General features: G+C 43.0%; 1 protein-coding gene and 1 long non-coding RNA gene across 5 annotated transcripts; both read left to right on the forward strand.

Moving 5' to 3' along the window:
- Positions 1-8,789: 8,789 nt before the first annotated feature.
- Positions 8,790-50,540, forward strand: MINPP1 (multiple inositol-polyphosphate phosphatase 1). Of its 4 annotated transcripts, none has more exons than XM_043550992.1 (6): positions 8,857-9,686; positions 11,418-11,615; positions 12,965-13,062; positions 24,239-24,372; positions 31,680-31,817; positions 33,045-33,060. In XM_043550992.1, coding segments are annotated over exons 1-6 (1,161 nt in total). In that variant the 5' UTR covers positions 8,857-9,094; the 3' UTR covers positions 33,046-33,060. The 4 variants fall into 4 exon arrangements, with proteins under 4 accessions (XP_007071645.2, XP_043406927.1, XP_043406926.1 ...); XM_043550991.1 differs by lacking the exon at positions 33,045-33,060 and adding an exon at positions 44,518-50,540 and having other exon boundaries at positions 8,861-9,686; positions 31,683-31,817; XM_027833711.3 differs by lacking the exon at positions 33,045-33,060 and adding an exon at positions 44,518-50,540 and having other exon boundaries at positions 8,862-9,686.
- Positions 50,541-57,725: 7,185 nt separating this feature from the next.
- Positions 57,726-65,085, forward strand: LOC119566845. The gene is made up of 4 exons (XR_006292149.1): positions 57,726-58,909; positions 60,069-60,233; positions 63,826-63,912; positions 64,916-65,085. It is a non-coding gene; the product is annotated as an uncharacterized LOC119566845 (long non-coding RNA).
- The last annotated feature ends 6,818 nt before the right edge of the window (positions 65,086-71,903 follow it).

Here is a 71,903-nt window from a genome sequence, read left to right on the forward strand (position 1 = left end):
TAAGTGTTTCTCTAAAGGCACAGACAGCCAAATTCTGAGTTAATTATTTAACTGTTTAAAAACTGAGGCTAAACTTATGGCACCGGCCATCCTGTTCCAAACAGACTGCTCCAAGCAAACCAAGGTAGAGAGTGCCTGCAGTGCCAGACTTAGCCCAGCAGGGGTGCTATGGAGCAGCTCCACCTGTGTCACGGAGCATTACAAGACTGTATCTCATTCAACTCCAGAGAAAGGGGGAGAGATTGAGGCAGAAGACAGAAATAGAAAGAAACAACAATTTAAAGGATTGGGGGAGTGTCACTTGGAGACAAGAAAATATAAAAGGAGTGATTGTCCAAAACTCTTTCTCCAATATCGGGGGTGTGGAAATCAAACTTTAAAGTAAAATTCCTAGACAAAGAAACCTAAGATAATTAAGGTTGAAAATATTACGTTAAAAATTATTAGCTTCAGTTTATAAAATAAAACAAAAAGAGGAAGTAATGTTGTGCAAGCAACTGTAACTCTGAGATACATGAGGAGTTAGAGTGGAGATTTCAACCAATTCTATACATAGGAGAGTAGGGTGAGATCCCCTGGTTCCTTTGGCTTGTGGTGGAAAAGTGGAGGAGATCAAGTGTTTTTTCTGGTGGTGTTCATAGTGAGAATAAGAGATAAAATGCAAGATTATTATGCGCATGCAAATCTAGGTCTTCATGTGGAGGACTTGTGTAATTAAAATTAATAAAGTGCTTAAGTGGCTGGATGGATTAGGGCCTGAAATGTAGAAATGATTTTATTAAATTGACCATACCTCTGATTTGTTTTTGCTGCATTGACATAATGGGTAACAGATCAGCTGTGTGCTGGAGTTCTGTTCAGCAATGAAAGGATTGCCCCAATTCATTTTAGCTCATCCGTGGTCAGATTTTTGTTGTAGTTTTTGTCTTTTTTTGCAGACAGCTTTATTTCTGCCTTGTAATCAATGAGCAGCATTAGTTCCGTAAACAGGGCTTGCCATGGGCTATCTCCCTTTGTTCTTCCATTTCCAGAGTTGGCTATCCAGCAGCACTGCTTTCTGTAATATGGCTTTGTGCCAAGTTAGCTCTGATGTGTCATTGTGGACCTGTATGCTGCTCCTAACAGAGACTTTCATTACTCTGTGAGAAGATGTTTGTGACCATCTCACATGTAGCCTATAGAGCTATCTTTAGCAATTCTTTCTTTAGCAATAACACAAGGAACCTACAGGCCTGTATTCTGGAAGACATTGGCTTCAGCAGTTAGCATAAGACTTGAGGCCTATGAACTTTGGCACAGATAAATGGCCTAACATTCCCAAAATTTTGGGGAACTTGAATTCGAGTGTTTAAGGGGGAAATTTGTCTTTAACAACACCAGCCAACCACAGGAACATGAGCTAACACCAGTTTTTTGATATTTTAGGATGGGAACATCTGCAGATTTCTGACCACAAGAGTACAATGGCTACAAATTGACATATATGATAATAAGTTGAGATCATTAATATACTCACCTATAGGAGAAGTGCACCCCAACATTAGTAGAATGAGGAAATACAAATACGTAAGAGGGGAGAAACCCCTACTGAATATGCATTAGACAGAGTAGCATCAGCGTAACATATTATAAAAGTTGTATCCCAACCTGTGGACAGGAGGAGAGAGAGATTTAGTGCTCGGGAGGTGCCAGAATGATGATCAGGCCAATGGTGATGAGGAAGATAATGGCTAACATTTTAGGTTGTTCTGCAAGGGCTGGTGTGAGTATATGGATGTTCAAGTGTATATTTTGTATCATCTCTCTTTACCTTGCGGGGTTTGAGTGTTTGTAACTTTGCTAAATGTATTAATAAATTATTACGAATACAGAACTCTTCCTAAAGTGTGGGTGTTACTTTACATCAGGGTTCCCAACTAAACAGTAATTTTAAGAATACTGGGCCTTATCTTAAGACAAGAACCTGTCAAACCTCAGATGATAACTGGGAATTCTTAAGTAATCAAGATATGATTAATAAATCGGGCTATACACATTGCAAAGTAACTTGATTTACATTTTTCAGGATTTCTACTTTGTGTTGCTTTTCCATGCAAAATTCATTATTCCAATTGCTATTACTTAGATCCAGGCTGAATCTCATTTTTCTTATTTTCTTGCCCATGTTACTTATCCCTTCAGGTCTCCTTGTTTCTTTATCCTCACTGGTGTGTGTGTCACCCACCTAAAACATAAGAAGTTGCTTTTATTCACTACTTCCAAATCTGTTCAAAGACAAGATGTTGGGCGGCTGATAGGATAGGAGGGGTAAATTTTTATAAGGAGTCAGTGGAATTTGTGCATGCATATGAATGCAGAATTCTACCCCAATTTTATTTTATTTTTTTTGGAGGCCCATTTAAAGGAATTGCCAAACAAAATTCTCAAACAGAACATTAAATGCCCTTTAAAATGCATGATATAAATATGGTTTTGTGGTAATATCCCTGTATTACTGATCATTCCAAAATATTAATAATTCCAATAACTCTTCAATATTTTGGCTTTGCTGTTGCAAAGAAAGCCATGCAACTGCAATCAGAAGCTCAAGCTAAACAAACTCTGCTCCTGGTGCTGTACTAAGAATGCCAATTATACTTTTGACAATTGAGTCCGCATAACAACCAAATTTCTGTGCTTGTTCACACAAAAATACTGTACGTGAAATCATTGGTTGTGAACGAGAGGACATGGCAGAATATTCCCATATTCCATAATGCTTCAGACATTCTGGAACATTCCCACACTCTATGCATTCCATAATATCCCTTCTGGATTGTTCCCATACCCCAAATGTGCTGGGACATTCTTGGGCTCCATCCCTCATGCCTTCTTTTCTGGAATGTTCCCATGCCCAGGCATTTTGCAGTTTATTTGGCATAGGCAATCAGATCAACCCAAGCCACAGAGTTATCATCAACCATTTTTCAAGGCACAAAGACCTCCAGGAAGTTGAGTAATTTTGCAGTCCTCAACAATGTGGGTCAAGGTTTGTGGCTGCCCACACTGACATAATGGACTGTCTCTAAAATGCCACCAAAGTTCCTCTGAAGCACAAATTCCATGTCTGGTACAAAACTGGTTCGAAAAGCTCCCTTGCCTTCACAGTAAATCAAACCTGATATGACGCTGAGCGGGGTTTCAGACAAGCTAGCTATTTGTCACGGTCTCTTCAGACCATGAAGCTTGCCACGTGTCCTCACCGTAAATCCCTCACTTGGTAAACTTATCGATAACAGGTGTCATGAGGGTAGATGATCATTTGGTGGATTAAACAAGTGTTTAATTAATGGTAGATGTGGAATATCATGCAATTTTGTCACAAGTTTTGCTACACTTTCCTCTCTGCAGTGTCCCTATGTATTCCCACTTTCTGAAATGTCACTGTCTCCCCTGTAGAGTAGCGGTTTTCAAAAAAATTTTCTGGCGAACCAGTTTAAGAAAATTGTTAATACTCATGACCCAATGGAGCTGGGGATGAGGGTTTGGGACGGGCTCAGGGCTGGGGCAGAGGGTTGGGGTGCGGGGGTGAGGACTGCGGGGTGGGGCCAGGAATGAGTGGTTCAGGGTGTGGGAGGGGGCTCTGCGATGGGGCAGGGGGTTGGGGCTCTGGGATCGGGGTGCAGACTCTGGGGGGGGCCAGGATGAGGGGTTTGGGGTGCAGGAAAGGGCTCCAGGTTTGGGGCGGGGTCAGGGCTGTAGCAGGGGACTGGGGCACAGGCTTACCTCAGGCAGCTCCCAGCCAATGGCGCAGCAGGGATGCTAAGGCAGGCTTCCTGCCTGTCCTAGCACTGCGGACTGAGCTGCGCCCCAGAAGTGGCCAGCAGCAGGTACAGCTCCTAGGCGAAGGCATGCAAGCGGCTGCACGCACCTTTTGGACACAGGCGCCCCCGCCTCCCCCCCTCCCCCAGCTCCCATTGGCTGGTTCCTGGCTAATGGGAGTGCGGAGCCGATGCTCAGGGCAAGGGCAGAACAGGTAGGAACTAGCCTGTCTTAGCCGGGCAGCACCGCTGATGGGACTTTTAACGGCCCAGTCAGCATTGTGGACCAGAGCCGCCCCGACCCAGTGCCTTACATTCCGTGACCCGGTACTGGGTCGCGACCTGCAGTTTGAAAACCACTGCTCTAGAGCATTCTCACACTAAACACATTTTGCCCCCATCCCATATTCAGGAACATAGCCTGTACCAGGGCTTAAATTCTTATACAGTATTTCCCAAAGCCCTGGGGCTGGGAGCTTCTGCCCCACGGCGGGGCGCTGGGGCTCAGGGCTTCTGCCCCACAGGTTTGAAAATATTTACCAGAGCTCTGCTCTGGACAGCTTTGACTGAACTTAAGCCCTACCTAGCCCTCTCCCAGACAGTACAAATATTTCAAGTCTGTTATTCCCTAACAAGAATAATATGCCAGTTTATTATCTCAAATAGTTATTCAGAAACTTTTGATTTAAGCACACTGGATTAGATAAAACAGTAGAACAAGTTTATTAACTACAAATAGATGAATTTTAAGTAAGTTCAAGTAATGAGGCATAAAACTCAGCTATGGTTACAAGGAAAATAACAATAACATTTACTAATGCCTAATTTAACAAACTATATTAGATTCAAGCAAAGTTTCTCACCACATGCTTTCAGCAGTCTTATTGACCAAACTCTGTAGGTCAAGATCCCTCCCCCACAGTCCAACAACTCTTTCCCTTTTCTCTTCAGGTGTAGGGAATGCAAGGGGGGGGGGGGGAATAGAAAGGGGTGCCTTGGGCAGATGTTTGCCCCTCCTTTTTATAATTTCAGTCCCCCTCCTGGAAATCATTTCCACCTGGGCACTAGAAAACAAAGAGTCTATGGGGAATGATGTTCCCTGCTGGCTTTTTCTCACCCATTTGAGCTTTCTTTGTTGCCTCTGTTTACTGCTTAAATGCAAATTAAGCAGAGCACACATTCCTTTGTCTAGGACAGACCTGTTTGCCATCTTCCATTTGGGCAGGGCTGTGGGGTTTGGAATGTGTTAATAACACCATACAGGCTACTATTATAGCATCACATAAAATATGTCAACATTGAATCAGGATAATAATGACTGACAAATTATGAGTTTTCAAGTGATTCATAGATTCGTAGATATTTAGGTCAGAAGGGACCATTATGATCATCTAGTCTGACCTCCTGCACAACGCAGGCCACAGAATTTCACCCACCACTCCTACAAAAAAAAACCTCACACCTATATCTGTGCTATTGAAGTCCTCAAATCGTAGTTTAAAGACTTCAAAGAGCAGAGAATCCTCCAGCAAGTGACCCGTGCCCCATGCTACAGAGGAAGGCGAAAAACCTCCAGGGCCTCTTCCAATCTGCCCTGGAGGAAAATTCCTTCCCGACCCCAAATATGGCGATCAGCTAAACCCTGAGCATATGGGCAAGATTCATCAGTCAGATACTACAGAAAATTCTTTCCTGGGTAACTCAGATCTCACCCCATCTAATAGCCCATCACAAGCCATTGGGCCTATTTACCATGAATATTTAATTACCTTACAAGGCATATTTTGAACAAAGATTAGTACAATAGGGTGTAGGGTGCCAATACAAGGGTATTAGTATGTCACACATGCATTCTGGGAAATTTCTTTAACTCTGAAGCACTTTGGCCTGTGGCCCCCTAGAAAGAAGAATGTGAGGGTAGTGGGGATACTGAGGGGCAGGGGAATGTGAAGAATAGGAATTGACTAAAGAAGGGCAGGTGGGTGACTGAGTTGATGCACCAGAATAGGGGGTGGCCAAGAAACAGAATGGGTGGGGTAGAAGACTGTGAGGAGAAAAGGAAAGGGAAATGGGGACAGAAAGAAGGTACCTATTATGGTATCTGGGATATGGTGGGCCTTGACCCACCCAAGGCTAAATGCCCACCCCCTCAGGCCTCGGTGAGGAACCACTGATCCCAAATGACTTCTTGGGACAACAAATGAGAAAACAGGGACAGGAGTGTGGGTCAAAGATTAAAAATTAGGGATCTAGAAGGAGACATTGAGCAGAGAACTCTGGACTGCTCCTCAAAGGTGTCTCAAGAGCCAGTGGACACTGCCCAGAGAAACTCTGCCTGGAGGTGTGATTGGACGAGGGACCAGAACTAGGATCCACAGTTGCAGAGCCCTTCCCTGCACGCCATTCAGCTTCCTATTCCTGGTTTAGTGGATGGCCGTCTTGACAAGTGCCAGGAAGAGGCTGATGAGGTTGATGAAACCATGGATGTGAGAGGATAAAGAAGTGAGGGGAAAAGTGCAGCCAGAACCTCTCAATGAGGTTCTAGAGGAGCTGGAAGAGGGAATGCATCCTGATGCATTCTACATCAGGGTCTCCCTCTTGCCGCAGAAGGGATGGGTGTTGGGATTCCTTGAACAGCATCAGGTGCACATGACTCCATGAAGGAATGACAGTTAATATCTCCAGTGACCATGGAACCAGAGTGGAGTAAAGACTACTCCACTGGAGCTCCCTGCCCTCCACAGATGCAGCAAGTCCCATCACTTGACATCAGCATGGGACAAAAGGGCAAGGAAGTAGATAGTATGTGGCATGAGTGTGTACAGATGTTGTCTATGTGCAGTTTGTAGATGGACTGGCTGGATGGTGTTCGGCTGATTCAGGTGATGCATTGGGCCTCGCCAGGAAGGCTCGTGGGTCAGTCGGCCAACAATGAGCTCCAGAGGTCCAGGGTGAGAGGTGGGGGAGCACTTTCCCGCAGGGCCTGCTTGAGAAAAGGGAGAGAAGCAGGGGTACCTCATCTCCTGGAACATGCTAAAGGGAAAGAACCGAGGGGACAACCCCATGACCTGTCCAAGTGCCATGGAGTCCACCCAGTCTGTCAGACCATAGTCCAGAAAGTCTCTGAGTCTGGTAACACAAGTCAGGGCCAACCTCTGGTGCACCAAGGGGGGACTCCACCACCTGCACATGAAGGTGTAGGCTGAATAGCAGGAGTTCTACAAGGAGAGCCTCCCCGTCAGCAGCCACTATGGATATGGCCAATGAAACTAGCTTCCGGTCCAGACAGAAGCCAGGCAGCTCAGAGAAGTCCTGGGGACACCTTTAGGGTGTAGACAAAAGAGCTGCGATCATACAGAAGGAAGGTAAGGAACGTGGAAGGAGACTGGAGAGTAGCACAAGCTGGGTGGGGAGGGAGGGACATGGAGAGGGTAATTGGCACCCTTTTCCAAGCAGCCAGTGAGGATTCCAGCTTTTTGGTTGCTTGAATTTTGAAGCTGACAGGATTAAGCAGAAGTGGGGGGATGAGTGGCTTTCCTCCTAACTTCTCAAAAACCAGAAGGTGGAATAAGTCACCCTCCTCGCTGGTTGGTTTGTTTGTTTATTTATAATGTCTTGATTTTTCAGTTTTCAGTTTCATGACTGGGCCTGGGAGTGGGGTTTGACTGACGCGTTATCAAGAGCAGGGGCAGACAGTTATGGTCTTTCCTCCGTTCCCCACTACCCAGCAAACCCAGAATGTGGGTATGGCCCTGGGGGTAGCCTGGCTTCGGTGCTCTTGGCCAGTGTTTTTCAAAGTGCGGGTTGCGGCATGTAAGGCACTGGGTCGCTGTGGTCAGCACCCCCGACTGGGATGTTAAAAGTCCCGTCGGCGGTGCTGCCCAGCTACCCGTTCCGACACAGCACTGCGCCCTGTAAACGGCCAGCCAGGGCCAGTGCAACCACTAAGCGAACTAAGCGGTTGCCTAGGGCGCCAAGTGGTTGGGGGCAGCCAAAAGCGCGCTCCGGGAAGGAGGTGGAGCAGAGGTGAGCTTGGGCGAGGGGAGGGCCACCTGTAGCAAGTAACGGGGGGGAAGTATGGCGCACAGGGGAACCGCTCCCCGCCCCAGCTCACCTCTGCTCCGCCTCCTCCTCTAGGCGCGCCACCCCGCTCTGCTTCTCTCCCTCTCAGGCTTGTGTGCCAAACAGCTGATTGGCGCTGCAAGCCTGGGAAGTGGGAGAAGCGGTGGCGGCGGTGTGCTCGGGGAGCAGGCGGAGCAGAGGTGAGCTGTTGCAGGGCGTTGCCACACAGCTCCCTGGGCTGAGGGAAGGGGGGGAGTTGCCACACGGCCCCCCGAGGGGAGAGGGGGCGGCGGGGAGCTGCCGCGGTGGGGGGCGCCTCAGGGCGGAGGAGGGCAGCGGGGAGCTGCTGGAAGGGGGGGGCACGTCAGGGCGGAGGGGAGGTGCAAGGTGGAAGTTTCGCCTAGGGCGCAAAACATCCTTGCACCGGCCCTGCGGCCCACAGCAGGTCCGGCTACTAGGCATGGGGGCCAAGGGGCTCTGCACGCTGCCCCCAGCCTGAGCACTTGCTCCGCACTCCCACTGGCCCGCTTGCGTGCCTCCACCAAGGAGCTGGACCTACTGCGGGTCGCTCCAGGCACAGCGTGGTCCGCGGTGCCAGGACAGAAGGGAAGACTGACTCTGCACCCCGGCTGCACCGCTGACCAGGAGCCGCCGGAGCTAACCCCTTACCCCAATCCCCTGCCCCAGCGCTGAGCCCCCCCTAAAGCCGGAGCCCCTCCTGCACCCCAAAGCCCCTGCCCAGCCCAGAGCCCCCTCCCGCACCCTGAACCCCTCATTCCTGGCCCTACCCCACATCCCTCATCCCCACACCCCAACCCCTCGCACACCCCAGCCCCTCATCCCCAGCTCCGTTGGGTCGCAGGCATCAACAATTTTCTTCAACTGGGGCCCCCCAGAAATAAAAGTGTGAAAACCATTGCACTAGGCAGCAGCCGGGGGCGGGAGCCATTTTTACAACCGGACCCTCCCTTCCAGCGGCAAAGGTTATTGAGGGAGCCGGTGATCATCCTGCCGGAGGGTAGCTCCCACCTCGGCCTGGCTGAACCACGGAAGGCAGCGGCCAGGAGGCCGGGACAGGGCGGAGCATAATAGCGGGTTCCCGGCCCGCTCTCTGTCACGGTGCAAGCCCCTCCCCGCTCCGCTGCAGAGCCCGGTCCAGAGTCCCCCCCTCAGGGAAGGCTCAGTTTCCCCTGCCCGGGTGTCTGTGCAGAGCCGCTGCCGCTGGTCTCCCCATGGCGAGCTGCTTCCGCGGCCCCCTGCCGGGGCGCCGCTCGCTGCCGGTGCTCCTGCTGCTGCTCCGCGTCTCCCTCGCGCAGGAGAGGGCGGCGGCGGCTGCCATGTCCCTGCTGAGCGGCTATTTCGGGACCAAGTCCCGGTACGAGGAGGTGAATCAGCACCTGCTGCGGGACCCTCTCTCCCTGGGGCCCCCGGACCCGGGATACCTGCTGCCCTCCGCCGCCTGCGCCCCGCTGCAGCTCCGCGCCCTCATCCGCCACGGCACACGCTTCCCCACCGAGAAGCAGATCCGCAAGCTGGGCCAGCTGCACCGCCTGCTCCGCAGCCAGGAGCGGCCGTGCCCCGCCGCGCAGCGGCTCGCCCGCTGGGACATGTGGTACCAGCCCGACATGGACGGGAAGCTGGCGCCCAAGGGCCGCCTCGACATGGAGCAGCTGGCCTGGCGTCTGGCCGCCCGCTTCCCGGGCCTGCTGTCGCCGCAGCGCCGCTTCGCCTTCGCCAGCAGCTCCAAGCACCGGTGCGTGGACAGCAGCGCCGCCTTCCGCAAGGGGCTGCAGCTGGCCCTGCAGCGGCAGCCCCCGGCCAGAGGTAACGGAGCGGGAGAGGCTGGCCTGGGTGCCCCGGCACACACACGAGGTGGTGGGGGGAATACAGTGGGGCCCGCCCCGGAACTGGCCTGGGGGCCTTTGGGCCTCAGCGTACACCAGTGGCGCAGCTACTGGTTTACCTGCCCCCAACACTCAGGGGGTGGGGGGCTAAGGTGGGGCCCTGCCCGGGACTGGACTAGGAGCCCCCAGCGCACACACAGGGGGCTGAAGAGGAGTCCTGTGTGGGACTGGCCTGGGGGACCCCAGCGCACACATGATGAAGGGGAGGGCTAAGGTGGGGACTGGCCTGGGGGCCCCCAGCATACACCACTGGCGCAGGTAAAGTGGAGCCCTGCCTGGGACTGGCCTGGGGGTGGGGGTAAGGTGAAACTCTGCCTGGGACTCACGTTGGTGCCCCAAGACACAAGTGGAGTGTGGGATGCAGAAACAGAACTTCCCCCTCCTCACACACGCACACAAGGGGAGGAGGCGTAACACCCACCACTGCATAAAGGAAGCCACCTGTCCTTGAAACAATCTTCTCTAGGATCACTCATCTGCCATTGTCTCTCCAGTGTCTTCTCCAGCTCTAAAGACCTGTGATAAATTTTGTTTTAAAATGTTGTTGTAGTAGTAGGTAGAGAGGAAAATGTTTCCATTATAGGGCAGATATAATCTTAAGAGTAGTTTGGTTAGCATGGTTCTCAATAGAACAGAGGTGGGCGAACTACGGCCTGCGGGCCACATCCGGCCCACAGGATCCTCCTGCCCTGCCCCTGAGCTACTGCCCCGGAGGCTAGCCCCCGGCCCCTCCCCTGCTGTTCCCCCTCAGCCTCAGCTCACTGCACTGCTGGTGCAATGCTCTGGGTGGTGGGGTTGCGAACTCTTGCCGGACAGCGCAGCTGTAGAGCCACGGCCTGCTCCGGTGCTCTGTTCTGCGCGGTGGTGTGACTGGCTCCAGCCAGGCAGCACGGGCCTGTCCTGGCGCTCTGGGCAGCGCAGCCAGTCACCGGTGCTCCAGGCAGCGCGGTAAGGGGCCCCCAGGCAGGGTTGGATCGAGGGCAGGGGAGTTCGGGGTGAAGGAGAGGGGGGGTTGATGGGTGGCGGAGGGCAGGCAGAGGTGCCGGGGGCAGTCGGGGAGAAGGGGTCGTTGGATGGGGCAAGGGTCCCAGGGCGGGGGCAGTCAGGAATGAGAGGAGGGGTTGGATGGGGGCAGACAGGGACGGGAGGTCAGGGGACAGGGAGGGATGGATGGGGCAGGAGTCCCGGGGCGGGGGCAGTCAGGGGGCGAGACGCAGAGGGCGTCACATAGGGGTGTGGGCCGGGCCACGCCTGTCTGTTTGGGGAAGCACAGCCTCCCCTAACCCGCTCTCCATACAATTTCGGAAACCCAATGTGGTCCTCAGGCCAAAAGTTTGCCCACCCCTGCAATAGAATCTCTTTACGTATCAGGGAAAGCAATGTTAGAGCCCTGTTTGAAATACATACAATTGAAGCTAATGTAGTTTTCCATTTGTCTTATTCTGGACAGCGTTTAAATCTAATAGATTATAATTAACCTCTTAATTCTGACGTTATCTTGTTTTTTGTTATAAATTAGGCTATCTGACATGTTGACTCCCCATTCAGTCCCCAGAACAACTTTTGTAAAATCTGGAAGTGAATTCTTTAAATTGTTTGTTTTTTGTGTGTATTGTAGGGGTTTTCCATTAAGAATTGTTTTTCCTTTCAGATATTGAGAATGAGACGACTAAGATTAATGACAAATTAATGAGGTTCTTTGATCATTGTGAGAAGTTTGTAACCTGTGTAGAAGAGAACGCTACAGCTATGTACGAAGTGGATGCCTTCAAACAGGGTCCTGAGATGAAAAAGGTTTTGGAAAAAATTGCGGCTACCTTGTGTGTACCAGTGCGTGACTTAAATGCAGGTAGTGTACTTATTCTGTTTTTTTATTCCTTAACTTTCATAAATGTTGTTTTCTAGGATCTTCAGATAGTTATGAAGAACAAATAGTTTAAAATGCTCTTTTATAGGCCTTTGGAAAGATTAGTGAAGACAGCATGTCATATCACTATTTGAAAAGAACAGCTTTTAAGAATTACTTCGTTTACCAAAGCCAACGTGGGTAATGTACCCTGACACAAATGTTGTAATACAAAGTCACAAAGAACGAGTTTTAACAGTTTAATTGAGGAACCCTTCTGGCAGAAGGACCAAAGATACAAAGGAACCCACAATTCTGGATTACTTTTAAGGAAAAAAGTATAGTTTTACCAAATCACATACAAATTCTAGTTTTATTCCTCTTTACTTGTGTTAACTTAAATTTCTTAAATACAGTATTGTGATAATGAATATTCATTGTTAGTGAACAGTCAGAGAACTACTGTAGAAAAACCCTTCCCATTTAGCCCACAGGACATATTAACGTGATACAGGTTGAATGAATACTTCTCAAAATGTTCTTCTCTTGAAGAAAAGGCACAGCTCATAGTCTAAACTAAAACTGGTATAATGTGGTAAATGTTTTTGTTTTCCACATTGAAGCTCTCCTGTATTAAATTCCATCTTCTATGCAAATTTTTATAGAAACTCTTATTTTAGAATGTCATAACAAAATGCACGAGTTGCCTTTGCTGCTACTGAAATAACTGATGCATTCAGAATCCTTGTACCTTCAGCTAAATTGTAAGTGGACAAGTAGTTGCTAAAATAAGAATGTTTAGAGTAGCTGGCACTGCGTTCTGCCTAATAAAGGAATTTTGTGCAAGCCTATGGGGTCATTCAGAGAGAATGTAAGAGATTACTATAATTTTGTAAGATGTAGATTTTTTTTTTCTACGTGAAACTTGCAAAGAATTGAGTTGGACTTGCTGTCTTAAATCAGAAAAGTAGTGCATTTGTTCTTGCCATCTAATAGCCCAATAACAAGGGAGTAAACATAGCCTTATTTCTATATCTTGTAACTATTGTCGACTATAATAATAATACACACCTGTAGATGTAAATTACTAAACAGGTGATGGTTACACTCACGTGTCCCTGCCTTGTGAAAGGCTTACAAACTAAGGCCCTGATCATATATACATTTGAGTAGGCCCATAGTGCAAAATTGGAGCCTTAGCATACATTATGTGTTTGGGCTCTGGATTGGCTGTTATTTTATATTCTTGTTTATATTCTTCCTCATAATAGGAGGGCGATGCTGGGAGTGGGTGGTAGAGAGCAAATAAACTTAATTGTCATCTGTCACTTATTTATTTGGATTTATTACAGATTTGGTTCAAGTTGCTTTTTTTACCTGTTCGTTCGAGTTAGCTATTAAAAATGTGAATTCTCCCTGGTGCTCACTCTTCAATGAAGATGATGCTAAGGTAGGTGTTGCATGTATGTAGTATGGTGGCGTTAACGTTGTGTAAAGTTGTTCTGTTCAGTTTCGCGTATTTATGTAAACAGTTTGTTATACGGATATTCTTACAAAAAAGAAGTTTTAGTTTAATGTTTCTTTCAGATGTAATTCTGCAATATGAAAGATTTTACATGATTTACTACACTTATGAAAAGCAAATCTGAGCGTCAATTAGAACGTAATGTAACAGAAATACCCATTTTTCTGTGTTAACTGACAAATCGTTTAGACTTCTAAAAGAGAAACGTTTTCCCTCTCTCTTTTGTCTATCAGACTTCACTGTGCCTGACAAAAAACATTCAAATGTTTGTCTTGTCTTTTCTTATGGGGGAAGAGGGATGACAAGGTGAAAACTGAACTTGAATGTGTATCATTTATTCTTGAAATTGTGAAATAGTACCCCAGAAAATCAGTGACAGCAACTTAGAGCAGCCCTCTTAATAAAAAAGTCCTGGGCACTCAATGAGGCAGGGCTCCTTTGGAAAAACGTACAGTATGTCATGACACAGTTTTAGACTCTTACTGAGACTACACACAAGGGGGCAGAACTAAGTCTGCATGGCAACTGTGATTTTGGCATTTGCCTACTTTTGCATGCTTGACTTTGTAACCTTAAAATTTGTTTAACTTCATTCATGTTTAAAAAGGGAAATTAGGAAAAATTCAACAAATTCCATCATGTTGAACCATATTGACTCCCACGTGACTGATCAGCATTGGAACCTCTAGATCCACAGCACAGACATCTGCTACTTGAGCTAATGGAGTAATTGATAGCAGTAGCAAGTTTATTGTCTACATGGGCCACCTGCTAGAGGGAGATGAGGCACGTTTTACCAGTGGCTTTCCCAGCTGCTTGCTGAAAGAAGAGTGGTGAGACTCAGGAATCATGAATTCTATTCCAGGTTCTGAGGTGAGGATTCTTTAGTGGTTAGACCCTTGTGCGCAGTCCCCCCCGGTTTGTCCCAGTCTCTCTCCCTTTATTTTTTTAGAGCATGATAGAATTAGTGTTCAGATCTGCAAGCTCTAAGGAAGGAACAAAAAGTAAAAAACAAACAAACAAAAAACCAAACAAGCAACAAAAAACAACGGAGTAAATACTTGTAAGCTTGTGGCTAAGGCACAGGATTTGAAGTCAGGAGATTGGAGTGCCACTCTTGACCCAGATACATACTTTTTGTGACTTTCAGCTTGTCTTTCTCCTCCTGAGTTTCCTCATTGGTAAATTAGGATTAACATTTTTGCCTAGCTCACAAGATTGTTGAGAGTAACTAGTGTTTGTAATGCATACTTTAGATGTTTTGGAGAAAAGTGGTAAAGAACATTATTCACTTCTCCACAGAAAAATATTAGATTGGAATCGGAAGAGCCCAATACAGGGAGATAACTATGCCTGCTAATGTTTGTTGGTGTGGCTCCATATATAATAAGAGTGCCTATACTTCCATCCCCTCTATTTCAGTTCTTCTTACTACAGATGTATGCAGGAAAGCTCACTGGTAACTGATGTTGCCGGAGGAGTTCTGGTCTAATGAAACAGTGAAACTTACATTACATCCATTGCTTCATGAGGATTCAGCACTGTAGGATAATTTAGACCTACGCATTAGAGGAAAAAAAACAGTTTTTTCTATCCCTGTCACATGTAACTCACTATGATACTCCTAAGACATTTGAGCAGTTTTGGCAAGAATGTATCCCCCTCCCCCTGCCAAAACAAAATAAGGTTTGGCGATATCTGCCGCTTGCATCAGTACTCTGTGGAATCTGCACTGTTGGTTTTTGGGCGGAAATTCAGGGTGTTGGTTTTGACCTATAAAGACATAAATGGCTTGGGATCTTCCTGTCAGACAGATGGCTTCTCTTCTTGTGTGACACTGCTGCAGCAGCGATCAGCAGAGATGCTTGAGCTGGAGCCCGTTGTTCTAAATATGAGGGAGTTGCTGGCAGGACATATTCTGTAAGGGGCCCTGGACTTTTTTATTCACTTGATCATTCTCCCAGCCCAAAATAGCGTGAACTTGTTGACCATCAAAGTATGCCATTTTTATCAGGCATTGGGGGTGCGGGAAAAAGAAGAAAGGGAGGGTCTCTGTGAGATGAGGGTTTTTTGCTTCAGTTGAATGGCTTCTCCTTGTTTTGGTTAGTCTTATTAACTGTTCCATGTTTCATTTTAAACAAGGGGATTGTATTTGAGGTCAGGGTACCGAGGGCCATTTAGAGAGACACTTTTGTTTTTAGATATTGAACTGTATAAATCATGTTTTAGTCTATCCCAACATTGACTCTGTTCTTTGTCACTGGAATAAGCTTTAAGCCTCCTGCGTTTGATAGTCCATATGCTTCTGGCAAACAAAAACCTTTCTACAGCTAAGTCAGCTGCTAGAGATTGGAGAGGATAGTACCTCAGGTATAAGAATGAGGATTGAAACTGATCAGGGTGAAGATGCTCTACATCTTAGGTTTGTTGACGTGATGTAATAATGCCTGGTACTTAATAGTGCTTTTGGAAGCCCAATAAGACGCACTTTCCAAAGATTCTAAGCTTTATAACACAATGGAGCATCCCTTGAATTAAGCATTACCAAAGTACACATGGCATTTATGGGATATGTTGGATTCAACAAAGTTGACTTTTCATCTTCTCCTTTTTAGGCTTTCAGAGCTGTAAAGATATTGTACCCCCCAAGATCTGGTATCCACTGTGGAATTTGGAGACACATGTCCCAGGACCAAATTTGATGAAAAATGTATTAATTGCATCCGCTTTCATTATCAGTACAAAGATGTAGAAGTAATATTTGGTTGGTTGAGGTTGTCGTGATGTGTACTGAAGGTGGTCATATGGATAAGGATGAGAGGCTTTTTTTGAAGAGGTAGAGGACCCCTTTATATTTATTGCTGGCGGGGGGAGAGGTTGGTTGTTTGCCTTCATCCCAAGGGTGGCTATAGCTTGGAGTGTCAGTGTGTGACAGAGAGGTTCTGGGGATTTTTTTTTTTTTTTTTTAAAGGACAACCATGATGACTTAAATGTCAGTCTAGGTTCTGGTATTCCGCTGGAGTTAGATCACGCATGTAAGGGTGATGTATGATCTGCTTCTGCTTAGATTTGGCTTCTGAGAAGATCAGCTCTCCTTTCAGATTATGCTGTGTGTCTCAGCAGCTTTTGGTATGACTGACCAAGTTGGGGACAAAGGGCTATTGCTGTATGTTTGCAATTGTCTTTCAGAGGTTCAGTCACTTCTAAAAGTTGGTCAGAGATGGCGGGCATATCACTGAGGTATCTGCTATGCATCATCCCTGAAGAAGTTCTATGTCCTATGGTATACAGGAAGTCAAACTGGATGATTTCAACTGTACCATCTGGCCTTGGAATCTCTGAATAAAAATCAGTTTTGGTCAGTTGAGAGTCCTCTGAGTGTGAGCTTATACCACTGTGTAGACCAGAGGTGGGCAAACTACAGCCCACAGCCACATCCGGCCCGCGGGACCGTCCGGCCCGGCCCCTTAGCTCCCGGCCAGGGAGGCTAGCCCCTGGGCCCTCCCCCACTGTCTCCCCTCCCCTGCACTCTCAGCACAATGTGCCGCCAGCGCTCTGGCTCACTGCTCCTGCCAGGCCGCGTGGCGGCAGCGTGACTGGCTCTGGCCAGGCGGCGGGGCTTTGCTGCTCTGAGCAGCATGGTAAGGTGGTGGGGTGTTGGATAAGGGGCAAGGGGTCCTGGGGAGCAGTCAGGGGACAGGGAACAGGGGGCGCTGGATAGGCATGGGAGTTCTGGCGGTGCCTGCCTGGGTGTGTGGATAGGGGTCAGGGCAGTCAGGGGACAGGGAGAAGGTGGGGTTGGGTAGGGGGTGGAATCCCGGGGGGTGGTTAGGGGCTGGGGTCCCGGGAGGGAGTGGTCAGGGGACAAGGAACGTTGGATGGGTCGGGGGTTCTGAGGGAGGCGGGAAGTGGGAGGGGGCGGATAGGGGGCAGGGGCCAGGCTGTTTGGGGAAGCACAGCCTTCCCTACCCAGCCCTCCATACAGTTTCACAAAGCCGAGTGGCTCTTGGGCCAAAAAGTTTGCCCCCCCGGTGTAGACCAATACAGAAGCATCAGTATACTTATAAGTAAGACTAAGATTTTGTCATGGATATTTTTAGTAAAAGTCACGGACACATCACGGGCAATAAAGAAAACTTCTCGGAAGCTCGTGACCTGTCCCTGACTTTTACTAAAAATATCCATGATAAAATGGGAAGGGAGTAGGCAGCTGCGGGGTGGCTGGGAGTTCTGGGGCCCCCACCACCCGTGGAGGCTCAGAGCTCCAGGGTCTCCCTACCACCAGTGCCGGAGGGGAGCTACAGGATCACTCTGCCCCGGCGGTGGAGAGTGCTGTGGGAATCCCCTTGCCACAGCTGCAGTGGGAAATGGGCGGGGTTCTCCACCCAGGGAGCGGGTGGGGGTCCCCCTGTACCCCGCGGTGGGAGTTGCGGCGTACCTCCGCTGCGCAAAGCTTTTGAGAGCTTGGGGGCCTGCTGCCTCAGGTGGTGGGGGAACCTTACAGCTCCCCGCTGCTGTGGGAGGCGGCGGGACCCTGCAGCTCCCAGCTGCCAGGGCTGAAGTCACGTATTCCATGACTTCCGCATCCTCCATGACAAAACCATAGCCTTACTGATAAGTAGCTGTGTATTTTTTATTTTATTTTATTTTTTCCTATCGACCCTGGAAATTGGTCTTTGTCTGGAGCATTTGGACAATATCACTGGTAGGATGTGTTTGAGTTAGCTTGTCCTCATCCTTTTGGATATAGAAGTCTTGCCATTGGGTAGAAGTTATTGATGGGAGGGTCACTGCTTGTTTATAACTCCACTTAAATGGATTTAATCAGAAGTGGTGTTATACCAATAAATTAAAAACCAGCAGGATCTTATTAAAGGGAAAAAGGCAAAATACCACATTTATTGTGAATACAGAAAGAATCATAGTAAGCAGTTAGTTACAGCTATAACATTCCATTCAATCTCATATTTATTCACACATTCATTCATACAAACACACACACACACACAGGTTCTGCAAGGTTGTTATCATAGTTACCAGCCTTAGAGTTGCTCATGCCAAGCCACTGGCCAGGTGACCTGGACATGAGGAGGGAGCAGGGCCTTGTCAGATGCTCATCTGATGCTCCTGGAAGTTGGTTTGCAGAATCAGACCCCAAAGTTCTCACTTTTTAGAGTCTATTTTTATAGGAATTTCTTCCTATGCCAGTCTATGGGAATTGCTTCATCATGCTGTTGCTGAATCAATCAGCAGATGGCACATTCCTGACGGCTCCGTGCTGCTAGATGTTATCTTGTTCTTTGGTTCTCCCATTCTTGAGGCTATTGGGTGGATTCCAGTCTGCCCTCTGGGGGTCCTCCGGTTATTTCCACTTGACGCCTTCTTCAGCCGATGGACACTGGATTCTTAGGCTGGCACCTCCCTGATCATTCAGTTATTATCCACACCAAAAGAAAAGGAGTACTTGTGGCACCTTAGAGACTAACCAGTTTATTTGAGCATGAGCTTTCGTGAGCTACAGCTCACTTCATCGGATGCATATCCACACCAAGCATCCATCCACATACATCCTCTATCTCTATTTTAATCACAATTGTTAATACAACAAAAGGGTGGGGAGTCTCTGGGTGCTGGTTCTGTTGTTAGAGTATTGCTTTGAGTCTCTCTCTCTGTGAATTGCTTTGAGAACAGACTCTGTCTTAGAATGTACTAACACAATTAGCAGCTTGCAAGTTCCACACATAGAGGGAGAGAAACAGTACCAAAAACCAAGAGACCTCTTAATTAGTAATACCCTGGAATTTAAACTATGGGGAATCAAACTCATTTGTGATTTTAATACAGAACTTCTTTAATATGATCCAACAGTAGTGTGCCAAACTAAGAATGTTACCACTTTTGACCAAGACCTTTCTATGGAAAAACAGGTGTGTACAAGTGTGGGGTTTTTTTCCATTGTGCAACTGCCACATCCTGTCCCCTTATTTATCCCATTATGGCCTTACAAATACACACACCATAGTAATTATCACATTACTGGACTTCAGTGACTTGCAGCTTATTTAGAATGCAGCAGCATATATATTTAGGAATAATGTATATTTATTGCAACATTATGTTTAAGTGTTTGACAGTGGTTCTCTTCTGAAAATCTAACTTTAGATAAGATGCAAGAGGTGGCAGTAACAAACAAAGGAAGGGAGGCTTAAGAGGAGGAGAGCATGGGTTTGAGTATAAGATGATACAGTTTCTTGTGTATATGTACACAGAATCATAGAAATGTAGGGCTGGAAGGGATATCAAGAAGTTTTCAAATTCAGCCCCTTGCACTGTAGCAGGATCAAGTAAACTTAAATCATTCCTGACAGGTGTTTGTCCAACTTGTTCTTAAAAACCTCCAATGCTGGGAATTTCACAACCTCAATTGGAAGCCTATTCTGGATCTTAACTACCCTTACAGTTAGCAAGTTTTTTTCTAATATCTAACCTAAATTTCCTTTGCTGCAGATTAAGCCTTTTACTTCTTATCCTACCTCCAGTGGAGATGGAAAACAGTTGATCACTGTGCTCATTATAACAGCCCTTAACATATTTGAAGACTGTTATCAGGTCCTACCTCAATCTTTTTTTCTCAAGACTGCCAGTTTGTTTGTTTGTTTTTTTGTTTTTGTTTCTTTTAACCTTTTCTCATAGGTCAGGTTTTCTAAACCTTCTATCACTTTTGTTGCTCTCTTCTGGACTCTCCTAAAAAGTTTTCATCTTTTCTAAAGTGTGGTGCCCAGCATTGGACACAGTACTCCAGCTGAGACCTCACCACTGCTGAGTAGAGTGACAATTACCTCCCATGTCTTGTACTGCTGTTAATACACGCCAGAATATTAGCTTTGCTTGCATCTGGATCTCAGTGTTGACTTATTTTCAATTTGTGGTCCATTATAACGCCCAGATCCTTTTCAGCAGTACTACCACTTTAACCAGTCATTCCCCAGTTTGTAATTGTGCATTTGATTTTTCCTTCCTAAGAGAAGTACTTTGCATTTGTCTTTACTGAATTTCATCATCTTCAATTCAGACCAATTCTCCAATTTGTCAAGGTCATTTTGAATTGTAAACCTGTCCTCCCAAGGACTTGCAACCCCTCCCAGCTTGGTATCATCTGAAAACTTTATAAGTACACTCTCCACTCCATTATCTAAATCATGAAAGAAAATATTGTATAGTACTGGCCCCAGGACTGACCCCTGTTGGACCTCTCTAGATGTGCCCTCCCAGTTTGACAGTGAACTAGTGATAACTACACTTACAATATGGTCTTTCAACCAATTTTGCACCCCCCTTATAGTAATTTCATCTAGACCACATTTCCTTAGTTTGCTTATGAGACTGTCATGTGGGACTGTGTCAAAAGCCTTGCTAAATTAAGGTATATTATTGCTAAAGTTTCCTCCCAATCCATTAGACCAGTAATCTTGTTAAAGAATGAAATTAGGTTGCATTAGCATGACCTGGATTTGTCAAGAGTGTGCTGGCTATTCCTTATAACCCTATTACCCTTTAGGTGCTTACAAATTGATTGTTTAATTATTTGTTCATTGGTCTATAATTCCCTAACTTCAATACAAGTCAGCCTGAGTCCTCTTTGTTCCCCTTTTCAAACGTAGGTACTTTGTTTGCCCTTCTCCAGACTTGTGGGACCTCACCTGTTGCCAGTGAGTTCTCAGAGACAATTGTTTCAGCTAGTTCCTTAAGTGTGCTAGGATGAATTGCAGCAGGCCCTGCTAACTTGAATACATCTAACTTATTTAGATATTCTTTAACCTGTTCTTTCTCTATTTCCATATGCATTCTTTCCCCCTTGTTGTTCATATTACTTATGTTGAGTATCTGGTCACCACTAACAGTTTTAGTGAAGACTGAAACAAAATAGACATTATGCCCCTTAGCTTTCTTAATGTCATCCGTTCTCCTTCTCTGCTATGTAGAGGACCTATTCTTTCCTTCATCTGTCTCTTGCTCCTAATGTATTTACAGAACATCTTCTTATTGCCTTTTTTGTCCCATGCTAGGTGTAACTCATTTTGTGCCTTAGTCTTTCTGATTTTGTTCCTACATGCTTGTGCTATTCTTTTGTACTCCTTAGCAGTTTGCCCATGTTTCCACTTTCTATAGGATTCTTTTCTGAATTTCTGGTCATTACAGAGCTCCTATGCAGCCATATTGGCCTCTTAATATTCCTATCTTTCCTATTGGGATAGATTTCAGTTGTGCTGTTAATATGGTTGTCTTGAGATACTTGCAGCTCTCCTGAACTTTTTCCATTAGATTTTCTTCCCATGGTACCTTATCTACCAGTTCTGAGTTTGTTAGTCTGCTTTTCTTAAAATCCATTTTCCTTATTCTGCTGCTCTCGCTACTTCCTTTCCTTAGACTCATGAAATCTATCCTTTCATGATCACTTTGACACAAATTGCTTTCCACTTTCAGATTTGCCACCAATTCCTTCCTTTGGTCAGAATCCAGTCTAACATGGCTGCTCCCCTGGTTACTTCCTCCACTTTCTGGAACAATGACAGGTTTCAGAGTGGCAGCCGTGTTAGTCTGTATCCGTAAAAAGAAAAGGAGGACTTGTGGCACCTTGGAGACTAACAAATTTATTAGAGCATAAGCTTTCCTGAGCATCCAGTGAAGTGAGCTGTAGCGCACTAAAGCTTATGCTTTGATAAATTTGTTAGTCTCTAAGGTGCCACAGGTACTTCTTTTCTTTTCTTCTGGAACAATGTATTTCTGGGTCATTAGAGTCGCCCCCCCCCCCCACCAAAAAAAATAAAAAATTCTGCACACAATATTTGAAAATTCTGCATATTTGTCAGAAGCAGTGCAAAGGCTTGGGGGAGTCAGGGGTAACGGAAGAGCTGAAGAAGAGGGAAGGAGCCTAGGAGTGAACCTGAAGCGTGTTGGGTGTGGATGATAGGGTTTTTTTCGGGGGGTGTTGGTGGGATTGTTAGGGAAGCCTCCCCCACGCAGACTCTGGCTGATCCCCAAGCCTCTCTCATTCAGTCAGCCCCTGTCCCCACACCCCTCATCCCCGTGGGTCTCTGCAGCCCCCCTCCCTCATCCCCAGGCTTAACGCTGTCACCCCACTAGCTCCTGAGCCCATGCTCCAGTCTGTACCCCCCACTAGCCAGCCTGTCGACTGACACACACCCCTCCCCCCCCCCCCCCCCCGCAGCCCTGTGTGCTCCACTCTGTCCTGACATGGCTCCGCAGGCAGGGTGCTATGATGAACTTCTACTCCTGGGGGAATTCTGCAGCACTGGGCATAAAATTTTGTATTTTCCTGCATAAAATACATTTTGCTAAGAAGTGCTGTAGTTCTGCCTTTTGCCCACCACAGGCCGCTGTGGAGCCAGAACAGCTGGCATGAATGCAGCTGGCTGTTCTGGCACCACAGTGGCTTCTGATGGACAAAAGGTAGAACTGCAGCACTTCATAGGCAAAATGTTTTTTGTGTGGGGAAAATACAAAATTCTATACCCAGTGCTGCAGAATTCCCCCAGGAGTAATTTGTTTTAGAAATGTCTTATCTACCCCCTCTTCCTGATTTGGTGATCTGTAGTAGACCCCTAAAATGATGTGTCCTATTTTTGCCCCTTTTATCTTTACCCAGAGACTCACAACTGGTCTGTCTCTCACCTCTTTCTGAACAAGTGTGTGTGTAAGTGTCTAATATATTCATATTCTTGATGTATAATGCAATACCATGTTCCTTTTTACCCTGCCTGTCCTTTCTGAACAAGCTGTACCCTTGTATACGAGTCATGAGACTTATCCCACCAAGTCTCTGTGATGCCATTTGTCATAATTTAGCTTATGTACTGATACTTCCAGTTTTTCCTGTTGGTTCCCCATACTCCTTGCATTTGTGTGTAGACTTCTAAGGTGTTGATCAGATTCCCTCTCTGTGTCCCTCTTGTTCTCCATCCAATGAAGTGAGCTGTAGCTCACGAAAGCTTATGCTCAAATAAATTGGTTAGTCTCTAAGGTGCCACTAGTACTCCTTTTCTTTTTAAGACTGTATAGTAATTTTCCATATCCCCCCAAACATCTAATCCTCTTCTAAGGTCACTTTTCTTTATACTTATTTCTGGGCTTTTGTCACCAGCTCCCTTTAAACCTAGTTTAAAGTTCTCACTAGGTTGGTAATGGTTTTGGTCAAATGATCTTTTTCAAAAGTATGTTTGCTTCCAAACTAGTATGTTTGAAGGGCTGTCTCTGAGAAGGGAGCTGATGTATGAGTGTGAAGTAGGGATCTAGGAATGTTGGGACCTGGCATGTAAATGGGGAGAGGAGAAGGGGACCAGAGGAAGAGCCCAGGCATAATGGGGTAGGGCAGGCCAGCCAGCCAGGTTAGCAACATGAGAGCAGGTACAGTAAACCACATGGCAATCATATCAGTTGGTGGTTCAAGTTGCTTTGGTGGAGTATTGCCATCTCTACATCAGAAGAACTGAAGTGTTCATTTGTAATAACATGTTGCTCTGGCTTTGAGGAATGCTAGAGTTTTCAGAAGTCTGCCCCAGGAAGCTGGTATAGGGGAGAAAAGTGGGGGTCTTTTGATAGTGCACCGGGTTTTGGTGTCCTGTGCAGCTGCCCATAGCAGGGGAAGCTGGGCAGGCTCTGTCTGCACTCATGTTGTCTGGTGGGATTCACTTCAGCAAGACAGATCTTGGCACTAGGCTCTTTAAGTTGATAATTTAATGATGCATTATACATAAAAACAAGGTGATGAAAGCCCTAGAAGTTAAGGAAATAGCATTGCTCTTCTGCTTGAAGCTTTCCCACAATAAAAAGCTACTACAAATATGACATTAGGAGGAGTTGTACACTCATGCTGGAAGAGCAGAAATCAGTGGCCATTTTTGTTTGTTTGTGTTTTTAACTCAGGATGCAACAGGAGGCATGTCCAGTTTTTTTTTTTAAAGAAGACTGATCAAACTTGCCCATTTTCCTAAGAAAGCTGGCATTGCCATGCTATTTGTAGTAGTGTCTTCATCTAGACAAAAGTTGCGTTTTTGTAACACATTTTAAAATCTTATTCTAGGTACTAGAATACCTGAATGACCTAAAGCAGTACTGGAAGAGAGGATATGGGTATGATATCAACAGTCGTTCCAGCTGTATTTTATTTCAAGATATCTTCAAACACTTGGACAAAGCCATTGCAGAGAGTAAAAGGTAAAAAAGCATTTTTTTAAATTTAATTAAACTTGCTTTTAGCTTCAATTTTCTGCACTTTGGTCATGACTCGTACACAGCCCTAAAGGGGTAGATCTGAAGGAGATTAATGCTTAGAACTTGGATAATGGCTCAAGAATAAAATAATACTTGGGCTTGGTTAGGATCCTTTAAGGGACTGATTCTCACATATATAATAAGGCAATATTAATTCCTCATGCTGCATCCTGTTTAGCCGTATCAATATCTGTGAATGGAGTTTCATCCAAAAATATTGATAAGATCTGGAGGGGTTTTCTCCTTGTTTTATGACCTGCTCTCTCCTTCTGCACACACATAGCTCAATGGCTTTAACTCAAACTTCTTAAATTATTTATTTTTCTTAGCTGAGAGAAAGCTTTGCAAGTCATGGCCCACTGGGAAAACTTTTGAAGATGTTATGGTGTTTAGCACACTATTTTTTGTGTTTGTAATAATTTCATTGAAAAGGATAAAAGTACTTCTTCACATTATTTTATTTTTATTACCATAGCCCCTAGGAACCCTAATCATGGACCAACACCCATTTTGCTAGATGCTGTACAAATACAGAGCAAAAAGACTGTCCTTGCCTCAGGGAACTTAGTCTAAAGACGATCTCTGTTTGTTCTATTTTTTTTTTTTTAAGTTATTGAATCATTTAAGACTTACGTGATTAGCCAGCAGCCAAGTCTGAAAGAAATTAATCATTTTGATTTAGATAGTGTTAATGTTCTGTTCTAGCTCATTAAGAACATCATAATTTTAAGACATTTCAGGTTAAAATCATTAACAACAAGGACATTTGTTTTTTAAAAAGTTAAACTGAAAATTTAGAATTTAACTTATTACTTACCAGTAATATGTGCTTTTTAAACTCCTATCAGATTGGATACGAAAGGTAAGTTTGTTCAGGTATGCGTGTGTTTTCTTAGTTGTGTTTACTCTGATTCTCCTGCTACTGGACTGAAATGACTCTCTTTTTAATTTTTCTAGACCAGTGGTTTTCAACCTGTGGTCCACGGACCCCTGAGGATCTGCAGTCTATGTCTAAGATTTCCAAAGGGGTTCACACCTCTGTTTGAAATATTTTAGGGGTTGCCAAATGAAAAAAGATTGAAAACCACTGTTCTAGACCAATTCAGATACTTGAGTATAGTTCCTCCCTCCCTGGAGTCAGAGCATTGGAGCTTCTGAGGTTTAATTTCGCTGTTTTATATAAAGGGCGTATCATCTTAGACTTCTAGGTTTGTCACTAGCCGTTAGAATACAGACAAGGCTATCTGGCTCCAAAAGTAGTTTTCGAGCCAAGCCAAATAGATGCTTTGAATCATCTCTTGCAAACCACAGCTATCATCCCAATCCCACAGGATCTGGAGAGGGCAAGCCATGTACTCAGCATATTCAAAAGGCAGGCTTTCATCCAGGATTTGACGTGTAAATTTCTCTCTGAGCACCAAACTTTTTCATGAATCCCAAGTCAGTGGTCCATATGGTCAATATAGGAAAATGTCTGTCTGTCCTATGGATCTTCAGGATGCCTATCTGCAGATTCTTACTCTTCTACTACTTATTTCTATTGCTTCGCCAACCTGGGACAAAAATGTTAATACCAGGCCTTACAACTTGGTTTACCCTCAAATCCCAAACCTTTATTCAGGTTATGATACTCAGGAAAGGCAGTTTCATAAACTTTTCAAGCCTTATCTTGACTGGCCAGGTACATATTATTGTGAGCATACCATCTTCTGAAGTAACATGACCAATAAAGAGGAAAAAAAGCAATTTCATTTTAATCCAGAGTTTCTTACCTGTGTACACACTCCAAGCCAGGTTCTACAGCTGTGCATCTTCTGGGATGCCGTATGGAGTTACTGCAGATCCTTGGGTCTGCAATCACAAGCCTGGATGTTAATTTTTCCTAGGCACATTGGGCCTCTTAAACACCTTGACTATTGGAAAATGCAATCAAAGAACTAAGTTCCTGAGGATACCACCACAAATTGTAATCTCCTTCAAGAAGTTGCTCATCCCCAAAAGTTGCTCAAAGGGATGTCCTTGCATCCCCTTGACTGCCTGTAATCATGGATGTCAGCCTATACAAGTAGGGAGCTTTTGTGGGGAAAGGCTATTGGCAGTGATCATTCATGGGGAAAATTGTCCATCAGCCATCTGGAAGAGGGAGTGGTAAAGCTAGCTCTTGTAGTTGAGGTTTTTAGAATGAAGCATGTAGTTCAGTAGAACAAGACCACAGTTGTATACGTCCTCCAGCCAGAGAGTATGAACTAAGATGTCTATTTCAGTGGTCAGCTGCAATGTGTTGCATCAGAAATTCAAAAAAGCAGTTTGTGCTCAGTGGGGAGGAGGGCGGCCTCCACAGACGAGGTGCATCTGGCTATCTCTTTCTAAATAGATCTCTGTGACTAGACCTCTGTTTTATTTAGTGGTGGAAAAAGGAATTTGAAATTCCTTTAAAGGCTGTTCAGACAGTGCTTAGCTTTGTCTTAAGTAGAGAACACCCTTGTTAAAGATCTGCAAGGCAGCTGCTTTGGGTTAGATGCACATTATTGCAGAACGCAGTGGATGGGACGCTGTAATTGAGCAGAAGGCTGCTTCAGGAGCCTGTAAGGCAGTAAACCCAGCTTAAAACATTAGAATGGATTGAGGAGGTCTGGACGTAGTATACAATAATAAGGGGAAGAGAATTTTTTTTTTTTTCTTAAAGGTGTCATGAGTCTAAATACGCTTTTAGCCTAACTCAGGACCCCATGGGGTCACTCTAGCTTGTCCAGTGGTGATTGCAAGTTTTTCTTTGCTGCCCTACAGTAGACTTACTGCTTTAAAGTTCACATAGTTGGTTTCCATCTGCTAGCAGGAGAGAAAGTTTCCATACATTTGGATCTTTATTCAAAAACTCTGAGAACATAAATAGATGCCAACTGTATACATGAAAACTCTAATATTAAGGCGTATAAAACTGTTCAGCGCCAACATTTAAGTTTGTTAAACTACCTGATAACTAATTTATCAGTGGGGTTATTTAGGAATGATATGTAGTGCAGGATGTTTTATTCTACAGTAACATTTAACCTCCTCTGCAAGGAGGAACAGAAGTAAACTTTTATTACATAAGGAACTGCAATTGGTAAGATTAAATTGTTATTTTAAACATATCATGTACTTCATTATGCTTTAGAAAACATAATATGAAAATAGCAAGTGACATGGGAAACCACATTTTCTAGACCTTTTGGATTAATGAACCTTCTCTCTATTCGAAAAACTTTTAAGTGTTACAACCAGGGCTTAGTTGATCAGACTTATTGTTGGAGTTGGGAGTCAAGCCAAGAGTCCAAGCCAGACCAGGGATTAGGAACAAGACAGGAAGGCAAGAACCAGGAGCAAGGCAGGGAAATGGGAAGCAGGGACAGATCAGGAAAGCAAGGCTCAGGCATCAGGATAAGAAAGCCAGATCCTGTGGAGCTGCCAGATCCTATGTATCAGCTGGCTTGGAATTCGCTCTGTTGCCTGTAGAACTTCCTGTGTCATCTTGCAGTTTAAACAGTGTACCTAGCCCAGTCAGGGACTCTGGGGTTCTTCTAATCCAGGGATCTCGAACTCAAATCACCATGAGGGCCACATGAGGACTAGTACATTGGCCCGAGGGCCGCATCACTGACATCTTTTCATATAAAGATACAAAAGTCCCCAGCCCCGCCACCGCTCTACCCCTCCATGCCCCCATTCCAACCCCTTCCCCAAAGTCCTCACCCCAGCTCTGCCCCTTCCCTGCCCTCTTCCAACCCCAGGTGCTTCCTACTGCCAAACAGCTGTTTGGCTGCGCTTAGTGCTTTCCAGGAGGGAGGTGGGAGGAGCGGGGAGCCATACTTAGGGGGAGGAGGCAGAGAAGAAGCAGGGCAGGGGCAGGGATTTGGGGAAGGGGTTTTTTATAGCTTTGCAGGTATTAAAATAAAAACTAGATTAAAAACCCAAATTTATTGTCAGATTGCTATCACTGACTGTACCCAGTAAGTATTTACTACTAGTCCCTTAAAAAGAATTCAGAGAAAACCATAAAATGGTAAATGGAGGTGACAGAGGAGGGAGGAAAAATAGGTGAGAAATAGTCAAGCAATGTATTTAAAAAGGCCTAAAACATACTCATTCATTCTGAGACTTACAAAGATTCTTCATTTGTTAATATGTTTTAGATTATTCAGATTTGTAATCTGAATAATGTTCATCTAATTTATATCCTTTTTACACTTTACTCACTTTGGACATACTCTCTGGTTTCACTCTGGTTCTCATGCACTAGCAAAAACACAGCTGTATTTGGGTTTCAGACACAGGAGGGAACACTTAAACACTGAGAATTTTGTGAACTATATGACACTGTTTTTATCTGTACTTTTGTCTATGGATACTAGATGAACAGTGTGCCATCTGTACAGCAAATAGGTCAGAATGCATATGCCCAAGTCATGGTCCTTTTCTGTTTAGGTAATTAAACTATAAAACATTACAATGGAGTTTAAGTTTTGAATAAAAACAGCATGTAGTTCCATCACAGAGCAGAAGATGGCAGAATTAAAACAGTGAAGACTTGAATATAGTACTCTGAATTAGCTAATCTGTTCACTAAGTAATGCTTAGAAGTAGATAGATATCTATCTCCAACCACTATTGCATCTGAGCATTTCATAAATATTAACTGATCATCCTCACCCCTGTGACTCAGGGAAGTATTCATGATGCCTATTTTACAGATGAGGAGTTGAGATACAAAGAAGTGTCTTCCCCAAGGAGTGTAAGGAAAAGCTGAGGCTAGAACCCTATCTTTTGAGCCCCAGTCCAGAATTGTAACCACCAGACCAATTTTCCACTATAATTCTAGTAAAACGCTGTTAGTATGTGTATATAAACATTATATATGCATTCATTGCTCTCTACTCTTGGTAGAGCAACTTCAAAATGGTGAGCAAATGGCATATTGGGCAATAGTTATTCATTCATAAACGAATTATAGCATACCCTTTTGTGGGATGATACCTCACTTCAACATATGTCACAGCTAGGGAGTGGTGTGTGACTTCTATTGCAGTTTACCCTTTGCTTCCCTATCAGAAAGTAATTTTTCTGTGGAGAAGCAAAGAAGTCTGCAGGGGACATGAATTCTGTTCACGCACGGTGGCGCAGAAATATCCCAGGAGTACCATATCTACAAAATCCACCGCTGCCCCTGTAGCTGCTGGCTGGGACTTTCTGCCCTGACGACCCCATCAAATGGGGGTCATGCCCAACACTTTGGGAACTGCTGACTTAGTAAATGGTGGAACCATTTTTCTCAAACTGTAAATGACCAAATAGGATTAGAATGGATGCAACCTTAACCATAATGGGTGCAGCTGTTCCCATTTTGAAACAGCATGAGCAAAAAAGTCTAGTTTAAAAATTCTTTCTCTTTCTTAAATCTCAGCACAACTTAAAAGCAAAGTATTTTCATTTTCTTCTTTTTAATATGAGATGTAGTCGATCCCTTGAAAAGTCTTCCTGATAAAACTTGTGTTCTCTAGTCAATACATACATAATATTTTTAAACATGGCATCAAAATTCTACATCATTTTCGTTGTTGGGCTTTCTTATTTTTAACTGCTATGTACATAAGTCAGAATTCCAGTTAGTGTATTTAGTTTTCTCTGAACAGCTTGATTTTAATCTAGTGGCTTCAAAATATTTGCACAAGCTGAGGTAACAGATGTTAGCATGTATTCCTGTTCCAAAAGCTGCAGAAAACTTTGTTCCGTGAGCTCAGAAAAGATCTAGAACAAGGGGTATGTGTTTCTGTGTCAGTGTTTCTATTTAGTTTTGGTGGCACACAAGTGCTCTAATAATCTTGATGAACTGGTTCATAGTATATCTGAAAGTCCAGTGATTGTGTCATTTGCTAGTTGGGATAATGAGGCTTTTTCCCTTGGCCAGTGATATGGGGAGACCTATGGCCTGATACAAAGCCTGTTAAAGTCAATAGGAGGCCCTTTTTCTTAGGTAAATAGCACGTTTAAAACAGATACCGTATCAGGTGTACCCTGTTTAGAGCCACAGCCCTCCATTATTGAGTGACTGCTGCACATTGGAGGCTTTCAGACTTTGTCAAGGCTATCAAGCAGTTCTGGTTATTGCATTGCTTCACTAGTCACTTTAGAAAATCAAACCTCAGTCATTTTTCTACTTTTACATTTGCTTTTTGTGATACCCATACAATTAAAAATGACTTGTCCTCCTGCTTTGTTAAATATAAATTTTCAACCACATTTGAAATATCTTCTGGGATTCCACTGCTTTAATGACTGAAGCCACAGCTCTTGCGTCTATTTTAGAAAAAACATTCCTCATAGTATGTTTAATAACCTTGCATATTTTAGTCTGAGGTGGAATCTGGTTTCAGATGTTCATCCACATGTCGGGGATAGATTTGATTAAAATATTGTGTGACTAAATGTGTGAAGTGCTCTCTTCTTCAGTAGTTTGTTGGTATTTGGTGCTGGGCCACTGTACACTGTTAACTTCTGCTCAGAGTTACACCAGTTTCAGGAGCATGACTAACTAGCCCATGATGACTTTGTGAGCTACGCTTGGGATTAATCAAGTGCTCTAGGGTGGTGCCCAATTAGCTCATAGAGAAGCTGTGCCAGAAAGAGGTTGCTAGAACACTAAAGGAAAAGATGCTTAGGGAGGGGGAGGGGAAAAAAGGAGCTCTCCAGAGAAGATCTGCAACATACTAGAAGGAGTTCACAGCAGGTAGAGTAGGCTTCTGTCGGGGTGAATGAGAAACCCAAGAGAATGGTCAGGGTCCCTTGGCAAGGGAGACATTGACAGAGTTCCTCTCATGAGGCTCTGAGAAGAAAGCTGGTGTAGGCATCCAGACCAGAGTCCTATAGGTGGACTCTGGCTCCTGGGAAGGGGTTAAGAAGGAGCGAGATCTGGTGGAAGAAACCCACAGGGAGCAGAGTAGACTCCCATATGGGAAGCCCTGAGTTAAAGCCAACAGTGGATAGTAGAAACCCACAAGAAACAGGTTACGCTCCCATGGGAGAAGTCCTGGGATAGGACCTTTAACTGGGAAGACAGAGACCTCCACAGCAAACTGCCGGAGCTCCTGAGTAAGGCAGGAAGCGTGGAGAATCCTGCTGGAGAAGTAGTATCTAGTTTGGCTTGAAAGGGACCAAAGAAGAATTATTACTTTGGATTTGTTAGGGCTTTCTTTTGAACCTTTTTGTTCCCTCAGAAGGGGGGTTGGATTTTGTGACTTTGCCAGGGAACTGAGCCCTGGAACACCTCGTGAGAGGAAGACAGCTAAAAGGAGGTACCAGGGATTAGGACCCCTTACAGCATCACACCCTGACACAATGGGCCACTGTAGATGGTGAGTAAACCACCTTCCTAGACCTTTTTATTGAAAAAGCTAGCTGCTCCCATTTCTCTTGGGAGCTTTAAGGCACCCTAGAGAATGTTTGTTTCAACTTACTGAGTGATGAGAGTGAGTGGCGAAAGGTTGGGATATCTTACCTAACACAAAATAGGTTGAAGTCTTGTCTCAGAAAGCCTTTTAGTACTACATAAAAGATTAAAAATGTAGTATTGGAAAATCCTCAGAGACACTGAAAAAAAGAAAAGGAGTACTTGTGGCACCTTAGAGACTAACAAATTTATTTGAGCATAAGCTTTCGTGAGCTACAGCTCACTTCATTGGATGCATGCAGTGGAAAATACAGTGGGGAGATTTATATACACAGACAACATGAAACAATGGGTGTTACCATACACACTGTAACAAGAGTGATCCGGTAAGGTGAGCTATTACCAGCAGGAGAGTTGGGGGGGGACCTTTTGTAGTGATCATCAAGGTGGGCCATCTCCAGCAGTTGACAAGAACGTGTGAGGAACAGTGGGGGTGGGGTGGGGGGGAATAAACATGAGGAAATAGTTTTACTTTGTGTAATGACCCATCCACTCCCAGTCTTTATTCAAGCCTGAGTTAATTGTATCCAGTTTGCAAATTAATTCCAATTCAGCAGTCTCTGGTTGGAGTCTGTTTCTGAAGTTTTTTTTATTGAAGAATTGCCACTTTTAGGTCTGTAATCGAGTGACCAAAGAGATTGAAGTGTTCTCCGACTGGTTTTTGAATGTTATAATTCTTGATGTCTGATTTGTGTCCATTTATTCTTTTATGTAGAGAGTGTCCAGTTTGGTCAATGTCCATGGCAGAGGGGCTTTGCTGGCACATGATGGCATATATTACATTAGTAGATGCGGAGGTGAACGAGCCTCTGACAGTATGGCTGATGTGATTAGGCCCTATGATGGTGTCCCCTGAATAGATATGTGGACACAGTTGGCAATGGGCTTTGTTGCAAGGATAGGTTCCTGGGTTAGTGTTTTTCTTGTGCGGTGTGAGCTCTCCTTACCGGATTGCTCTTGTTACAGTGTGTATGGTAACACCCATTGTTTCATGTTGTCTGTGTATATAAATCTCCCCACTGTATTTTCCACTGCATATATCCAATGAAGTGAACTGTAGCTCACAAAAGCTTATGCTCAAATAAATTTGTTAGTCTCTATGGTGCCACAAGTCTTCCTTTTCTTTTTGCAGATACAGACTAACACGGCTGCTAGTCTGAAACTGAAAAAAAGGACATGCATCCAGGTCTCTGAGAAGCTGCTGGTTAAAATTCTAGGCAAGTTTAGATAAAAACTAGTGATCTATATTTGGTAAGTAAGTTAGCTTTGAAATAGTATTTTTCTTTCTGATAGGACACATTTCCTTTACTTGAAATATATTTGAATTAACTCTTTTTCTATCATTCATTTTTAAAACATCCTTAGGCCATAAAGTGGGTTAGATTTAAAAATAAATCTTATGTCTGCTGTGTAATTCAAGGACAGTAATTATTTCAATCTCTCCTTAATCTGTTGTGATTTCCGTGGGCTCAGGACAACTTATTCTTGAGCAGTAAGTCGTTTTGAACTTGGAACTGCAGAATTTTTCCTTTAGGTGTGAAACTCCAAAATTTCTTGTCTTGGTCTACTTTTGGGTATTCAGGAACTGACTATAACATCGCACTGCTTGATATGCACCTACTGTACTTTCGTAGTTACCATAAGGCCATTCTATTTGCCTTTTAAAATTAGCCCTCCCTTAATATTTGACAGACATGGATCCCAAAGTCTGGTTTTGAGAACTGGTTGGAGTATGTTTTCAATGAATACGGTTATTTTGCCATCTGTTATGAAATGAGGATAACTGAAGATGCAAGCCTAGAATATCTAGATTTAACGTTGGTTCTTCAGAGGAAACACAGAACGATGTTTAGACCACTACCCTGTTGTCCAAGTGCATAGTTAGAAGTACTCCTTTTCTTTTTACGAATACAGACTAACACGGCTGTTACTCTGAAACCAGTTAGAAGGTTGACTATCAAAAATGAGCAATCTCCTTTGCACAATAATTGCGCCAATATTTTTGACAAAACTTTTGTGTGCCAGTAATTAAATATGGATTCATAAACTCCATTGAAATTCTTCTTGGCATCACTCTATTTGAACAATAAAACCCCGCAGATTTTTATGCATTAATTGTAAGATAGCTTGTTTGGATTTAAAACTTACTCCAAGAGCAAGATACATAATTTCCGTGTGCTTCTGTGCTTTGCAGAAATGGCCATAATGTTCAGCTGTCTGTCTTTCTTTTTCTTTCTGTCTTTCTGTGTTAATGTTAAATGGCATGCATCTTTTGGATGCCATGATAAATAAACACAAGAGGTAGCAGTCTGGTATTCCGTTTTGTGAACAAGGTCAAAATTGAATATAATTAGATGTGCAAGATGTTACCGCTTCGGTTGATCTGTGGCTTCCTATCCCATGTCAGCTATTTCTTTAGGAATTATGGAGATAACTCATTTAATGTTTGCCAGTACACTTTGAAGAAAAGGCACTATTTCTTTGTCACGGAAGCAGTTGATAACTGGACTTAACAAACTTGCACAAATTAGAGGACAACTGAGCAGTGTGTTATATAACATTAAGAGCTTTATTTAAGGAAATGGTCATATGATCATTCTCATACAAAGGCTTATGGTTTCATACATAGAGGATTTTCATTTGATCCATTATATATAAACAATGAATATATGGTTTATAAGGAAAGATCTGTTTTTGAGTTTTCTTAAGTTATTGATGTTTTCGGGGAAGAAAACAGCTACAGGTGTCTCAAAGGTAAATTGATCTGTCCAGTAAGATGATGATTAAACATTCATAGAGTATAAAATATCAGCTTTAGTAAGAGAATACAATGGGCAGGTGTTGGGTTAGTTCTGTGCTGAGTAGTTTTTAATTCTGATTGCTCACACTTTTGTGTTAACTTGCAATTCTAAAGAAGCATATTTCTCAATGGCAGTTTATCAAGTGAAAGTCACTGTTAAGGGGGCCTCGTGACTTTCATGACAGTATGACTCCTAGTCCTGTAAGAGAACAATAGTTGGTTTATATAGAAAATAAATAAGGATTTTAAGATTTAAAATCTAAGCTCTCTGCAATGAACATTTGGTGTACTGTAGCCAACACTATAGGCCTCTTATGCTTTCTGCTTTCTAAAATGTCATTTGGAAGTTTCATATGCAATTAGGGAGAAATGCTAGTTGAAGTTGAGAATAAGTCACATTTGTTTCCTTCCCTATGTCACCCATACAACGATGCCAAAACTATACTCGTTATCTGAAATTTTGCTTGTGATTTTTATATCATAAAAGAATTTTTCTGGACATTTCAAGGCAAATTAGACAATGAGAAGATTTTTCACTACTGGAAGCTTTTTCTTCACAATTCTTGTGTCATAACTTCTTCGAGTGCTGATCTTTATGTGTATTCCACTGTGGGGATCCACGTGTCCAGAGTTGGAGAATTTTGCAATTAGTATCCGTTGACCCACGCCTGTGTCCTTGCCCTCCTCGTGCCTCCAGCTGAACAGATAAAGGGTGGGGTCAGCCAACTGCCTCTACAGTCCTGTCTGTACCAGGAATCTAAGTATGGCCCAAAGCAGATGAGGAGCAGTGTGGATAGTAGAATACAGAGAGAGACCACACATCTTGAACAACCGCCAGTTATTATAACATAAGTAACCTCCTCTTCTTTGAGTGCTGGTCCCTATGTGTATTCTACTGTGGGCAACTGACAAGTTGTGCTCAAGGAGGATGGCGCAAGGATGCAGGGAGCAGAGCTGTTTGAAGGACCACCATCCCAAAGGATGTGTCAGTTGCAGAGGTGGTAAGGTCTAGTAGACTGAGCATGGGACTGGATAGTAGCATTTTAACAGGAAACATATTTTTTAAATGTACAGCCTTATAAGAATAATGATTTTAAAAGTAGATGAGGGGATGCCTGGAAAACTTACAAATATACAAATGAGCCAATCCTGGTGATGAGTGTTCTTGAATAGTAGGAGAATCGGCCATGAAGCTTCCAAGGATAAGATTATTGCTTGCTACTACGTCACCACCTAGAGTAAAAGATTGAGCCCCATTCCCTGAGCGGCCTGCTTGGTTTATGATTTTGGGTGTGAGGAGAAGTGGGGAGGCATAGGCTCTGGGGTGATGCTGCATGAATTTGGTGGAAGGGGAGTGGCAGATACATAGTGGTCCTTCCCCTTTATCCCACAACACACTGGCCAGCTAAGCCAAGCTGGTGTAAGGAGGGAGTAGCCCATAAGGGTCTTCAGTAATTTATATCTTCTAGGATGATACAGTTATGTGCTGCCCCTTACATGGAGGTAAGGGGTAGGTCACAATCCAATCCCAGATCATGGGGAGTCAAGGAGAGCTAGTAAAGTACCAGAAAATGGAGAGAAACAAATGTTGTGATCTTGAAAAAGGAAAGGTGTCATCCTGACCTCTGTTGTCCAATGTGTGTGTGTGTGCGTCTATGGAATGGCATCTTCTTTATAATAATGGAATAAATATTCAGAGACAAACCTAAATCATCTTCAGGATAAAATCCTGAGCAATAAGCAATGTGGTTTTATAAAGAACAAATTTGGCTAGAAAAGCTTGATTTGGGGGCGTGCTATATTATTCAGGAATGGAATTACAAAATAAGTGTTTGAAAGGGACACAGGAAATATTGCCTGGCTGTAATTCAGTTGAATTTAGACTTACAAGTACTCTATGCTCCTGTTGGATCATATTAGAGAAGTTCTGTATTAAAATCACAAATGAGTTTGATTCCCCATAGTTTAAATTCCAGGGTATTACTAATGAAGAGGTCTCTTGGTTTTTGGTACTGTTTCTCTCCCTCTATGTGTGGAACTTGCAAGCTGCTAATTGTGTTAGTATATTCTAAGACAGAGTCTGTTCTCAAAGCAATTCACAGAGAGAGAGAGACTAAAAGCAATACTCTAACAACAGAACCAGCACCCAGAGACTCCCCGCCCTTTTGTTGTATTAGCAATTGTGATTAAAATAGAGATAGAGGATGTATGTGGATGGATGCTTGGTGTGGATAATAACTGAATGATCAGGGAGGTGCCGGCCTAAGAATCCAGTGTCCATCGGCTGAAGAAGGCGTCAAGTGGAAATAACCAGAGGACCCCCAGAGGGCAGACTGGAATCCACCCAACAGCCTCAAGAATGGGAGAACCAAAGAACAAGATAACATCTAGCAGCACGGAGCCGTCAGGAATGTGCTATCTGCTGATTGATTCAGCAACAGCATGATGAAGCAATTCCCATAGACTGGCATAGGAAGAAATTCCTATAAAAATAGACTCTAAAAAGTGAGAACTTTGGGGTCTGATTCTGCAAACCAACTTCCAGGAGCATCAGATGAGCATCTGACAAGGCCCTGCTCCCTCCTCATGTCCAGGCCACCTGGCCAGTGGCTTGGCATGAGCAACTCTAAGGCTGGTAACTATGATAACAACCTTGCAGAACCTGTGTGTGTGTGTGTTTGTATGAATGAATGTGTTAATAAATATGAGATTGAATGGAATGTTATAGCTGTAACTAACTGCTTACTATGATTCTTTCTGTATTCACAATAAATGTGGTATTTTGCCTTTTTCCCTTTCATAAGATCCTGCTGGTTTTTAATTTATTGGTATAACACTCCAAGATAAATTTTAAATAACTTTGTCTGTCAGTACTGTCCAGTGAATTGTAGGACGGTTAATATAGCTTATTTTGGAGAATGGAGTGTTCCCTTCAGATTTTGTTTGGGTATTGTATGTGTCCTGCTTTCTGTCCTAGGTGAGAGAGCCTGATATGTTGTATTGTTTTCTGGAGACCTTGGTATCAGAAACATATTGACAAACTGAATCAGAAAGATCAACAGAAATAAATAGAAGGCAATATTGCTGTGGGAGGAGGGGAAAGGAGCAAAATCCTTGTAGGTGGATGGGAAGGTAGAAGGGAGATGCAAAAAACTTAGTATTTAAAAGGTGAAACACAAAGAAGATAGGATTGTTCAGGGTAATACAGGGTATATTAAAAATAATTAAAATGGGACAGCTAAACTGAATGTCTTAACAAACTTCTGGTAGTAGAAACCCATTTTTTTGGCACATCTAAAACTCAACTAGATCTAGCACTAGGAAATGTATATTAGGGAATGATCCTGTGTTGGATGAGGATGGTTTAGATGATAGGCCTTTTCAGTCTCTCTTGTCTAAGATTTTGTTAGCTGAAGTATTGAAGATGATTACACATGGATAAGTCCCTTCTAAATTGTTTTGGGGTTGAATAAATTTAATGATTGTGCTCCACTATTTCTTTTTAGCCTTGTTTCTGGACGCTTTCATTTTAGTTCTGCAGTAAATCTGTATAGCTCAAACCTTGCAATGGGGCTTTGTGCTTGTGGACTTACACCAGTACAATGCCCCCATTAAAGTCACTGGGGCTGGGTAGAGGTACAGGGGTTCACCCACACAAAGCAGTTTGCAGCATCATGATCTTAGCTACTACAACAATATTTATAATTAACTGGACTTGATCTACACATGATCAGATGCAAATCATTGGATTTGTGAGGATGAAGAACACCATCCTGGTGCTTTATTTTGAGGAGTTTAGGAGTACATAGGCATGTTATTGGTAGTTTGCATGGTGGCGAATTTCCCATCCCTATGATGCTTTCAAATGCAATTATGTGTGAAGGTGTACACCATTATCTAACAATTATATAAATTGCACTTAGAAGAAGGGTGGTGATGGTCATAGATTCCCTTCTTAGGGAGATAAAGGCATCCATCTGCCAATCTGACCTCCCAGGATGTGTGGTTTCTGCCTGGAGGCCAAATCCAAGGCATCATGGAAAGGTTGCTGAGGCTCGTCTGGCTCTCTGACCACTACCCCATGTTACTCATCCCATGTGGGCATCAATGATACTGCCCGACTGATCAGACCATAGTGACTGCAAGGATCTGGGAGTGAGGGTTAAAGAATCAGGCACACAGGTAGTGGTATCATCAGTCCTTTCAACTGATGGTAAAGGCCCAGGTAAGGATGGACACATCCTGGAGGTCAATAGAAATCACTGCAGATGGTGTCAACAGGAGGACTTTGTCTTTCTTGACAATAAGGAGATGATCTGTGGAAGAGGACTACTGCACCTGACAAAGGGGGAGAGCTTATCCACAACTTCTAGGGAACAAAGTTTCAACCAGTGTGGTCGAAGACAGCATTTTTCCTGAGCTTCTGTCTATCTATGTAGCTGGAAGTGATTTTTGGCACTTAGGACATAATTTTCCCATTCAGCATGTGTGTACCTTACTGCTTATTAAAGGTAGTATTTAGAGTAGGAATTATTATCATTTTACAGGTGGAGAAACTTCTGCAGAGGTTAAACCCACGATCCCAGAAGTCAGCCAAGATTCCAGTTGGCTCATGATCTGAATTCTGTGCTCATGCTGCTAGACACTGTATAGAAAGAATTTTTAATAACATTTTTGGTTCTAGCTTTAATAAACTATTGATCATAAGATACATAGATATAGATTTGTATAGTTCTGAACCATGGTTAATTTGCTTAAACAAGGTTAATTTACATTTATAGTACATATATTTATACAGCCTCATATAAATAACTCTTTCAAGGAAATCAGCAGTGTCTTGTCATTTTGATGGCAGCTTTCATAGTGGTGAAATTGACTCCCTAATGGTCTACTTTCAAGTGAAGTATGTGTATAGATGCACATAACTATAGAAGAGTTATATAAATTAGCCCTATACAGCACTTGAGGTTGTAACTAAGCCCTGCTGTTACCATCTGAAGTAAGGGAATTCTCATACCTCAAAAGGGAACGAACTGGAGAAGTATCTTTTCTTTTTTAAATGACAAAGCAAAATAAGTAGCAAACTTTGGCATAAGTTGCTATGAATTCTTTGTTCCTTTTTTTTGGGAGGACTTGAATTAACTCACTGGTGCTGGACATTCTCCAATTTCATATCAGTGTGGACATCTTCCACTTACCTTCATGGCCCTTGGAAAAAGCTATAGTACCTTCTTTCACTTCTTGGGTTCACTTTTTTGTTTTTGTTTTTTACAGGAGTCTTTTTCTAGCATCCTCCTCTAGCTGCTGATCCTGTAATTCTGGGAGAGACTGGCAGATGCAATTGTAAATTGGATATTGCCAGTCTTCCTTCCATCTTTTTTTAGCCCCTTTTATGGTTGGTTCTTATTTTCCTACTCCTGAGATGGTGCATACTTTTTGGCTATCTAGTGTCTTCAGGAGTTTTACCTGTGCTCCTCATTATGACTATGCCTGGCCCCTTTGCAGATGTGCTGAGGTGGAAAAGTTCCACGTATCCTTTCTTGAAGTTCTTCCTATCTCTGGTCACAATCCAGCCTTCAGTTAGAAAATGTGAATGACGTCTCTGCATAATGAAAGTAGAGAGAGAATAAGGCAGTAGCATCTGCCAGAAAAACAAATGTTTCCTTGGTAGTAGCAGTTGTGAATGGCTGCAGTAAGCTAAACATAATTCCCCTTTTTTAGCATGATACACGAACACAGAATCTGATACTATGGATGTATATCGTTTTTTTCCCAGTGTGCAAAATAGATAATCCTGTGGTAGTTATACTGCACCAAAGAAGAAATATACCTTTTTTTAAAAACTATGAATTTGTTTGCTCTGGTGTGATTTGAAGTTCACACTTAAAAGTTTCAGAGTAGGAGCCGTGTTAGTCTGTATTCGGAAAAAGAAAAGGAGTACTTGTGGCACCTTAGAGACTAACAAATTTACTTGAGCATAAGCTTTCGTGAGCTACAGCTCACTTCATCGGATGCACAAATTCTGTAGCTCACGAAAGCTTATGCTCAGATAAATTTGTTAGTCTCTAAGGTGCCACAAGTACTCCTTTTTCGTTTTACTTAAAAGTTGTAACCTCAAAAAACACACTTGAATTTTATTGCAGTTTGATGTTATTTATTAACATGAAGTACTAATAAATTGTGCAATTAACATAATTTATACCTTAGCACTAATTTGCCCTTATCTTTTGTATGTTTGTCATAGCAGTTAGAGGTTCTGAATGGCTTACTGTACCAGAACTGCTGTTTTGAAACCTTAAAGCTTGCCAGCTTCAAGATGATTGCAACTTGCGGGCTTTATTAAGTCATCCTAGGTGCTATCCCTTGGATTCACTCTAAAACATGAGGTGATTTAAAATGGCGCTGTCATATAAAATGCTGAGCTGACTTAAGTATTTATCCAGGGCATTTGAAGAGGAACAGTATCTTAAATACAAGTTGTATTACTTTGCTAAACAATCTTTGCTTTTTTCCCTAAAATAAGCAAATGGCCAAAAACAAGAGACCCTGGTCGCAGCTCCCCTAGATTACCTTAGTTACACGGTGTAATGAAGAACCAAGCATTGTCATTCTAATAATTCACATTCATCAGAACAAAATACAGTGAAAACTATATTGGCTATCCAAAAACATTGTCTTATTTACGCATCATGTTTTCGATTGTTTAGGCTTAATAGCAATGTGTTAGAGTTTTGGCAAACTTTTCAACACACAAGTCTCATGATGGAGAGCAATTTTGGTGTTATATTTTGAAACAGATGAAAATAGGTGCCTTCTCTGTCCCCACCCCATAATCTCCCAAATCAGTCCTTGTAAGGAAACTCCACTTACATAAGACTCCATAAAGCTTACTTTATAGCGGTTTCCTGCTTATCTGCCTCTTTCCAGGGTTTCTGCTGGGGGAGGAAGCAATGAGATCCCAAAATTTGTCTTAAAGTTCATATCCAAGTTCTTAGCTTGTGATTAGACATGTTAGTTAACTTTGAGAGGGAAGAGGTTGAACCTGACAGTTTGCTTGGACGATCTGAGATAAATCTTCATATATCATATGGATGCACACAGTTCAACTCTTCTTGACCTGTTTCAACATAGTTATAGTGCACTGCAATAAATCATAGATATGTAGGGCTACAAGGGACCTCAAGAAGTCATATGGTGATCCACTGATACTGAGACAGGATTAAGTATACCTAGACCATTGCTGATAGGTGTTTGTCTAACCTGGTCTTAAAAGCCTCCACTGATGGGAATTCTAAAACCTCCCTAAGTAATCTTTTCCAGTGTTTCTGTACCCTTTTAATTGATAAGCTTTTCCTAATATCTAACATGATTCCCCCTTGCTGAAAACTAAGTCAATTACTAGTTGTCCTACCCTCCGTGGACACAGAGAACAATTGATCATCATCCTCTTTATAATAACCTTTTACATATTTGAAGACAGGTATATCTCCCCCCCCCCCCCCCCCCCCCCGAGTCATATTCAATTTGTGATCCACTATAACCCCAGATCCTTTTCTGCAATACAGTTGCCTGGCCAGTTTTTCTCTGTTTTGTATTTGTGCATTGGATTTTTCCTTCCTAAGTATAGTACTTTGCACTTGTCTTTATTGAATTTCGTTTTGTTGATTTTAGACCAATTTTCAAAGGTCATTTTGAATTTGTGCTTACATCCCCTCCTAGCTAGGTGTTACCTGCAGATTTTATAAGCATACTCTCTGCTTTTTCATCCAAGTCATTAATGAAAATATTGAATAGTAGTGGGCCCACCCTCTGAGGCCCCACTAGTAATGTCGTCCTAGCATGTCATTGAACCACTGATAACTACTTTTTAAGAACTGTCTTTCAACCAGTTATGCACCCACCTTATGGTAATTTAATTTAGACCGTATTTCCCTAGTTTGCTTCAGAGAATGTCATGTAGGATTATGTCAGAAGCCTTACTAAAATCAAGATTTATCACGTCTACTGCTTCCTCCTTAGCCATTGGGCTGGTTACCCTATCAAAGAAGGAAACTAGGTTGCTTTGACATACATACTCATATTGGCTAGTACTTATCACCTTATCCACTAGGTTTGAACAAATTGATGGTTTAATAATTTGTATCAGTATCTTTCTGGGTATCAAAGTTAGACCAGCTGGCCTATAATTCCCTAGGTCCTCTCTGTTCCCCTTTGTAAAGATGGGTTCTGTTTGCCCTTCACTAGTACTCTAAGACCTCCATGAGTTTTCAAACATAATCACTAAAGATTCAGCGATTACTTTGGCTAGTTCCTTAAGTACTGGAGGGTGTACTTCATCTGTCCCTGCAAACTTGAATACATCTAATTTATCCAAATACTCTTTAACCTGTTTTGACCCAAGATTGTTTTCCTTTGTCAATATTAAATGTGTTTCACATGAGGTCATAATTAACCTTTTTAGTGAAGAATGAAGTGAAATAGGCATTAAACACTTCAGTTTCTCTGTCCTCTGTTGTTTGCTTTCCTTTCCCGTTAGGTGATGGACTTACAACTAGCCAGGAACATAAAGGATAAAAAGTAATTCAGTTACAGTTTTGCCTTTCTGATTTTGTCCCTACATGTTCGTACTATTATTTTGTACTTTCCCTTGTATATTCTTGTCCTTGTTTCCAGTTTGTACAATTGCTTTGACTTTCAAGTTATTAAAAAGCACCTGATGTAGTCATTGTTCTTAGTGATGTTCTTATCTGTCCTCCACCTTGGGATAATTTGCTGTTGTGCATTTATTATTGTGTCTCTCTTAGAAACTGCCATCTCTCCTGGATTCCTTTTCCCATAGATTTCTGTCCCATGTGACCATGCCTACCATTTCTCTGATTTTCATCATCAGATATTTTTATTCTGCTGCTCTCACTCTTTCCTCAGAATCACAAACTCTTTTTTTGTGTGTGTGTGGTCACCTTCACACAAGTTGCCTTCCACCTTCAGATTCTCAACCAGTTCCCCCATTTGTCAGAATAAAATCTAAAATAACCAGCCCCTATTTACTCCCTCTACCTTCTGAAACAAAAATGCTGTCCGCAGTACATTCTAAAAACTTGGTGGACAATCTGTGTCCTGCCATATATTTTTTGAACAAATATTTGGGCAGCTAACGTCTTCCATTATCACTAGGTCCTGTGCTTTGGATACTTCTGTGGTTTAGTCTAAAAATGCTTGATACACTTCTTCTTCCTGATTTGGTGGCCTTATAGTAGATCCCTGCCATGACATTGTCCCTGTTTTTTTTCCTTTTATCTTCACCAAGAGTCTTTCAACAGGTTTGCTTTTCACCAGATATCAGAGCAAGTGTCTTAGTATATAATGGAACCTTCATCTGTTTTTTTCCGTGCTTGTCCTTTCTGAACAGGCTTTGCCTGTCTATACTAATATTTCAGTCATCTGATTATTTCAGTAATGCCAAGTAAGTCGTCATTTTGTTGGGGTACTAGAACTTCTGGTTACTACTTAGCAATTAATTGATAGTAATAGTACTTAATAGGTAAAATACAGCTGCTAACATTTTTTAAAAGTACAATTACATTTTTGATTGTTAAAAATACATTTTAAAATGTTTTGGTTTTTTTAAAATAAAAGGTTTCAGATAGTTGGACACCTCTGTTTCCAAATGGGTTTTTAGTAAACGTCAGTGTAAAACAAATGTTTAAAATAATCTACACTTTTTGCTAACAACTGAACAGTACACTAGTATTTGCTTTTAACACAGATGACTATCTTGCTTATGCTTCACTTTTATGTTTTCTAGTTCCATGCCCATTTCTTCACCTGTAATCCTGCAATTTGGACATGCAGAGACCCTTCAGCCACTGCTTGCTCTAATGGGTTTCTTCAAGGATGAGGAGCCCCTTGCCGCTAACAATTACGAAAAACAAATGCATCGGAAGTTTCGTAGTGGTCGCATTGTGCCTTATGCCTCAAACCTGATATTTGTGCTTTATCACTGTGACCAAGCTAAGACCCCTGAGGAGGAGTACCAAGTACAGATACTATTGAATGAAAAGCTGCTGCCATTTCCTCACTCGGAGGAAACTGTCTCTCTGTACACAGATCTGAAGAACCATTATAAGGACATCCTTCAAAACTGCCACTTCAGTGAGGAATGCAAATTATCAAAAACTAATGATACTTCCACTGATGAACTTTGAGGGAGCAGAACAGAGCAAATATCATGGAAATTGATTTCTGGTATGCAGTTTGGTGTGTGTGGTGAACAAGTGTTTCTCATCAGTGTTGGTTTTTTATTTCCTGCTCATATATTCACATTCTTCTCTTACATCTTTAAACTGATGATAAATGCTTATTCCTATGTCTTAATTCAGGGATTTCTTAAAATTCTAAGTATATATTGTCCCTATTGCTTGAGCACAATTTTGAAAATAATTTCTTTAATTAACCTGGCTGTTGGGATAAGCATTTGTTACAAATATGAAGATGCAAGGTAAAGTATATTTATACATTTATATGCATTACTATATAATTTATTTATATTATTCCTGTTTTCTAAGCTTGCACAGTAGATAGGTTTAGTGGACCAGGAGACTTTAGCTTACCAGAATGGCACTTAATGGGACTGATGGCATTTCCCTCTCATCTGACTCCCTCGTTCTGTCGGTCCTTCTGTTTCTTAGTGTTTCTCTGATGTCTCAGGCATAAAATGATCCTCTCCTATTTGCTTATTTTGCAGCTAGATGTTTGCGCCCTTTCGTTCTTGAACCCTGAAAGGGCAGCCAAGTGCTTTCTCCCCAACCACTGTCTAGGCAGGAGTCAGCCATGATTCTAATTCCCGCACTCTTCTGAGCATAGCAGCTTCCTTGGATAGTGCCGCCAGGGGTATTATCCATCCAAAAAGACGCAGGGAGTTGAATTTCCATGGCATAAAGCCTTCTTCAGCCTACCTGCCAGAGCTAATTGGTCACTGAGGGAGGCGTGTCCTGAATTTTCTGAAGCCGTGCAGTGGCTGTTGCTCTAGAAGATGTACCAATCCTCTGCCAGTCTTATAGGTCTCCTTCAATGTCATACTGTTCTTGTTTAACAGTTCAGGGTAAGGCATACGAATATTGCATGTTTGGCCCCATTCAGACTGGATTTCCTTATCCTCTGACAAGTGGTAGTGATAGTAAAGTCTAACAACTGTCAGGCAGAGATTTTTTTATTATTGTTCTGGAACCAAATGCTATCGTTATATTAGCCACCTTGGGCTTTTTTGGGTACGTCTACTCTGCAACTGGGAGTGTCCTTCCCAGCTTGGGTCAAAAGACATGCACTAGTTCCGCTTGAGCTAGCTTGCTAAACAGCAATGTAGCCAAGAGTAGCATGGGTGGCCGCTCGAGCTAACCACGTGAGTACTAACCCACTGGACACCCTGGGTTCATACACGTTTGGCTAGCCCAAGCTACTACCTGTGCTGCCTCCAGCTACACTGATGGTTTTTGCATGCAGCTCGAGCAGGGCTAACGTGTGTGTGTCTGCCTGAGCTGGGAAGCACACTCCCAAGTGCAGTGGAGATGTACCCCCGTCTATGTGCCAGCCAATCCTTGAAACAGGACTGTTTATTCTAAAAGAATGGACTACTTGTTCCCTGAGTACAGTATTGCTAATTTTTAAAGGAGTTGCACCTGTATTAAAGTAGGATTAATTGCCACTGAAAAATGTAAGATACTGAAAAGAAAATTTTAATATAAAAAATGCAGATAGTTACAAAGAATAAGTGTCTGAAATAGAATACAGATACGGAAAACAGTCAAATAGAATCCATTATCATGATTGTCTCATTAGGCAGATCAGATTGAGAAATGTCAAGACCCTGAGAAACGTCAAGACCCATAGAAACCAATGAAACTCAAGCAGTTGCAAAATTATAAGGAGTAAGATTCTAAGTGCCTAAATCCCACTGAGTTTCACTTAGGTGCTATTGAAAATTTTACTCATGTATTCTATTGTTCCCAAGTCATATTGGTTAATTGAATGAGTAGGGTCAAATCAGATGATAAAATAACTTTTTGGAATATAAAATTTGAACTCAAAATAATTTTGAAATAATTTGATTTTTAATACGTTTCTAATGGAACCATACCTATATTTTTATAGTTTCAATCTGTTTTACAAGGCTTAGCATTATGCTGGGCAGTACAATGCTGTATTATAAATATTACAATTTCAATGAAGGGATAATGGTTTGTCACTGAATGGAATTACTAAAACGTTGGGAATTTCTAAACATTTGGAAACATTCTTAGTGAAATATTAGTACCTTAGTAAAGCTAAATCACTGCAGTTATCTTTTAAGTGAATCAAGTACTGATAGGATGGATAAGGAGCGTCATTCATCCTGAAGCAAATGTGGCAAAGAAATGAACTGTCAGTATTTGTATGATCTTTTCTGTTTTATCTCCATCTTCATATCAGCTTTTTCTCTTGCTTGATCCTATCTTGAAGCTATAGTAGTATATGACTTCAGTTTATTGTCATAATAAGCATTTTCATAATATTCATTTTTATGGGCTTCACTGCAGGAGCAAGTGGGGAGAAAAGCTATGAAGAATTAAACTTTTTCTAAACACACTTAGCTTAAATACAAAGTAAACATAAGGAATCGTGAAAAGCCCCCCTGAAACAAATAAACTTCTGTTTCCAGGAATGAGTCACCTTGTTTTAATGAGACTATGTTCTGGTTTTGAACCTTATGGGATGAAATGTTTTCCCCATTGAAGTTGGAAGTTTTTTTCCACTTCTAGGAGCCAGGTTTTCACCTATGAAGTTTATTAAAAGGGATCAGATGACAAAACTGGAGTATATAGACAAATTGGACATAAGCCTCCTATAACTAAAGCAGCTGCCTTTTTCATTCACTTAAATTTGCTCCAAGATGGAGGTACTACTGAGTAGTCCCATCCACTGTAGTGCATGGAGGCTTTTTGGGGGGGACGGGGCGGGGGGGAGGAATGTGTAAAGGGAAGCAGAGGTGGGTTCTGTTTTTCAGTGGAGGACAATTCAGTGGTGTCTGCCAGTCAATCAATGTGCTTGGTGGAAAATCAATTTGAATAATTGAAATTGTGCTATTTTGGTACTGCTGTATTATGTGTAAGGTGTTTTGGAAAACTGAAGCTTGATTTACTCGTTTGGCATAATCAAATGTTTGTTTTTGGAGCTGGTTATTTCAGACAGTGGCTTTAATTTTGCAGAATTCTAATAAAAGGTTACAGATGCAAATACATATTTTGAAAATGTACTACATGAATGTTGTAACTGCTCCTTAAACTTTTAACTTGGGGTGGGTGATTTTAGTGTACCTGGTAAATTTAAAATAAACTTGCTGTGTAGTAAATAAAAAAGGAAACTAAGAAAGATGGTAAGTGTGCTCTATTACAGAGTTGGGTGCTAGTCCTGCTATCAGCAATGCACAGATAGACTGCTGTGTCTTGTGGTCAATTGCATGATTGGAACCTTAATGCCGCTGTATTCACTATGACTTGAATAATCTTTTTCCTTTGGCAAGCTTTCTAAGTTATGCATTTGAGACCTTACTTGTGCTGATGCAAGGTACTCCTTGTTTCTGGAGAGGTATGAGTAAACTAATTTGTTACTTTTTTAATAGTAAAATCTTAGCAAAGTAACACTGTAGGTATGTTTTACTTATCAGTTGAAGCCTTAATTTGCAATCGTTCTGCAATCAAAAACACTCTGACTACAACATTGGATCTCTTATATTTAATGCTACTATTGAATACTTGAAATAGTCTTTACTAAGAATTGTTTGAAGCTAGAGCAATCTTTCTGGCATCTTTTAGCTGACCACCTCTTAATTTTTCATACTAAACAGCGAATCTCAACGCTGTAATTCTGGCTAGCATAAAGTTGTCCAGTATTTTTTACTATACGTAGTATGTATTTGCAGTGGTACTGTAGGTGCTTGGATGAAAATAATTGGCTTTGGCCAAACTTTTTAGTACTGTGAAGTATGAAAAGTCTCACCCTATTTGGTGTAAAGAGATATCTAATCTCAGTAGCTCTGTCAGCAACAATAACTACACAATTGCAAATACTGCAATTTCTTGCAAATACAGTTAGTAACTACTTTATTTGAAATTTTATATTAGCATAATCGTATTGATGTACCTTTCTCTGGTTAATGTAAACCTTGAAGTGGGGGTTGATGTACATTACGTACATATTAACCAATAACTTTATTTTTCAATTTGTATTTTGGAGTGCATTGTATTTACTGATCTTTGTGGGAGGTCTTATTTGAAAGGATAATAGTATGCCAAATTAAACTTCTAACAGACTATATTAATATTTCTGATACACAACTTAAAGGAGTGAAATGCAATTTAAAGAATTAGAATAACTATCATGACTAGGGCCTTACCAAATTCAGTCCATTCTGGTCAATTTCACAGGCATAGGATTTGAAAATTAGTCAATTCCATGTTTTCAGAAGTTTCCATCTGAAATTTCATGGTGTTGTAACTGTGGGGGTCGTGATCCAAAGGGAAGGTTGTGGAGGGGTCGCAAAGCTCTTGTAGTGGGGTCATGGGATTGCCACTCTCACTTCTGGGCTCTGAAGGCAGCACCCCCGGAGCTAGAGGTGGAGATGGGTCTGACCTAGAGGTGCTACTGGGAGTGCCCCAGCCGGGGGCTCCTAGCTGCTAGTTCTGGCCAGGTTGGGGAGGGACAGGACGAGCTCTTCCCCTGCACAGCCACTCTCAGGGCAGATCAGACCTGCTTCCAGGTATCTCCTGTGGCTGCGGGAAGCTCTGGGACTGGGCAGCAGCCCTGGAGCTTCCTGTAGCCACAGGAGGTTGCTGGAGGTTCAGGTGGGTACCTCCCCTGGCTACAGGGTGCTCCCAGCAGCACAGGGTAAGTACCCGGAGGTGGATCTGATCTCCCCCGCGAGTGCGGCCCTGCAGGGGAAGAGCAAGTCCTGTCCCTCCCCAGCCCAGCCAGAACTAGTAGCTAGAAGCCCCTGGCTGGAGTGCTCTCAGCAGCACAGGGGAGATCAGCCTCATCTCTATCAACTTCCTACCACTGCAGGACGCTCCAGGGCTGCTGCCCAGTCCTGGAGCTTCCTGCAGCTGGGGTAGGTACCCAGAGGTGGGTCTGATTTCCCCCCCACTCCACCCCCCCATTTTCCCCCAAGTGGCTGTGCAGGGGAAGAGCAAGTCCTGTTCCTCCCCAGCCCAGCCAAGACTAGCAGCTGGAGCCGAAGGCCTGGTAGGTTCCCCAGCCGTTCCCTTCCCCTTCAATAACTAGATTTCACAGGGGAGGTCTGATTGCATGGTCCATGACACGTTTTTCACAGCCATGTATTTAGTAGGGCCCTAATCATGACTGAAGCCAGTCTTTTTTAAAATAATTACAATAATATCTTAAGGAAAAAATGATTTCTTGCTCTTGTCTTTTGTACCCCAGAAATTTGACCCTTAAACATCTGTGTTTGTATAGCACCTAACACAGTGGAGTCCTGCTCTGTGACTAAGACTTCTAGGAACTATGGAAATATAAATAATATTGTAAGAAATATTTTTCTTCAGTAAACTTAAACCCTGAACATGTGTATCTTCTCGCTGTAAATAAACATGCCATTTCTATTCCATTAAAGTTTAATTTCCTTGTATTTTCATCAGTGTAGCAGCTCTTGAACATCAACTCAATGATGATTATATAGCAACATTCAATAAGTTCCTATTTTTATTTTCTGTGTAAAATACTGTTTTTGCCTTCATGTGATTTTTCATCTGTATTAAACTGCAATTGCTGAGAATTTTACTTCAGTTTGCTTTACATTTCCTGTGTGATGAACAACTCTTCAGGGAGCCTTATTGATTTTGCAGCTACGGAAGGAAAAATCTGGCTCCCAAAGCTGGGGGGATTATACAAAAATCCATCTGCATAAAGCACTGTAACTTATAAATCACCAGATGGAAAATGCTGATTGTGTACAGCTTAAACTACATCTCAAGCTCTTTCAGTCCAATCCAGTACTTATCGAGCTGAGAAATATTTTTACTTAAATTACCCAATGACTGTCAAGGGGGGAAAATGGGTGACTAAGACAATTATTGTCAACTTTGCCAGCTGTAAGGGAAAGCAACGGGGGAAGGGGCGTGAGAGGAGCAAGCAGGGGGCAAGGCCTCAGGGGAAGAGGTAGTGCAGAAGCAGGGCCTTGGGGGAAAGGACAGTGTGAGGGCAGGGCCTTGGAGGGAATGGGCAGCACGATGGTGGAGGCTTAGAGAGAAGGTGTTGTGCGAGATCTTGGGAAGAAGGGGCAGCAAGGGGGCAGAGCCACAGGTTGGTAGCCCCCACACTTTTAGGGAGCTTCTGCCACTCCTGCCCTCAGTACTCTCTAGAGGGAAACCGTTCCTGCCTGCCTTGACACAGGTCTTCCCACCTCGGCACTGTTCCCCAGACTAACAGGTATTGCCCCTCCATGGTCTCTGGAGGAAGGCTCGTTGTCAGCCAGTTCCGCCCCGGGCAGCTCTGCCGGTTGATGGACCCAGACACAGAGGTACTGCCAAGTACTTGGCCCAGTGGGCACTGGCCTATGCAGATGCAGTGGCCATTTTGGAACCCATAGGGGTTTCCCCATGTACAAGGGCCCTCTTCCAGATACTCATACTCCATAGACTCAGAGAGAAGAGAGCTTCCATCCCTACAACCGGCACCTGACCTGGACTCCAGTACCAAGCCCAGTATTGAGCCTCAGGACCTAGATCTACAGGACTCGGTTGGTGCATAAGGAGAGGAAGAGGACCCCCTGCCGGTGCTGGTCTCTTCTTCCTCCTCCCAAGATGAGGAAGTGTCTGGGACACATGTATCCCTTTCCCCACCTCACCCCCAATGACTCTTAGCTCACTCGGAGTTGTTGAAAAGTGTGGCCTCGGTGTTTGGGCTGGAGCTGGAGTTAATCAAAGAATTCTCCCACTGCGTGGTCGATACCTTGTCTGCTGCGGCCCCATTGAAGCGGCCCTCTCAATTTAGGCCATTATGGGATTGGTTAAGGCCTTGTAGCAAACCCTGCCTTTCCAGGGCCGAAAAGAAGTACTTTGTCTGTGCCCAGGGCTATGAGTACTTGTACGCCCACCCCCTTCTGGGGTCCCTGGTGGTCTTGGCAGCCAATGAGAGGGACAGCAAGAAACAACTTTCAAAGCAAGGGAGTACAGAGAATAGACCTTTTTGGTAGAAAAGTTTAAACTATATGGGGTTGTGAAAGTAGAATGAATTATATTGAAATTATAATTCATTAAAGAAATGCTACTTGAAGGGTTTGTTGAAATATAGTTGTCAGGAAGAGAAACATTAAGGAGTGTGAGACAATGGGTCCTCAAACTAATCAACTTAGAGCTCCTCCTGAGCTAGGAGATTGGTAAACGTTAATATGCAAATAAGATATGTATTTATAATTGTCAGTTTCTGCTTTCTTTTGTCTCTTTTATGTTAAATTGGCTTTGGCTTAGCTGTATAAATAGGTTATCTTGGGCCTCAGAGAGGGGGGCTCACATCTGGGTGCATTAGCAAGGCGCTTTGCTAATAAACAGAGTGGTCTGACAAATTATGTGAGTCCTGAATCTGACTTTGATAGGATCTACTGCTCTGCATCTCCAACCAGTAGGTGTTGCTGGGGAGATACGGTTTTAATGTCTGGGAGTCAACGAAGAAGTACAAGGACTCTCTTCCCCAGAATTCCAGGCAGGAGTTCTCTTCTGTGGTGGAGGAAGGGAAGTCTGTGGCCAGGGCCTCCCTACAGCCCACCCTGGATGCTGCAGATTCGGTGGCTAGTTCCATGGCTTCTGCAGTGATCATGCGCAGATGCTCTTGGCTCCAGTCCTCAAGTCACCCAGCGGAGAACCAACAACCCATCCAGGACTTTCTGTTTGAAGGCACTTTGCTCTTCTCTGAGCAAACAGATGTGAAGCTTCACAGCTGGAAGGATTTTAGAGCCACTCTCAAGTCCCTGGGTCCATGTGCTGTAGTGCCTTTGAGGAAACACTTCAGTCCGCAACAACCAGTCCACTTCTCGGCTTTGTCGCCATACCCGGACCTGTTTAAAAAGCAAAACAGGTTATAAACACGAACATCCGCCCACCCCCGCTTCAGCCTCTCTACCGAGTCCTCACAGATGGGAGGCTCCAAGCAGAACTTTTGATGGGGCACCCAAGGACATTATACCAGTTCTTGTACTGGATACTGCCCCTTTTTTTGTTTTCAAGCCATCTCTCCCACTTCAGCCTGGCATGATCCCTCATCACCTTGGACCGCTGAGTACTGAGGACGGTGGAGGAAGGTTACGCTTTCCAGTTGATTTCAATTCCTCCATCCCACCTCCCTTCCTCGTCTCTCTTCAGGGACTCTTCTCACAAGCAGTTTTTACCCAGAAAATGCAAGCCCTCTTCTGGGTAGGGGATACAGAGGAGCTACTTCAGAGCTTGAGAGGGAAAGAGTTTTACTCCCATTATTTCCTAATCCCGAAGGCCAAAGGGGGTCTCAGACCCATCCTAGACCTGCACTTCCTCAACACTTAACCTGAGGATACTGAAGTTCCACCTGGTCTCCCTGGCCTCCATTATTCCCTCCCTGGATTCAGGGGACTGGTACGGTGCCCTTGACTTAAGATGTCTATTTTCACATCTCCATACTTCAGGGCCACATAAGATTTCTTAGGTTTTGTCATGAACCAGACCCACTACCAGTTCACCATCTTCCTCTTCGGCCTGGCGACAGCCCCTCAAGTATTCACAAAATGCATGGTAGTAGTGGCAGCCTTCTTCAGAAGGCAAGGGGTGCCAGTCTACTCTTGATGACAGGCTGATCAAGGGCTGGTCTGAGTCCCAGGTGAGAGCTGGCATCCACCTGATCCAAGCTACCTTCCAAGCACCAGGCCTGCTGATAAATTAGGAGAAGTCAATGCTCATCCCCATTCAGAGGATCGTTAATTGGTGCGGTGCTCGATTCCACCTCGGCCAGAGCCTTCCTCCCAGAGGCTCGCTTCCAGATAATGTCATCCCTGATATTGCAGGTCAAGGTCTGCCCCATCATGATAGCCTGTTTCTGCCTCAGACTATTGGGTTATATGGCTGCGTGCGCATACATGGTAAGCAGGCAAGACTGCGCATCAGACTCCTTCAAGTGTGGGTGGCCTCAGCATACTCGCCAAACCATCATCATTTGGTCTCAGTGCTTGCAGTTCCTGCCCAGGTTCTTGCCTCTCTAGATTGGTGGAGATGGTAGGCTTGGGCATTCCCTTTATCGGTCCCCAACCCTAAGTATCCCTAAGCTCGGATGTATCTGAGCTAAGTTGCAGGGCTCAGCTCGAGCATCTCGGAACTCAAGGTCTGTGGTCCTAGGAGGAGCTCTCCTTACATATAAATGTCAGAGAGCTCAGAGCAGTCCACTTAGCATGCCAGGTGTTTTTACCTCAGATTGCAGACAAGGTTGCGTGAGTCCTTACAGACAACACAGCAGCCATGTTTTATATCAGGTGGGGGCATGTTCTTTCTCTCCTGTGACAAGAGGCCATTCACTTGTGGGAGTTCTGCATAAATCACTCGATCCACCTAAAAGCTTCTCACCTTGTGGGTACCTGGAACAATCTGGCAGATCACCTCCGCAGGTTCCTTTACCCCAATTGTAGCCAGGACCATCTTCCAGCAGTGGGGGAGGAGGGGCTTCTCTCATAGATCTGTTTGTAACCAAGAAAAAAAGGAAGTCTCAGCAGTTTTGCTCTCTACATGGGTGTAGCCTGGGCTCATTCACAGGTGCCTTCCTGCTCCCTTGGACAAAGCACCTGTTCTATACATTTCCTCCCATTCCTCTTGTGCACAAAGTCTTACTCAAATTCAAGCAAGACAGAGCGAAGGTTATTCTTATAGCCCCAGCATGACCATGCCAGCACTGGTTTGGCACATTATTAGACCTGTCAATAGCGACCCCTATGCTGCTCCCTTCCCTCCCAGACCTGATCTCACAAGATCACAGCTGATTGCTCCACCCGAACCACAAGTGACCTTGTGACCGCGTGGAAGCTCCATGGTTAAACCAAGCAGAGCTGGCCTGTTCAGACAAAGTCCACCAGGTATTGCTAGGTAGTAGGAAACCATCTACTAGAGCAACTTAGCTTGCCAGGTAGAAGTGTTTTTCTGTGTGGTCATCCCAACAAGGCTTCTGACCCACTAAGTCATCTCGCCAGTCTGTGCTGAAGTATCTGCTTCATCTGAAACAGCTGGGCCTAGCCATTTCATCAATTTAAGGTACACCTAGCAGCCATTTCTGCCTTCCACCTTCTGGTGGATGGTAGGCTGTCCCCGGCCCCAAAAAATGTCCATTTGCTTCCTCAAGGGCTTAGAGAGACTATACATGCAGATTTGTGAGCCCATTGCACAGTGGGACCTCGTCCTCTCAAGACTGACAGGCCCTCCCTTTGAGCTGCTGGCATTGTGCCCTTTGTTGTACTTGTCCTAGAAGGTCACCTTCCAATTACCTCGGCCAGGAGGGTCTCAAAGATCGTGGCCCTTACATCAGAACCCCCATATACGGTGTCCTTTAAGGACAAGGTACAACTTTGTCTCCACCCCTTATTCCTCCCAAAGGTGGTTTTGCAGTTTCATAGTAATCAGGCTATCTTCCTGCCAGTATTCTTCCTGACACCACACAATAATAAGGATGAGTAGCATCTTCACATACTGGACGTTAGGCATGCCCTAGCTTTCTATATAGAATGGACTAAACCATTCTATAAGTCTACACAGCTCTTTATGGCAATAGTGGACGGGATGAAAGGCCTGCCAATTTCAGCCCAAAGAATTTCCTCCTGGATCACTTCCTGCGTTCGCAGGTGCTATGAGCTGGTGGGTGCCCCACTTCCTGCCATCTTGACTGCCCACTCAACTGAGAGTTCATGCTTCCTCAGCAGCATTTCTGGACCAGGTCCCAGTCCAGGATATTTGTAGAGTAGAGACTTGGTCATCGGTACATACTTTTTCATCCCACTATGCCATCACCCAGGAGGCTAGAGATGATGCTGCATTTGGTAGAGTGGTTTGGTGGTAGTTGCAATCCACATGTCCTCTGAACCACCGAGCTCACCTCCTACGGTACCACTTGGGAGTCACCTAACATGGAATGGACATGAGCAAGCACTTGAAGAAGAAAAAATGGTTACTAATGTTTCTGTAACGGTTATTCAAGATGTATTGCTCATGTCCATTCCACAACCCACTGACCTGCTCCGTGATCAGAGTTAGCCAGCAAGAGGGAACTTAGAGGGTGGGGAGCCAGACGGGCCCCTTATACTGGGCGCATGAGCGTGCAGCACTGGAGGGCATTAGAGCTGGCACAAGGGATACCACGGAGCAAAAAATATCCGGTGACTGTGCTAGCAGCGTGCGCACAACTAACGTGGAATGGACCCAAGCAACACATTTCGAAGAAGAACAGCTACAGAAAGGTTAGTAACTTGTTTTTAAAGGTAATTCTGTAGTACTCTTGTGTCTTTCTGCAGCAATTATTTGTAGTTAACCAGCTCTCTGCTGTTCTCCATTTTATGACTTGTTCCCGGATCACTGACCCTTCAGTTTTCTGTATTAGTTAACCCACCAGGCAGGACAGATTTATTAATAATGTTAAATAAAATACTTATCCAATGTAGAAGAAGCCATAAACTTTAGGGGCCTAATTTAGAGTTTGAGAAACTTTGGAAAAAAAAATTAAATGAACCATTTAAACCATAATACAAGAGCTGTTGTTGCCTTTTGTTCAGACCCAGGCTTGTGACAAATAGGTTTCACCCAGGGTATTTCATTTCTCTAGATAGCTCTTAGTGTTAAATATAGTCACTTCATGGAGTTATATTCGATGCTTGGGTATCGCTTAACTTCCCATCTTGTGTAATTTTAATAGGTAAAAGATACTTTCCCCTGGTGGTGGGTGTCTTGTGTAGTTGAACATTACCAGAGCACTGCCTGTTGCTGTCCAAGGTGAAAGGTAGCTCTGGAGACTGTCAATAGTTTTTCCATATTTGCTGTACCCTCCTATTGATGTACTTACCAGTGCATCCTTTCCTCCCCCTTAAAGCTCTCTCCTAATGCAGCTTTAGCCATTGTCTGTGTCTTGAAATTATATAGTGTATTTTAGGAAACTAGCGGTTAATGTAAATGAAGTCCTAATTACTCTCCATTTTACAGTATTAGTATAAGACCTAAAAGTTGCAACTTTTTCCATAAATATGTATTGAAAATGCTGGATAAAATAACACAATTGAGCTGTAAATGAAACTCGTACTCCAGCCACTGATTTAAATAAATGTTCCTGTTTTTCATCATGAATACAGATGAGAATCTGCAAACTAAACTTTCAAAAGTGACCAACTTGAGATGCTTTTACAGAAAAGTTTTGCATGAATTAACTTGTAAAGTACCATGGAGAGAGAATGCTGCCTATGAGTTCAAAACCAATCTCAAAGTTTCTCATGATCAAAAGTTATTTTAAAGGTTCCTGATATTTCAGAAAAGTATGGATGTCTGCTCTTTGTCCCTTACTTACCTGTAGTATGGGAAGGTTTCATTAATTTGGAGGGGACTAGAGCACTTGTTATGGGCTGGCAGGGGGAATTGGATAACACATAACTTACCTATTCAAAACACCCTACAAATACTCAGTTTTGCTATATTCCTGTAAAGTAAATTTTAAAGATGGGGAAATTAAGACACAAGCTTAGTGAAAAGAAAAGGAGTACTTGCGGCACCTTAGAGACTAACCAATTTATTTGAGCATAAGCTTTGTGAGCTACAGCTCACTTCATCGGATGCATACTGTGGAAAGTACAAAAGATCTTTTTATACACACAAAGCATGAAAAAATGGGTGTTTACCACTACAAAAGGTTTTCTCTCCCCCCACCCCACTCTCCTGCTGGGTAATAGCTTATCTAAAGTGATCACTCTCCTTACAATGTGTATGATAATCAAGGTGGGCCATTTCCATTACAAATCCAGGTTTTATTCCCCCCCTCCCCTTAGTGACTTGCCCAAAGCAGAATATTCTTTAGTCTTATCTGAGAACTCAGGAATTCTGGAGTCTAGGCTGTTTCTTAGTCCACTAGCCCATTCTACCTTTGCGATTGTGAAATAGCAGAAAAATTCCCAAGTATCTGGTGGCCCTTGCACTCGGCATTAAGCGCTGTTTATTTTATTTTATTTTTTTTGCTTTATGGGTTTGAGATTTTTCAAGAATTGCGTGAAGCTTTGAGAATAACCTTTGCTGCTGTTTTTCCTCTCTGTATGTTTTCTGCATTTGACATACTTAGCGCACTTTTTGAAAAAAGTCAATATTAGCTGTCTGTGTTGGAGTTCCGCACCAATGCAGCTGTCTTGTAGCGATGCCATAAGTATATACCTCCAGATTATTTCTGATTGGGTCTTCTGCAAAGTTCTTATTTCATAAATACTGTGCCAAAATAAGAACTCCCTTTTTGTAAACTTCCTTTGTTTAATCATTTCATACTATATAGCATGCCATATAAGCTATAGTGTACAAAATGTATTTGATCAAGAGTAACTTAGAGCAATGAGCTAACTAGCTTGCAATACTGTATGTTTTAGAATTAACTCTGTAAATATAATACGTAGTTCTTTGGGTTGAATTTGTAGTAAAAACTTGTTTATCTCCATTCAGTTACTCTTAATGTAAATGTAAGGGATTAGTGAAGTAGGGAACTGAAATTTTTCTAGAGTTACTACAAGAAAAATTCACTGGGAAGAGAAATCTGGGGGTCTCTGTTCTTAAATAATTTGACTTTATGTTGCTGTGAATTTTTAGTAACGGGAGAAGACCTTTACTGATGAAAGTGGCAGTTCAGTGCTTCACAACCTTTTTCAATACCTGGACTTCATGTTATGAACAGAAAAATGTTTCAGGATCCCTACCTCCAATCTGCCCATAAAGAAGGGGAGAGTGATTTTGTCACTTCACTCCACCCTTGAAACCTGCTTGTGATCCTTGGGTTGAGAAGCAGTGTGTTAGTCAATCCAGGGAGGAGAGGGGTTTAAAAAGCCAGCTCCTAAGTGACCAGAGAAGCTAGCAAACAGAGGAGTTTTACAAGGGAGCTCTCCAGGTATAAGAAGAGTGACTATTGTGACCCTTGGGGTAAGTTTGTTTTTGTTAATTTTTATGTTCTTGCTTGCTTGAATTTCATAGTGTGGTCTGTTGGTGGGCTATGTGCTGAGCTTAGCAGCCTGCTAGGCAAGGCTGAGATCTTCCTAATGAGGCTCTAGCCTGTGATTTTTTGTATCTTTAATTTCTTTAGGCTCCCTTAATGAGGAGGTGGGGCTAACTCAGGGAGAACAGGAGTTTAAAAAGCCAGCCCCTCAGCAAATAGAAGAGCTAGCAAACAGGAGCACCACAATGGACTTTTGTGGGGGAATTGGGAGGGAGCGTGAGAGCAAGATACACCTAATATACAGTCTCTAAACTTAAGTCAATAACACCCCTCCCCCAAGGAAAAAAAAGTGACACACAAAGAACCAACAACCCTACCCCACCCCCACAAGAGTAAAAATCCCGCAGGTGGAAGTCCAGCAGCAGAGTAGGGGTTGCCCACTGAACGCAGCATATATGATTAGCTGCCTTGTGGGCAGGTGGCAAGCGTGTACATTCGGTGCAAGCCACTCAGGGGCATCAGAGATAGAGTATGGGCTTTTGAGACCAGAGTGGCTGAACTGGAGGAGCCAAGAGAGACGTACATAGACAAGACTTTCAGGGACACAGTTGAGCAGTACTAGCCTGACACAATAGAGCAGTCTCACCCCAAATCTGACAGCCTCTGTGCTGTTGAACAGGTTGAAAGTCTCTGGGAAGGAGAATATCAAGCTGGAACAGAGGGAAACGGTCCTGTAATTGGGATCCTCCTGCCATATGATGTCATGGTATTCTTTTGCCTGAGGATACCACTCTGGGGGAGGGGACCTCAGTTATTAGGGAGAGACTGATAATAGTAATGGGGAATTTGATTATTAGAATATAGTTAGCTGGGTTTGGGATGACCAGGAGGCCCACTTTGTGAATTGCTTACTGGGTGCAAAGGATGCAGACCTCTGCACAGACTTGTGTGTAGTGATGGCTAAACCACAGAGTAAAAAAGGTAGTTAAAGACAAAAAGACTTTCTGGAACTCAAATCCAAATGAGGAAAATAGGAGCGTAAAAACTGTGGCAAGTCAAGTATAATTAGGCAGGCCAAACAAGATTCTGAAGAACAACTAGCTAAGGATAAAAAAACCTAACAGCTTTTTTTTATTTTTTTTAAAGTACATCAGGAACAGGAAGACTGCCAAACAATCACTGGAGAATCAGGGTGCTAAATGAGCACTCAAGCAAGAGGAGGCCATGAGGGAGAAGCTAAATGAATCCTTGCATTGTTCTTCACTGCAGAGGATGTGAGGGAGATTCCCACTCTTGAGCCATTCTTTTTAGGTGAGTAAACTGAACAACTGTCCGAGACTGAGTTGTCATTAGAGGAGATTTTGGAACCAATTGATAAACAGTAATAAGTCACTATGACCAGTTGGTATTCACCTAAGGCTTCTGAAGGCAATCAATTGTAAAATTGCAGAACTAACAACTCTGGTACATAACGTATTACTTAAAGCAACCTCTGCACCAGATGATTGGATGGTAGCCAATTGGATTGGATGTGATGCCAATTTTTAAAACAGGCTCCAGAGGCAATTCTAACAATTACAGGCTAGTAAGCCTAATTTCAATATGATGCAAGTTGGTTGAAACTATAGTAAAGAACAGAATTGCCAGACACACAAGTGCCCGCAATATATTGGGGAAGAGTCAATATGGCTTTTATAAAGTGAAATCATGCCTCACCAATCTATTATAATTTTTTGAGGGGGTCAACAAACATGGACAAGGGTGATACAGTGAATACAGTGTACTTGGACTTTCAGAAAGCCTTTGAAAAGGTCCCTCACTGAAGGCTCTTAAGCAAAGTAAGGAGTCATGGATAAGAGGGAAGGTCCTCTCCTGGGTCAGTAACTGGTTGAAAGATAGAAAACAAAGGGTAGGAATAAATGTTTAGTTTTCATAATGGAGAGAGGTAAATTGCAGGGTCTGTACTGGGACCAGTGCTGTCGAACATATTCAAAAATGTTCTGGAAAAGGGTAAACAATGAGGAGGCAAAAATTTGCAGAGGTAAAATTACTCAGGATAGTTAAGTCAAAAGCTGACTGTGAAGAGTTACAAAGGGATCTCACAAAACTGGGTGACTCGGAAACAAAATGGCAGATGAAAATCAGTGTTGATAGATCCAAAGTAGTGCACATTAGAAAACATAATCCCAACTATACGTACACAATGATGGGATCTCTTGGAGTACATCTGCTCAACGTGCAACAGCAGTCAAAAAAACTAACCATGTTAGAAACCATTAGGAAGGGGATAGATAAGACAGAAAATATCATCATGCCACCAAATAAATCCATTGTATGCCTACACCTTGAATATATTAGAATTGGAAAAAGTAAAGAGAAGGGCAACAAAAATGATTAGGAGTATGGAACAGCTTCCATATGAGGGGAGAGAGAAAAAGCCTGGGACTGTTCACTGTGGAAAAAAGATGACTGAGAGGGGAGCAGGGGATATAATAGAGGTCTATAAAATCATGAATGGTGTGGAGAAAGTGAATCAGGAAGTATTATTTACCTGTTTACATAACACACAAACTACCGGTCACCCAGTGAAATTAATAGGCATACTTCTTCATGCAATGCACAGTCAACCTGTGGAACTCATTGCTATGGGATGTTGTGAAGACCCAAAGTGTGACTAGGAAGTCACAAGAATTAGATAAGATCATGGAAGATATGTACAGCCAAAATAATCAGGGATGCAACCCCGTGGTCTGGCTATCTCTAAACCTCTGACTGCTAGAAATTGGGCTGCATGACCGGGGATGGATCACTTGATAAATTACCCTCTTCCGTTCTCTCCCTCTGAAGCAGCTGGCACCGGCCACTGTTGGAAGTCAGGATATTTGGCTAGATAAACCATTGGTCTGACCCAGTATGTCCATTCTTAAGTACCATTTTGACTGGACCATGTATTATTGCGTTCTGTGTTTCCTTTTTGAACATGGCATTAGCAATAGCATATATGCTTAATATTGTTTCAGTTCTTTTACAGAAGTCTTATTTGATTTGGCAGCGGTTTTCTTGATATGTTTTGTTTAAAACTTTAATGTAGAGGCAGGGCCAAGATTCTGCCCTGCTCAAACGCCATTTTTCACTGAAAGAGACTGATGAGCTGCCAGGTTGCCTCAGCTGGGAAAACTCCTAGCACAGAGGACTGCCTAGCTTGCATAGCGCTATCCTAGGTGGCTCCTACGTCACTTCCCTACAGCTTCGGGTGTGCAGGGCTGTGGACAAAGTGCACTCTGTCTATTTCCAAATGGCCCCTTAATGTTCAAATCCAAATGGTGTAGAATAGAGCATCCTCAATATTGCTCCTCCATACCAGCCCTGGTGTAGAACTGTACCAGAAACAGGGAGTCGTAACTACCTCTTCTGTATGCCTGCTATGTCCTGTGGATGTCATGTACAGCAGAGAACTCTGCACAGGATCTCTGAGATCATCTGGATCATCTCTGTGTCAGCTATCTTACCCATAATCATTTTTTTCCTACTGACAAAACTTATTGTAGAGTCAGAAGCAAATCCTTTTTTTTTTTTTTTAAATTTGAAGGGGATGGTCAGTGGTAGTGCTGTGTTGTGAAGTTCTTTACATCTCTCTTGACTTTGTAGTTTATGGGAATCTATTATCTTTAGAAATACAAATACTTTGATTTCTCAGTGGCTGGAAAAGGTCTCAGACAATCCCCAGAAAATCATCAAGAATAACTTCTGAGGTCCAGTTACACCAAAATAAGTTTACTTTTAAAGTTACTAGACACACTCCCTGTGTATCTGTAAAACTCTGTCCTTATGTCATATTAGAAATGAGGAAGATGCCAAACTTTGTTTTGGATATAATTTTGAAACATTTACTTTTCATATTGTCTCATGAATTTCATTTGATATATATTTTTGTTTGAAAACATCAAGTCTGACCTGTGGTATGTTTTTTTTAGCAGCAAACCTAACGTAGACAGTGGACTAGGAAAAGAAGTTGAATTAACAAATGTTTATCCAAATCTGAAATTGAAAATCTCTCTCTAGTCTTGTCATAATCATTCTCATTAAAACTGTGTGTTTAATGAGAATGTGTGACATTTAAACAGTTAAATTTCCCCAGGTGCTTGTTAAAGAAATGGGGCAGGGGGTTGGGGTGGGAGGGGGTAAGGGCTCTGGCTAGGGGTGCAGGCTCTGGGTGGGGCTGGGGATGAGAGGTTTGGGGTGTTAGGAGGGGGCTCTGGGCTGGGGCTGAGGGGTTTGGAGAGTGGGAGGGGTGCTGAGGCTGAGTCTAATGCAAGTCTCCTATCAACTTTGAACAGTTTCTCCGTGTGTCCCCTAGCCCTAGGGGGGATCCACTGTTCACAGACAGCCTCCTGGCTTCGAAACTGTCCCTCTGGTTCTGGATGAAGACTTAAGTTTCAAGTCTCCTTTTAAAGAAAGGGCTCTTGTCTTTTCTCTCCTGGATCATGGTTACAAAGAGTGAGGAAATTCTAGCCAGGATGTCTGTGTTTTCCCTTTAAATTTAATGGCCCATCATTTGTTTTTTCCTGGATTGTATAATGCTTAGTGCTTGGAGCTAAGTCTCGTCTGGTTGGGAAGGTGGACATGAATCCAGTTCTCTGTATACATAAATTCATAACCAGTTCTGTAAATATATGTCATAAAGACCACCAAGTTCAGATCATTACAAGCTTTCATGAAAGGCCTTACTCAGCATATTCTTATGCACTCTAACACCATATACAACCAGTTGATTCAATTGCTTAGTCTTTGGGGCTTAGAGCCCCCCCCGTTCTTCCCTTGGGGTGGTTGGACCTGATTGCCACAGCCTATTTGATCTGACTTTCCTGCTGAAGTCATCTGCTTCCTCATACCAACATGCTAGGAATTGCAACAACAGGGAGAAGATGTCAACAAGAATGGAAACAGTGGAAGCAGAACAACAACTTCAGTGAGGAAGCTGAGCGTATAGGTAAGTGGCAAGGGTTTCAAGTGTGTTTGAGATGTAGAACGTGGTTTTGATGGGGGACTCATCTTTGGTGGCATCAAGAACATTTCAGTTGTGGGGAAGGTCATGACTGCTGGAAGGTGCTGTGGCTACTGGAGCACCCAGCAGAGCAGGTTGGAGGAATCGGGTGTGCAAATAGTCAGTGCCGAGGAAGGACAGTAGCTGTACAGGAATGTATTGAAATTGAGGGAATTTGTTGAACTAATAAAGTATTCAGGCATCTGTCCCAAACCGGCAAGGCTGGAGCTCCTACCCCCCACCCCCACCCTTGTTTTTTCTCCCCGAAGAGAAAATCTTTACAGCGTAAGGAGGTATACATCAGTGTGGAGTCAAAGGCAGCAATTTTTCTCCCAATTTTTAAAATTTTTAAAATTAGGAAAAAACTTTTCTTCAAGTAGTTCAGTTATTTCAAAAGTGGGAGTAGCTGTTTATTATCATTGTTTAAGTGATCATGATTACTCACCTGTTGTGACAGATGGATTGGACCCTTATCGGAGATGCAGTTGGAGGGAGCAAACTTTAAACAACTAGCTACATTTTCTCTGCAAACTTGATTGCGTTCTCTCAAACAAAAATTAGACACTTTGAGGAAAGAACAGGAGAATGACTTAATCCTCCCCCAATCAGTTTTCTGTGTTTCTTTAACGCTCAAAATGAGTGCAGGGTCTCTTTTAAATCTGCATGAGACGCATCATTGTTTCTGTTATGCTGAAGCGGTCATAAGCTGTCACCCATTCAGGGGGACGGTGTACCAATCCTATCTCACCTTGTCCTGTGCAGGTGAGAAAAAATTGTGATTTTGTATGCACTTTGTATTTTGACTCCTATCTCCAGCTGCTTAATCAAAGAGAGCACTTTGTTTATGGTAAAGTATCTGCTAAACCTTGAGCTATTGTGAATTGTCGGGGGGTTTGCTTCTGTATCTCTGCTCTTGTATAACAGCAACATCAACACATTTTCTAAACAGATGCTGTGAATATTTGCACTCTATATTGGACACAGTCTTACAGCCCTGGATGAGTTCCCCTCGTGGAAGATCACCAGTCTGCTTTATTAGACCCAACATTTGGATCCCACATGCTTTCAAGCCAACTGGGTCTGAGCAACATCCAGACACTGTCTAGTTCTGGCATCACAGGCAAGCTCTGGGGCACAGCCTCCCTCTCTGGCACCCTCCTTAGGATGTTTGGCCCCATGGCTCAGCTGCCATCGGCCCCACGGCTGGTGTTGAACCCTCCTCACAAGCTCTCCACTCACTTATGCATGCTCTCTCCAGAGCTCTACCCTCATGGGCCCTCCACTTTACAATTCAACTCTCCAGGGACTGCGTGGCCCTTACAACTAGGAACACACAGGCTTGGCAAAGGAACATCGTGAACACACCTTACTCTTAAAATGCACAAGATAAAGATGTATGGAAAAACAAACATCCTCCCCCCACGCCCGCGTAGATTGAACTCACCCCTCAGATTTGGGTCCAAGCTCTGTCCTTATTCTGGCTACGTAGAGACTCCCTTGTCTCTATGCAGCAAGTCCTGCTTGCGGCTTTTGGCCCATTTTGCATACACAATCCCTCTTATAAAGCCACTCTTGGTCAGGATGCCCAATATAATGTACCCATACACCAGCCATGCAGAATTTGGTAAGCCTGTGTGTTGTCCGAACTCAAGCCAGGGAAAGGGAATGATTTCATTTGAGACTGTCAGGTACTGTGGAAAGTTGGGGGCTTTTTGTCTGGGCCCTTTTTATGAACTAGGAAGTTGTCTGGGCCCTTTTTATGAACCAGGAAGAGAAGGAAAGCCATGTATTTTTTAATTTTGTAGGGAGAGAGGAAAAGGGGGCCATTCTGGTTGTCAGTAAGGAGAACTTGTGATGCTCTGATTGACTTTGATGGGAGCTTTGCCTAAGTAAGGAGTTCAGGATTTTATCCCATACAAATAACTTCAGTATCTTACCGGAAACTAAGAAAAAGTATCCAATTAATATTTTAGACAGTATTTTAAATTGATTAAATGTAACAAAAAAATGGTGGAGTGAAACTTAACAAAGCCCCCTTTTAAAATAAACACTACAGTTCTTTCCCTTCTCTCCCACCCCTTTATTCTGACTATATAATCCAAATAATTACTTTAATAATACATTCCTCCTGACAGTGCCAAGACTTTCCACTTAATAATGCTAAATAAACATTTATGTTAAAAGCAATAAAACTACAATTTAAAAAATTACAGCCTTTTTTAGTTGCTTTCCAGTGGACAGAATGGGCATCGCATTTGTTGTTTGAATTCCAATTCATTTTCATTTTTACTAGGGAAACTTTCTTACAAATAGACTGAAAATACAGTATAGCAACAGAGAGAACTAAGGCAGATCTTTGTAGGGCAAAATTCAATCTTGATTTGAAGTATCTCACTAACAGCCACCTTTAAGCAAGACTTCTAAATGCAGCAACATCCTGCCATTCTGGTACTTTTGTAAAATACCTTCAGATCAGTGGATTTAACTCAAGTGAAATGTGACCAAATTAGCTGCCTGTGCTCTTCTGATCAGAGTCCAAGCAGTACACTGGTGAGCAAATGAATAATTGCATGCCTAGTTTATACTGTACTTTGATCAGGCAGTGAACTTTCTTCATGTACTGTATGATAAAGAGGAGTGGCAATGACAAGGAACTATCATATGCCTCTCATTCACAGGAACTCTGACACAGTTCTTTGTACTTGGCTGCTACTGCTAAAAAATGTGAAAGCCTAGTCAGGTGCATTCAGGAGCAGTCTTCCTTTGGAGATGCACTTTCTTTTCTTATTTATTCCCTCATGTTCATTTCTCTATTCATTTGATGTTTTAGTTTTAGATTTAGATTAAATGTACCAAATACTGTTGCCCTTTTGCTGAGTGGAAGCAGAATTTGACACCTTGAAGGTCAGTTTCCCATTTGTAGCAGAAAGCCGTGACACCGAGACAGTTTCTTGGTGTAACTTGTTTACAACTGGTTTCAGAGTAACAGCCGTGTTAGTCTGTATTCGCAAAAAGAAAAGGAGTACTTGTGGCACCTTAGAGACTAACCAATTTATTTGAGCATGAGCTTTTGTGAGCTACAGCTCACTTCATCGGATCCACAGTATGCATCCGATGAAGTGAGCTATAGCTCACGAAAGCTTATGCTCAAATAAATTGGTTAGTCTCTAAGGTGCCACAAGTACTCCTTTTCTTTTTATTTACAACTGTACACAAGTCCTGTTTCCTTGAACAAACTGTACTGAATCTACTCTGTTTTGCAGAAACCTCAGGTCAGACACCGCTGCCTTGTCCAAAGCAGCTGCGTTGGGCCTTTGTCTCTCTCCAGGAGTCATACAAATCTCAAACACAACCAACTGCTTAAGCATACGTTGTGCATTTATTCCTCTTTTTGCCCCTGCACTTTTCATCTGGGAAAGTCTCAGTCTAAGGCTCCTCTTGTACTGCATGCTCTGGAAAAGGTGACCAGGCTATTGTCCTTTCTTTTGCACAGCTACTATGTAGAGCCAAGGAGCCTGAGAAATATCTAAAAGCCCTCAAAAGGATCATTTAGCCCATGCAATATCCTAATTACTCTTTGGGCACAGTTACTACAGGGCATCCCTAACCCATTCTGTGAATTGTTTCATCTTGGGTGCTTAAACATAAGTGATCCCTAATGCGCAAGCCATGAGCATCATATGCCATACAAATATAGCTAAAAGCCACATGCAAAGCAGATATATAAAGGTCAAACTAAATAACAGGTGCTTAATGTCCTCAGTTCATAAGAATGGCCATAGTGGGTCAAACCTATGGTCAAATAGTAACACATGAATAACGTAATAGATTCTACCTCTGCATTGAATTCTGTGTAATCAAATGCTTAAAGAAGAAAGAGGCACTAACGCAGAACGAACAAAGATAAAACTGAAAAAAATCTACTGATGTATGTAAGGAAAGATGAGAAATAGATATTTTCAGAAACCTCATTCTTCTGTCTACTGTACACCTGATAATCAACAGTTTCCGTAACAATTTGATAAATAAAATTGTTGAAGGGTTAAAAGAACACAATGTACATTAACTTTTCAAATTTAAAAATAAAAAACAGTTTTCAATGAAACTCCTAAACTGTGTGTCCAAGTATGCCAGAAGGAGGATAGGGGACGTTGGATGTAGTTTAATTCTGGTAACTTTATTCCTAAATGTCTGGGAGTATCTAGCAGATAAAATTGTACGGTGCAGATAATTCCATATTCATTTACATATACCCATGGGACAGCTGGCAGCCCTCTCCTTTTCCTTTCCTGGTCCACAGCCAGCCTGCTGCTGGGACCTCACCCTCTCCTCAAATGAGGGTTAAGGAGGAGTATAAAGGAGGGGGATTTGACTCCCTGCAGTACCAGTAATAAAAGTGCAGAACCTCGCCCTGTTTCCACTCCTTTAAAGAATACTTCCTTTGAATCCTTTATCAAACCATCTTATTAGACTTTGTATCCATTCCCTATGGAGTACCTGCCCTGGACATCCGCCCCAAGCTTACATAACGAGTTGCAACATCATAGCTTAATTTCCCCTCTAATTTTTGACACTTCCTCCCCCCCTCCCCCACTAAGCCCTAACCTGGTGTGAGGAAGGGGAAAAAAACCCACCTTGCCTTGGTCAATCTGGTAGCGAGGGAAAATTTCCTTCCCAGCCCCTTGAGAAAGGAGTGACCTGGCATTTCAACTGGTTCCAGGGGAGGGAGTGTGGGCGAAGCTCAGCCTGGTCCAGGTGAAAAGAGGGTCTCTCCTGCACAGATGTGGGCATAAGTACTCCCCTTCTCTTCCAATCACCTGGGGGTGGGGGATAGGTCAGCGTCCCCAAGCTGACCTGGTGTGGCACTGCCTACAGGTAGCAGGTAACTTTAGCTCTTAGAGGAGCAACACACCTTTTCTGACAAGCCAGACAAAGGGCCCTACCTTCTTAATGTGCAATGAAGTCATTTTCACAACTGGTCTGAGATAGAAGCCCTGATTTCTTGACACTGAAAGGGTTTTCCCCTCCAATAAATCACTTGTTTGTATCCTGTTTCTTAAAGAGTGCTTGAAAAATTGCAAACTTAAAATACGTACCAGTGTGAAGATCTATGGTGTTATGAAAAATTTTAAGATACAATTATTTAAAACTTACCCAGGATGTTTACTTGTGGTAGCAAATCACCGGCAAGTTATAAATGTTAAAATGCTTGTGTTAGCCTCTGAGATAACATCCAATACAGAGCGACTGGTAACCTGTATGACAAAGCACCCTGGAAGATGGTGCAGAGAGAGGGAGAATATAAAATGATGAAAATGGAAATAAGTGATATATTGCCAGCATTGAAGGTAGAGATACACAGGATAGAGATGGGAGGAGATACCATGAAAACTGGGGAAAAAAGAGGCTACGGAATGTCAAGGATCTGTTCCTATTTATCTTCAGTTTGGGGCTGAGAATGGGCTTGATACTAAAGAGGCAGAAAGAAAAGGAGTACTTGTGGCACCTTAGAGACTAACCAATTTATTTGAGCATAAGCTTTCGTGAGCTACAGCTCACTTCATCGGTTGCATAAAGTGGAAAGTACAGTGAGGAGATTTTATATACACACAGACCATGAAAAAATACACATTGTAAGGAGAGTGATCACTTAAGATGAGCTATTACCAGCAGGAGAGTGGGGTGGGGGGAGAGAAAACCTTTTGAAGTGATAATCAAGGTGGGCCATTTCCAGGAGTTAACAAGAACATCTGAGGAACAGTGGGGGAGGGGAGGGGGGAGCGGAGGAATAAACAAGGGGAAATAGTTTTACTTAGTATAATGACTCAACCACTGCCAGTCTCTATTCAAGCCTAAGTTAATTGTATCCAATTTGCAAATTAATTCCAATTCAGCAGTTTCTCGTTGGAGTTTGTTTTCAAGGTTTTTTTGTTGAAGGATAGTCACTTTGAGAGCAGAAATCGAGTGACCAGAGAGATTGAAGTGTTCTCTGGCTGGTTTATGAAAGATATAATTCTTGACATCTGATTTGTGTCTATTTATTCTTTTACGTAGAGACTGTCCAGTTTGACCAATGTACATGGCAGAGGGGCATTGCTGGCACATGATGGCATATATCGCATTGGTAGATGTGCAGGTGAACGAGACTCTGATAGTGTGGCTGATGTGATTAGGCCCTGTGATGGTGTCCCCTGAATAGATATGTGGGCACAGTTGGCAACGGGCTTTGTTGCAAGGATAGGTTCCTGGATTAGTGGTTCTGTTGTATGGTGTGTGGTTGCTGGTGAGTATTTGCTTCAGGTTGGGGGGCTGTCTGTAGGCAAGGACTGGCCTGTCTCCCAAGATTTGTGAGAGTAATGGGTCGTCCTTCAGGATAGGTTGTAGATCCCTGATAATACGTTGGAGAGGTTTTAGTTGGGGGCTGAAGGTGACGGCTAGTGGCGTTCTGTTATTTTCTTTGTTGGGCCTGTCCTGTAGTAGGTGACTTCTGGGTACTCTTCTGGCTCTGTCAACTACAATACCTGCCTGCTGAAGTGAAGAAACAGATTATCAACGCATTATCAACTAAAACCTCTCCAACGCACTTTCCACTTTATGCATCCAATGAAGTGAGCTGTAGCTCACGAAAGCTTATGCTCAAATAAATTGGTTAGTCTCTGAGGTGCCACAAGTACTCCTTTTCTTTTTGTGAATACACACTAACACGGATGCTACTCTGAAACCTGAAGAGGCAGAGTACTTGACCTAAGGGCAGGAAGACAAGACAGGGTGAGCTGGGAGATAGAGGGCGTGAAGACTTACAGCACTGAATTTTCCTTCTTTGGGAAAGAGTTAGTATCTGCAGTCTCTTTAAAGAAGTGAGTCTTAGGGAGGGAAGTGATTGACAACACAGCAGAGGCCTTGCGCACTGAGACTTGAGAGGTTGGTCCCTGGATAGGAAGCATCATGGGAATGGGAACAAAGATGGGCTTGAGAAAAAGGAATAAAGAGGTTAGTGAGGGAAAGCAAAGGAGGGGAGAAAGGACTCTGCCAGGAACAGCATCAGAGATCAGGGCTTTGCTGCGGGGCCTTGAAGTCAAGGCAAGGCAAGAAGCTTAAACTTAATTCCTGTTTAAGAAAAAAAAGGATTGGGGGAGGCAGTGATGGGATTCTATGTGAATCATTATCAGTGCACTTTCATTAACTCTTTTTGTGGATGGGAGGCTCCTGCATGTGGTTGGATGTGTGGATGCAATAGCAAGAGTTAAATAAGTATAACCGAGAACCTTGTGAGTTGTCAAGTTAAAGCCTTCACTGCAGGAGAGGGTAACAGTGTATGATAATCAGGGATAAGTGTTTTACCACGGGAAAGCAGCAAGTCATGACTTCTGTGATTTCGTGGGGAGGGACTGTTGTTTTTGAAAAATGGTGTGCTTCTGAATCAATCTTAGAAGCAGGAAGATGGGACAGTATGTGCCCTTCCATGGAAATTTTAAAGAATAAAAAAAGGCCTGAAAACATTACGATTAGAGTAATTCATGAACGAGTGGCATAGACCTTCCTTCCACAAACAGACAGGAGACCATTGTTTTTAAGGGTAACTTGTTTTACTGCATGCGCACGGCACTGTGGTCTAATGGAATGAGCAAAAATATAAAAACTAATGAATTCTAATCTTGTCTTGGACATATCCTTGCTCTATGACCCTGGGAAAGACGTTGCTCACATGGTATTTGTTTCCCCATTTGTAAAGTGAAAATAATGATTTCAGACAGTAAGCACATAGATTAGATGATTATACAATGCTTTGAAAATGCAAAGAACTATATAAATGCTTATTATTATTATTATTATTAATATTTCATGGCTCTGTTTTATCTATTAATCTGTGCTGTGAAGCCTTGGCAAACTATTTTTGAGTATCTAAAGTGTGTGTTTGTTCTTTTCATTGCAATCAC

Source organism: Chelonia mydas, chromosome 7 (genome assembly GCF_015237465.2).
Source record: "Chelonia mydas isolate rCheMyd1 chromosome 7, rCheMyd1.pri.v2, whole genome shotgun sequence".
NCBI classification, from domain to species: domain Eukaryota; kingdom Metazoa; phylum Chordata; order Testudines; family Cheloniidae; genus Chelonia; species Chelonia mydas.

What these genes read in the sequence shown, in the direction of transcription:
- MINPP1 (XM_027833711.3), top strand. Translation starts at nt 9,095, where the DNA reads ATGGCGAGCTGCTTCCGCGGCCCCCTGCCGGGGCGCCGCTCGCTGCCG. An exon ending in GCGGCAGCCCCCGGCCAGAG is followed by an intron (nt 9,687 to 11,417) that starts GTAACGGAGCGG and finishes TTTTCCTTTCAG; the next exon opens with ATATTGAGAATGAGACGACT. An exon ending in TCAATGAAGATGATGCTAAG is followed by an intron (nt 13,063 to 24,238) that starts GTAGGTGTTGCA and finishes ATCTTATTCTAG; the next exon opens with GTACTAGAATACCTGAATGA.